The sequence below is a fragment of the Quercus robur genome, chromosome 2 (genome assembly GCF_932294415.1).
Source record: "Quercus robur chromosome 2, dhQueRobu3.1, whole genome shotgun sequence".
Taxonomy (NCBI): Eukaryota; Viridiplantae; Streptophyta; class Magnoliopsida; order Fagales; family Fagaceae; genus Quercus; species Quercus robur.
The window spans coordinates 46,085,860-46,157,948 of NC_065535.1; the positions used below are offsets into that span (position 1 = coordinate 46,085,860).

Sequence of the window (72,089 nt, forward strand, 5' to 3'; positions counted from 1 at the left end):
TCCAAATGGCCTAGAGATATAGCCGAGGATGATGCTGTCCTCGGCATCCCAAAGCACTCCTGAAAGAAAGGGCAAGTACGGTATAAGAACAGTTTAAGGAAAAGCTGAACACCTCCACATTGATGGAGAAAGGACCCCTGAACAGTATGGCGACAAAGGACAAAGGAAAGGCTGCCATTACTACAATTAAATACTCTATGCCTGACAGAGCAATACTTTTCAGCTTTTACAACCACTCCCAACCACTTTAGGTATGGCCTGATAGGACAAGTATCAGCCCTAGAAAACTGAACCTACACGTGGACGTCGGAGGGAGGGTAAAGGCTAGTATAAAAAGAGAAGTAAGCAATCCAGAGAAGAAGGCTGGGAAAAAATGCCAAGAACCAGAGCCTCCCAGGCCGTGCCGAGGAGAAAGACTTCGTGGGCAAACATGGTTCACTTCTGTATGAACACCATGACCATCCACTGTCCGGTAACCAAGGCCTAGCCTTTCAGCCCACGTTCTACAAATTTTATTGTTTGGGCCTTTAACGTACGAACCCAATACCATTTTGGGGTCGCTACAAATAGAGTCCTTACAATTGGCGCCGTCTGTGGGAAAGACTTGTGCGTTGGCACAGGCAGTGGTAGGATCGAGCTCCTGTCAAACAAGGGACTGAGAAAGCCTCTCCGTCATCTCCTGCAGCACGCTATTGTCGCCCTAATATAAAGTTCCACTAGGGGCTACGCTTCGAAGCACCAGTGGCATGGGCAGTTCTGGGGGCTTCCAACATCAAGTCAACGCCCCACACCTTGGCCGAGTGGCTAGTCCTCGAAACTTAAAGAAAATCTAAGTTTTGGACAGAACCAAGGTATTGCATGGTCCTCGGACTCAAACCTATGGGGAAACCAACTACTTTAAGAAAATCTAAGTTTTTTACAGAACCAAGGTATTGCATGATCCTCGGACTCAAACCTATGGAGAAACCAACTACTTAAAGAAAATCTAAGTTTTGGACTGAGTCAAGGTATTGCATGGTCCTCGGACTCAGACCTAGGGGGAAATTAGTCATTAGAAAGTGGATTAAGTCCTAGACAAAAGGGAAATCCCGCCCTGTCCTTGGATCCCCAACTCTAAGGAAACTAATGCAAACGAGTGTTTCGGCCCAGTACAGTCATACCTCGGTCCTCGGATCGGATACCAAAAATGGTTAAGGCTATGAATGTGGTCAGGAACGTGGCAAAGCACCCTAGTACTCAGCGACCCTCTCAGATAGTTCATTTTGGGTTACACATTCTCGGATGATCACCTCATACGCAATACAGAGCATTCAGCTGTTATCTCGGTTAGTCTTATATGTATAACCTTCTTCAAGTCGGTATTATTGTGCTTGTTAGTCTCAATAAGTTCAAAATAATAGCTTTTTGTTAACAAGGGTTTCGGCCCTAAGTATCGTTCAAAAAAAAAAAAAAACCAGCACATCCATTCACAAAATAACTATTGTAGAAAAGAAAGGATACGTAGAGTAAAATAAAGTCATCTTTTATTAAGACAAAGAAATAGTATAGCGTACAATGAAGGGCTTAAGCAAGCCTATACCAGAAGCTAACTACAGAAACAAAAAGAAAAGCAAAAAGGAAAAAGATACAAGGGAACGATAAATCCTTCAAAATTTTGCTCTAGGAGCGACTAAGCGTGTCAAGATGGCCCCATTGATGAAAGGGGAGAAGAAGTAGAAGAAGAAGCAGAAGCACCAGGATGTCCCCAGTGATGGAAGAGAAGAAGAAGCGGAAGCAAAAGGAGGCACCAGGGAAGGAAGGGAGGAAGAAGCGAGGATGCCAAATCCCCGTACCAGCTCTGACTCCCATCAGGCAGGTGTTATGTTAGCAGCACTCGAGAGAGAGCGGATGGTACCGACGATGAGAAACCTTAGTTCTGTCGCAGCAAAGATTTGATGCGACCTCCACCTGCTTCGGATTTTGGCTAAAGGAAGAAGGGGCTCCTTTCTCGCCTTACCAAGGGGAAGAAATGTCTTGAGTCTTTGTCTCCCTTGCCCTGACCGGGCCATCTTGAGTTTCGGGAAAACCCAATGCTTCTGGAGAGGGTGTGGTCTCTTTGCCCTCATCCCAAACTTGACCATAGCACTCCCTAAGGCTCAGTCACACTAGTAACAGGGGCTATGGGCACAACTGCAAAGTTAGGGATTTGGAAGGCTTAAAGGGTCTGTGAATAAATAAAATGACCTCCCACTGCACTTCTTATATGAGGGGCAAGCCTAGTGGCATTTACTCTGTACAAATCTCTAAGAAAAGTTACAAACGAGATAAGTCCCACCCAACTCCTAACGCAATCTTTAAACCGTTGGATTTGCGTCACCTCGTAAAGGGAACTTATTAAAGATGCGCCTCGTGCACCGAAACGGTAAAAACATGGCGTGAGTAAAGCTAAAGGAATGTCTCATAACCAGGAGCATGTCCCAAGCAAATGAAGAGGCACTGGCATTGATGAAGGACGAGGCTTGGCAAGCCGTGACATAGGCCCGACGTCACCAAAACCCTCCTCTCCGTCCAAGGGGCCGGACAGTAGGATTTTGAGGGGCTATTGCGAGGCCAAAGAATTTATGACCCCGGCCCACTTTACATTAGGGCCCAAGACCCGAGCCGAGGAGGGATATTGCCGAGGACATACAGCGAGAGTCCAAATGGCCTAGAGATATAGCCGAAGATGATGCTGCCCTCGGCATCCCAAAGCGCTCCTGAAAGAAAGGGCAAGTACGGTATAGGAACAGTTTAAGGAAAAACTGAACACCTCCACATTGATGGAGAAAGGACCCCTGAACAGTATGACGACAAAGGACAAAGGAAAGACTGCCATTACTGCAATTAAATACTATGCGCCTGATAGAGCAATGCTTTTCAGTTTTTACAACCACTCCCAACTACTTTGGGTATAGGCTGATAGGACAAGTATCAGCCCTAGAAAGCTGAACCTACACGTGGACGTCGAAGGGAAGGTAAAGGCTAGTATAAAAAGAGAAGTAAGCAATCCAGAGAAGAAGGCTGGGAAAAAAGGCCAAGAACCAGAGCCTCCCAGGCCGTGCCGAGGAGAAAGACTTCTTGGGTAAACATGGTTCACTTCTGTATGAACACCATGACCATCCACTGTCCGGTGACCAAGGCCTAGTCTTTCAGCCCACGCTCTACAAATTTTATTGTTTGAGCTTTTAATGTATGAACCCAATACCATTTTGGGGTCGCTACAAATAGAGTCCTTACAGTGATAAATATTTGAGTTTAAAGAAAACACCTTCTCTTTCTTCTAAAAAAAAAAGTATCTATATATAATAAACGTTTGTTCTTTAAAAAAAAAAAAAAAACGTTTTTTTTTTATTATAAAAGAAAAGTTTCCTTTTTTCCATAAAAAAATGTTTTCATTTTCTTTCTATTCATATGACCTTTTTTTTTTAATCCACCTTTTATGGGATTTATGAGATAGCAACAAACAAATTGATTAGAAATCTTAATTCCAATAGGATTTGAATTCCATATCAAATGAAACTCTACCTATATATTAATATATATATATATATATATTTATATATATCCTTTTTGAAGTAAAGTTTATTCCAATATATGAATGCCTAAATCCCATGACAGGTATGCATTCTTTCTTAATTATTATTTTTTCATTTTGTTTAAGCTGTTTTTCTTTAACTTCAAAAAAATTAATAAAAACTTCTGATATTTATTTTAACCCAATTCATAATATTAAACTTTTGTACTCATTTATTCTCTTCTACAATAATTGGTTCAAGTTTTAGTTACATACTCATACTTTCATCTCTCAAAGTGATAAAGAAAACAAACAGATTTATTCTTTGTTCTTTTTCTAAATTTATATCTTAATTTATAATTTGTGTTAATTTCTTAATTTTAAATTATGAATAAGTTTGATTATATTCTTTATATTGAATGTAAATTGTTGTTTATAGGTTTTTGGTTGTGTTATATTCTTCGGGGAAAAAAAAGAAATAAAATAAAATAAAAGAGTTTATATAAATTTGTCAACAAAGCTAAGTAGATAAGCCTTAGAAATGTTTAGTAATAATAGTTTTATCACTAAATTTTTATTAACGTGATTTAAAAAAAAAAATTTGAATAGAGAGATAATTTATTAACTTGATTTAAACTCTGCTAAAACTTTTTTAAGGGATTGGTTTGAAAAAAATTCAAAGTAATTTTCTAATTATTAACTATTATGCGCTAACTTCTAACTACTAAAACTCACAATTGAAATACTAATCCGTATGAGATACCACTTTCAAAGATTAATATCTTAGCTATTATATATTAACGTTGACTTTTTTTTTTTTTCAAAGGAAGGGTTTCTCTCCCTCCCCGCAAAACAAAGGGATTATAACAAGAATTAGCTAAATAGAGTTAAGACTACACCACTTCTTTTCTACAATAAATGTTAAATTTGGATCATTTTTCATGCATATACACACACTACACAAAGGAATTATAATAAGAATTAGCTAGACGGGAGTAAGACTACACCACCTCTTTTCTACAATAAATGTTAAATTTAGATCATTTTTCATATATATACACACACATATAGCGTGCAACGCACTTCAAGTTTTAATGCCTTCTTCCATGCTTTCAAGGACAAAAATTAAATTATCATATGAGTCTCTCTCTACTTCAAATTTTTAAACGTTTAATAATTTAGATTGTTCTTAATTATTGAATTGAGGTTTCACTTAAACATAATTTCAATTATTATTTTGGATAGTTTTTAATTATTAAATTCAAGAGTTTTTCATTTAATATATGTGATTAATTGAGCCTTAAAGTTTAATGTATTATTGAAAATCATTATATATATTTCTTTATTTTTAGGTACATCTACTATCTTCCATTCAATTATATATATGCATTTTATGATACCCTTAGGGCACATTTGGTACACTTTAATAAGTATTACATGGAAATAAGAATACATTAAGTTGAAATGTAATAAGTATTACTATTCATTAGTTTGGTGACCATTTAGGAATAGAATCCTGAATATGCATCCACAATTTAGTAGAGTATAAAAAGAAGGTGTAATTAAATCATTTTTAAGTCAAATTTCCTAAAATACACTTATTTTAGGGTATTCAAAATAGAGCTAATAATTAACAATAAGGGAAATTTTTTTTTTCTTTCCTTTTGAAGATGCGGCAACTAATAGTTTTTTAGGAAACTTTTTTAAAAAGTTATTACATAAGGAGAATGAATAGATATTCAGTACTTTTGATAAGGAATAGTTATTTCTCATTTTGAAGAATAGCTATTTATAAGAAATAACTATTCATTGTAATAAAAACATAACCAAACAACCGAATAGTTATGACATAGGAATATCTATTATATTACAGTGTCTATTACAGTCTATCAAACGTGCCCTTAGTCTCACATAATATGCATTCATTATGTAACTTAAAAGTAAAATATTCATTTATTTTTATTATTATTTTAAGTAAACTAATAAAAAAATTATTTACATATAAATTATTTACTATTAATTTTTTTTAATATTTTTTTTCATTTAAATGTGTACTTGGATCGATAATCTATATCTATATCATATCATTATATACCATATAATAAAAGTTGGGTTTAGAAGCCGTAGTTGCGCCAAGTGGCTGCACCATATTGCAATTTTTTTTTTTTTTTTTTAGATTTTTAGATTTTTAAAAAATATATAATTTTTCTTTCCTATAATTTCTAAGTTGATAAATATCTTAATTTAATTACAATTCAAATTCTTCATCTGATCCATCTAATCCTTATTTTATTACTATACTACATGTAAAAGAAAATATTTATATATAAAAAAAAGATGGCAACATGTATTATTAAAAAAAAAACCAGCAACGTGTATTATAAATATATATTTATATATAATTTTTCTTCTTCTATAATTTCTAAGTTAATTAATATCTTAATTTAATTACAATTCAAATTCTTCATCGGATTTATCTAATCCTTATTTAATTACCATACTACATGTAAAAGAAAACATTTATAATTTTTAAAAAGTATATATATATATATAATTTTTCTTCTCCTATAATTTCTAAGTAGATAAATATATTAATTTAATTACAATTCAAATTCTTTATCTGATCTATCTAACCCTTATTTAATTACTATACTACATGTAAGAGAAAACATTTATATATATATATATATATATATTCAAAAGAAAGTAGTAACATGTATTAAAAAAAAAAAAAGCAACGTGTATTATAAAAAAAAAAAAAAATGTAGCAACATAGTGTAATCTAATCATTCTCAAATTCTTCATCTAATCCATCTAATCATGATATTATAAAAAAAAAAAAAAAAAAAATTAGCAACGAGTATTATAAAAAAAAAATTAGCTATTATTTTTTTTTAATAAAATTATGTCTTCTGACTCTTCTCTCATGCTTTCAAGGACAAAAATGAAATTTTTATGTTAGTCTCTCTACTTCAAAAATTTATATATTTATTAATTTAGATTGTTCTTAATTATTGAATTAAGGTTTCCGCTTAAATATACTTTCAATTGTTGCTTTCGATAGTTTCTAATTATTAAATTTAAGGTTTATCTATTTAAATACAGATGATTAATTGAGCTTTAAAGTTCAATGCATTATTAAAAATTATTTTATATTCCTTTTTAGGTATTTTTACCGTCTTCCATTCAATTATATATATATATTTTTTATGATACTTTAAATCTCACACAGTAGTTTCTTAAAAAAAAAAAAAAAATCTCACACAGTATATATTTATTATATAACTTAAAAATAAAATATTTATTTATTTTTATTATCTACTTTTAAATAAATTATTTACATATGAATTTTAATTAATCCGTAGAGGGCATAATGCCACTGTTAAGTGAAATAGTGAGTGATAGCAGGCGTTTATTTAATTTAATTAATTTTATCCTCGACGCAACGATATTAGTACGTTTAACCAAAAAAAAAAAGAAAAAAAGATATTAGTACATGTGATCCAACGTGGCATATCCCTATAGGCAAACAGACGGAATTCGACGCAATGAAAAAAAGAAAAAAGAAAAAAGTGTATAAATAAAGAAGTGTTTTCACATTCACAACGATCTTTTTTTTGTTGATAAAAAGCATTGAATTGAATCCCAGCTTAATCCTTGTCAATTGTCAATTGTCAATTGAATTGCTGATGTTGGTAATGCTAAGTCAGTTTTTGATTCTTTGAATATATAACAAATCCTCTCGCAACTCGCAAATGGCGGAAGAGATTGAAACGATGTCGTCGTCGTCTCTCTCCGAAGACACTCCCTCGCAATCTCAGGTTCCCTTCTCTTCTCTTCTCTTGTACATATTCTATTTTTTTTATATATATAATTTCAGGGAGTTTCTCTCTCATGATTTATTAGTAATATCTGGATTTGATTTGTTTTTTTTTTACCGAATCATTTTATTCCTTTAACTTCTCATTACGAAGTTGGGTTTCATCTTTGAAATTCGAAAGAACAATTTGAGACCCTTTAATCATTTTTAATTTTTTTATTTATTTAATCCCATTTTGTTTAAAAAAAAAAAAAAAAATTCAATGCTATTTGACGTTTGAATGAATATGATGAAGGTTGGATGCGAAATTAGTAATAATAAAATTTGTTATCTTTTAACTTTACATTGGTTGAAGGACATTCAGAATAATATATTAACTTTTTGATGATATTTTTTGATAGTTGGAGTTGGGGGATTTGAACCCTGGATGGATGGATATGTTGGAAATGCAAACCAATTGAGCTAAAAGTATTTTTTTTTTTTTTTTGGTAAGAAAAGATAAATAATAATTTGGAAATAATGCTCAACTCAGCTCAGCTGTATGGATGGGATGGTTTAAAACACTTAGTATGCACATACACTATTATTACATTGGTGGCTTTCCTATCTATCTTAAATTAAATGACTTCACACTCACACTCACAGTGGGGTTTGGTTTTGTAATCTCAGGCTCCTGCATTATCCAGTTTTCCAGCTTTCTCAAATGGTGATTTTCAGATGGTTCCAGTCATGTACCCAGCACTTGTTCCGGGCTTACAAAATCAGGACCATATGAATCGTGGAGCAGGCATTTATGCTGTTCCTGTTTTCTCCTGTATGGGCCCTGTTGCTGGACTTCCATCTAACACTCTTATTCCTCTTACCTACAATTTCCCCACGTAAGCAGCATCTCGTTCAATTAATCTACTCTCTTCTTACTTTTACACTTACAAAAGCATGGATTATCTGTGGATATTGGTATCACCCAAAATAGATGCATTCATTCTTTATATGCTGCTGAATGCTGATGTAGTCTGTATCAAAATTAATGTTTCGTTACATTTTCTATTCTTTTTCACTTTTACAGTTTTAGTAATTAAATAACACAAGCATCCATAATTTAGTCTTCATTCATAATGTTTCTAACAAATCCATCCTGTCTGTTTGTCAATTTTTTTATTTTATTTTTATGTTTTAATTATATTGGTCAAATATATTGTTTAGTGTACTCATCTTGGCTGTTATACCCTTGGAAGTTATTAATCATCATATCCATGAGTTCAGTAATGAGGAAGGGTGGTTTCATTTAGGTTTATACACTACAAGATCAATGTCAAGAACATAGATTAAAATAACAACAAAAGGCATGATTGTTGTTAGTATACCAGATGATTTTTTCTGAGGCTTTGTTGGCTTCAGCTTGATAATAATGACGATGTTGTTGATTTACTCGAAGACTTAGGGAAGTCATTCTTTATGTGGCAAGTTTTGATTGCCACAGATCTGCTTTGTGTGAATAAACTGAACCTTTATGTCATACCTCATGACCATATTTAGGCTGCAAATATTGCCAATTAGCTACCAGTTAACTTGCAGAAGTGAGAAACATGGCTTTGCTCTAAATTATTCTGAACCCAGTTGGCATTAGAAAATACATGTATCTGTGATTGTTTAGTAGGCCTATGCACAAGGCAATTCCCATATAAACCTTTCTTGCATCTTAATATAGAATAAATTGCTTTTGGTCTGGCTGATATTAAATTGTTAACAATAAATGAAACCACTAGAAACTGTTTTGCAAATGTAATGTAATGCTCATTAATTTAGATCCTAATCTTTTTTTTTTTTGGGAGAAAGCTTTAGATCCTAATCTATGTGTAAAGTACTCTGACTAGGCTTTGGAGAAGTGTGATAGCTTTGAAGTTTGGGGAAAAGAGGCTGAGGGGGGGGGGGGTGTTGTTGGGGTTGGACTTCTAAGTTAAAGAGTGGCCCTCATGGTTGTGGTTTGTGGAAAAGTATTAGGATGGGTTGGGAAGATTTTCATAGATATATTTGAGGTGGGTATGGGAAATAGGGTACGGTTCTGGCTGGATTGTTGGTGTGGAGATCAATCTCTTAAGGAGGCTTTCCTGGTCTTGTATGATATTGCTACGGATTAGGAGGCTTTGGTGAAGTCTTTATTGGTGCGGCATCATGAGGAGGAGAAGAGGAGTTGGGATGTGCAGTTTCATCGAGCTTTGAATGATTGGGAATTGGATGCGGTGATGGCTTTTACTCACATCCTGTTGACCCATATTCCCTCCAGTAAGGTTGGAGACCGGATGAACTGGAAGTTGAGGACAAGTAGGGAGTTTGAGATTCAGTATTTTTATTGTGGGCTGAGGGAATCGTCCTTTGTTATCTTCCCTTGGAAATCAATTTGGGGGAGATCTTCACAGCTGATATTTTAAGGAGGAGAGGCTTTTATTTATTGGGTTGGTGTTGCATGTGCAGATGCGATGGGGAATCAGTGCCGTCTTTTGCTTCATTGTGGGGAGGCTCGCTGGTTGTGGAATTTTGTTTGTAAATCTTTTGGGGTTGCATGAGTGATTCCTGAAAGAGTGAAGGATCTTTTGCTCGAGTGGAGGAATTGGTTGGGTAAGCATTCTTCCGATATTTGGAATTTGACACCATTGTGTTTGATGTGGTATATTTGGAGGGAGAGAAACAGGCATACCTTTGAGGATATGGAATGCTCGAGGAGCAACTTCTCAAGTCTTTTATAGGGACTTTGTTTGATTGGTCACGAGTTTGGGGACTCACTTCTAGTGAGTCCCTCCTGATGTTTTTAGATTCCCTTTCTTCTTGTACATAGCTTTATCTCTTTTGTATTTTTGTGGCTACATCATGTTTTTTCCATGTCATAGTCTACTTTAATGATATCTTATCTTACCTAAAAGAAAAATAGGATTCTTGCCCCAAATTAGTAAACTCTTAACTACTTAGTTACATTCCCCCTCTCTTTTCCTTTTTCCTTTTTGGAGGCCAGGATTAGAGAGAGATAATACCACAAATTCTTGCCATTTTATTTCCTAGACAATATTAAAAAAAGGCTATCGATCTTTCTTGTACAACTCTTGTTTAAATTCATCTGTGGAAAATAATATGGATGATTGGTGATGTTAATCACAATGACAATATCCATGGTCTGTATGGCAGATTGGATTATGTTGATATGTTGTATGTGCTGACCAATTGTCCCTGCTTTCTTATCATGGTTGCTTGGTGCCATCAACAGTAGACGAAGTCCTGAGGCTGGTGTTGGAGGTGAAGAGCATGGGCAAGGAGGGCAACAGCAGCACCAACAGCAACAGCCTGCACCTCAAAGACAGGTTGTTGTAAGGAGATTTCAAATTGCTTTTCAGCTTGATTTGTTGCTTATTCTAAAGCTGGCTGCAGTAATCTTTTTGTTCAACCAAGATGGGTCAAGACAGAGGCTTGTTGTCCTCGTATTTTTTGCTTCACTTGTCTACTTGTAAGCATCTGAACCTCTTACCAATTTCAATAGATGTGCTCGGAATGCAACTTCTGCCACTCACTGGTCCATTGGATTCTTAAACATTAAAAACTGCGTGGTGGAAAAAGATTTCATTTATTTGCTTTATAAAAAAGTTTCAATGTTTAAGTTAGGATGAAAAAATGCATGGTCCATTGGATTCTTAAACATTAAAAAATGCATGGTGGAAAGAGATTTTGTTTGTTTTCGTTATAAAAAATTTTCAATATTAAAGTTAGGATGAAGCTACTTGTGTGTGTGTGTGTGTATTCATACGTTACATGTTTCTTTCTTATCAATTATTAATTTTTCTCGAATGATTAAGTTATATGAGTGACTTATCAGAAAATTAAGTTGTATGAGTGGAAGATGAATGTTTTAGATGTGGATGTTTCAGATACCAAACTGGAGCTCTCACACCAATAGTACGCTGGCTTTCACAAGGCATGCAGAGGGCAGCTGCGCCTCCCCATCCACCAAGACCTGCTGTCAGGGCTGAAAATGTTGCTGCTGCAAGACAGGGAGTTGAGAATGTTGCTGGGGCAGGTATATTCCGCTTTGTTTATGCAATACTTGAATATATGAAACACATGTTTCAGGACCTTTTTTTGGCAGATATTTACATAGAGAGAAATAGAGTGTACACATAGTTATCACATTACATATAGGACTGCAAACAACAAGCAAAGGGAAGCTGAACTTCTAGCTGATCAGCTTGGTCAAAATGGACAGTTTGACCTCTTTTGAGCTTGAAACAAGCTATAGACCTCCAGCTGACTCAGAAGTTGCTTGGTTTTGGCTTGTTTGTTGAATGAGCCTAAATTTTGGCATCTAGGTCACGCATTAATAAAACCTTAGTTCATTGCAGTCTAAATATCCAGAATAATTTGAACCTTTATACCAAAACAAAGTCTTAAACCATAGTCAGGCCTCAAGTTCCCTGTGATCAACTTACCTTTGTAAATGTGTCATGCAGATAAAAATATGGACTAAAAGTACCTTTTTTTTTCAGTTTTTCCAATATTAATGCAATTTCTTTTTAATTTCATCTAATTATTCGATTTTTTTTATTTAGTTTTGAATTATTGTTATTGTAAAACTTTAGGAACTATTTTTTTGACAGTTCCCTAAAAATTGTCAACATTGGCATTTATGCTACCCAAAGTTGTGCACAATTCAGTTTAGGTTGGTTCATTCTTGTTGCAACAGTGAACTCAATGAGATGGAATGCTTGCATTTACAGGTGATAGGATCAACATTTGCTATTATACTGTTTCTACTAGTGATAAGAAGCCACTTCTTAGTCCTCGGCCTTTCTTTCTCCTTTTTATTTTATTTTATTTTATTTTTATTATTAATAAAGTTATTTTCTTATTGGTGATTTTTCTTTTTTTTTTAAAGTAAAAAAAAGGTGGTGATAAGTAGCCACATTTTGGTATGTAATAAGCCCATAGGCCATAGGCCTTGAACCAAATGGCGTCTCTTCTCCCCAAACGGTTGGATGGTCTTATGGTGGGTGTGAGTTGTGTATCTGTCATTAAAAAATTCCCAAGGGTGCTTAACATTTTATATAGGTATCTTTTAAAAGGGGTGTTTTATTTCCTCTTTGAAGTTATGTTGTATTGTATAACCAATAGCCTTACGATATTTCCATTGAAGGTTGATGTTTGGGTTTTAACCTTGTGGAGGCAATAGTGCTTAGTGCTAACTACTGGCAATCTATAGCACCATTTGACCAAGTCACATTCCTTTTCTTTTTCCTTTTTTTTTCCCCCAATTAGAAGGATAAGGTGGTAATTTGCTAAGGAAAAGAAGTATCAGTTAGAGTTGGGAATGCACACTTATGATAGTGACATGAATGATACTTACAAAATAACATTCTTTCATTAACTTATGGCAGAAGGTCAACCTGGAGCTCAGATTGAGAATCAGCCTGCAAATGATGGAAACCGGGCTGTTGAGAATGAAAATGAGAATTTAGCAGAACCTGGTGGCGTCAATGGTGCTAATCATTGGTGGGGAATTGTGAAGGAAATTCAGATGATTGTCTTTGGTTTCATTACTTCCCTTCTCCCGGGCTTTCACAACATAGATTAGATCAGACTTTGTTGGAGACAACCCCTTTGAACCGATTCAAAAGCTGGAAACAAAATGGTTTTAATTTTTCAAATAAATGTGAAGTATTTTATATTGTCATAGTTATAACTTGAAGCATACTGTATGTGCAATGATAGCACCATTTTGGATAGTGTGGCTTTTAGTTATGGGTATCATATACATGTATTCAGGAAGTTCTTGTTTTTTCAGAGTTTATATTTCATGCGGAGGATTTTATTTAAGCAGTCCTATGTTTTTATCTCCCCTTTTGTGCTTATCTCTATATTGTATCCTCAAAACAACCTTCACATCATTCTTTGTTCATCACTAATTTGTTTGGCGAGTTTCCAATTCTTAATAAATAACTGTTTGTCAAGTGACTTCTGAAGTTTTTGTCAATTCTGACCAAAATGTTGAGAAATTGAAAATAACAATATACTTTTTCTTTTATTTTTGTTAGCTTGGTTTATATATATATATATATATATGAGATATATTCAAGTTATACCTTTTTTAAACCATTGGATCCAATGGTTAAAAAAAAGGCTATAATTATTGCAAATATTCTGATTAGAATTTAATTAATTACCCTCATTTATAACATTCTAAACCTATCTCTAAACCCAAAAATGGTGTGACTTCTGACTCTCCCTCTCATTTACGTTTCTCTCTCTACGTTTCTTTCTCCGTTTTGACATCTCCAGTTTTGGCAAGAATTGAGTAGTCTTCCCCACATCAATCTGAATTTCTTGCTTCTTGGATTCAACCATGTCAATTTCAGGTACTCTTGCAACATTACTAGGCACAGGAGGTTCAGTTGGAGAATCATTGTCCTGATTTACGCCACCCATGTTCTCTGTAAACATCAAAACTAAATACATTACCGATTGATTGCAAATGCCACCATAGAAAGATAAATTTTCTTGAAATCCTTTTAAAGAAAAATTTCTTCTTTTTTTCTCTATAAAAATTTTGGATTTATTAAAACCGTATACGAGGGACCTTTTGAAACAAAATATATGATGACCATCTATTGCAGCTAAAGAAATTCAGAAGTACCAGCTACTTTGACTGTATTTTTTTTTTTTTTTTTTTTTTTTTTTTTTTTTTTTTTGCAAATAATTTTCTTGTCCTTCAATCTTGATTTGGATTTTACAGTATCAACTATGTTGTTGAACATTTTCCTGCTCTTCTTAGTGACAACACCATTTTCAAATTCAAATTCTTTTGGTGAGTCATGAAGATATTGAACTTTTCTTCGGGTCCTCTTAGATGGCCTAGACAAAAATTTCCACTGCAGACTCCTTCCTTCAAGCAGATTTGTCCAGAAAATAGAAGGTGATTCATTGTCCACAAACTGCATTTTCCTCTCACCAAGTAATGAAAGATTTCTAGCATACAGTCAACCCTCCTGCAATTTTAAAATAATTGAGTAGTTACTTGGGTCACTGTTGTCACGTTGTCACCACTGTTAGGCAAATGGATTGACAACTCACAGAGCTCATCATCTAAAAGTGACTGTTCAGATGACATGTTTGAACCTGAGTCTGAGGAATTACAACCATGGAAGTCATCAAGCTTATTGAATAGATAGGGAGCACCCCAATTTAGCAGTGAATGACAAGTATGCGAGCTTATTGAGTGTATATTGCTATCAAGAGCCATACCCTGTGGAGGTGGTGGAGGAGAGAGAGAGAGTCAGAAGTCAAACTTTTTTTGGGTTTAGAGATAGGTTTAGAAGGTAATAAATGAGAGTAATTAATTAGATTCTAATCAGAATATTTGTAATAATTATAGTATTTTTTAACTGTTAGATCTACTTAAATCAAATAGTTTAAAAAATGTGTAACTCTTAAAAAAGTTTAACTCTCTCTCTCTCTCTCTCTCTCTCTCTCTCTCTCTCTCTCTCTCTCTCTCTCTCTCTCTCTCTCTCTCTCTCTCTATATATATATATATATATATATATATATATATATATATATATACCCCATGCCCCAGGTCTTGAACTATAAGCCCCCTACAAGCCACAACCCTGGGTTACTAGACCAACATGATCATTGGCAACAATTTACTTTCTTGACTATTTAGAGAGTAGGGAAGTAAGTATGCATGAACTCTCTATATTTGTCATGTGCTCCTACTGTTACTATAGTTGCACCCATGGTTGTCAAAATGACAATTTGGATCGTAAGATTACACAATTTTACGATCCCACCTCACCAAAACATTTAGGATCGTACGAAAATCGTAAAAATAGTAGGATCGTATGGGATCCTATTGATTCTACCGATCCTACCAAAACATTAGTTTTTGGGTTTTTATTTTTTTTTATGGGATAAAATTTTGGTTTTGACGAAGCTTTAAGGGTTTTTGTTTTACTATGTTGTGATGGAATGCCTTTTTATTTATTTTTATATAATTATGTTAACTTAAGCAAATTTTTTCTGGTTTCTAGTTCACTTATAATCAAAATGAAGGAATGCTTCATCATTTCTAATGAAGAATTTATACTGGCTTAGCTACCTTTTAAGCTATAATGTTGTTAAATTTGTTTGATCAATATACTAATTTGTGTTCTAATATTTCTAAAATTTTTTTCTTATATATAATTTTATTAGTATGCTTGTATATATATATTGATTGATTGATTTTTTTGAGCATGCTCTATAATTGTTGCTGAGTGGTATAACTTGAATAGTTAAGTGTGAAGTTCTATCTTAATCTCCTTTGCAGCTCTAGTATACAAATATATAATGTCTACATAGATGATGAAATGGATGATAACGATAAGGACAGTGGTTATAAAAACCCTAGAATAGGAATAATTAAATGTTCACTTCACCTTAATATTCATCTTGCTTTTGGATTTCATATTTTAGTTAGCTAGTTTCCATTTGATAACTTATTTTGGATTTTAAACTTGGAACTTGGAAAATATTTTCATGTGTTGATAAAAGATTTTGGTATTTGATTGCTAATTAAACATTTATTGAACTTTTTAGATATATTAGGTCAAAACTTAAATATATTTGTTTCATTAATATAGATGTAGCGATGTATGACATGCAAATTGCATCATATGATGAAAAAATCTTTTTTTTATTTTATTTTATTTTATTTTTTTTTATGGATAAGTTCACAATTTACATGATTATTCAACATAAAAAGTCATTATCAATGTGTTTTTTATTTTAAATTTGAAAATATGTAGGATTTTACAATTCACAATCTGATCCTCCGATTTACGATCCCACCTACCTCCCACAATGTTACGTAGGATCCCAATTTTGATAATCTTAGTTGTACCAAAAGTAAAAACCTAAGTTACTTGTCAAAATGTTATGAAATTTTGTTGTATCCATGCCCCTACTCACATCCAATAAAAGTGGAACGGTAATTCTTGAATATTATTTTGTATACTTTACAAATCAGGCAACCAGTTGTTATTATTTTCAAAATTCAAAGAAACAAAGCACAAGTGTGAGGATTAGAATCCTCTGCAACTTTGAGATAATAACTCTTCTAAAATGTTTTTAAAATCTTATTCATCTATCTCAAAGAAATAGATTTGGATTTTGTTAAAAATTATTTTATAATTTTAAGAAAATATTAAAAGATTGAATATTAAAGATTGTACAAATATTAATTGTAAGGACCCAGAAATCTGTGGCCCAAGCCCACTTAGAACAATGGGTTGTGCCTTACAAACCTGGCCTAAATCAATAAAATTTGTAAGAGGTGAGAAAGGACAACAACAATGAGCTCTGTCCAAGGACATTTACAAGGAAGAATCTCGTTTTTACTCAGAAACAAATGAGTACAGGGCTTTATACAGGTGCTCCCAAGGAGACTGGATTTGTATAAATTTGGTCCTGTTCACTTTCTTCTTCCAGTGCCTTTTCTTCTGTTTCTTTTCTCTCCTCTTTTTTGATCCCCTTTCCAATGATCTTTCCTTTCCTTATATACCTCTACCTTCATCACATCTTCACCATCCATTTCTACTTCACCTCCCTCCTTTTTTGACACTTGTTACCTTTCACATCCGAAGTAGGTAGTGGAAGAGATCTGCTTAGCTGTGGCTTACATTATTCAGGTCACTTCCTTATCAATGCGACTGATAAAGCTGTTATCTACCATTTAATGCGGATACAACAGGCTACATAGGCCAAAAGCTTTCCTACTGCCTATTGACTTCCACTCTTTTCAGATTCTAGCTTCCACTTAGAATACCATAGAGTATCATGACTCATTTCTTCTCCTCCTCGAGTGGCTTCCTCTCTTAAGCCCGTGGCTTGCAGTATCACCACGTCAATGCTGCGACCTCTCAACTTCATCCTCGGTCCTCGGGACAATGCTGCAACCCCTTAGCTTCCTCCTCGGTCCTCGGGCACCCACATTAATGATGTGGTAAATCAATATGGATAGGATTTTAAAAATTATGTGCTAGAGTTACTTTAAAAATTCTAAAGATGCAGGAGAGGGGATTTGAATACTGTATTTCTTAATCTTCTAAAGGTTTCGATTGAACTACAAGGTTCTTGGGCAATCCAGTGAGAGATCTAAGTCCTACACACAAGGAAGTATTCCTAAGCTTTTACCTAATGAAATAAAACTACAAATATTTGATTAATCCGATTAGACTTCTTAACTAAATTCAATCATATTACTGTATTGATCAATGTAGTATGAACAATATTATCCTTTTCAAGAAGGATAAATTCAACCAATAAAACTCCAAATATTTGATTAATCCGGTTAGACTTCTTAACTAAATTCAATCATATTACTGTATTGATCAATGTAGTATGAACAATATTATCCTTTTCAAGAAGGATAAATTCAACCATATAATTTATTTGTCAAAATGTACTCACGTTTTACCATACAATTTATTTGCCTCACTTCCTTTCACTTCAATGGTCAATTCTCCTATCTTGATACAATCTATAAGAATTGTATTCAAAATCCATTTGAAATCTAAGAAGTGAAATAGTTCCATGTTTATAACACATTAGATATACATTGCTATGTTTGAAGCCGAAGATATGTACTATGCTATATCATAGTATATATATTTTTATAATCCAATAGTTTGAGGAGGGAGGGGACTTGAACTGTCAACGCTTCTGTTGAAAAACACCATGAAGTACTAGTTAAACTACAAATCTCTTGACATTGATTATGTAATTAAGCAAATAAATAAATAAATAAATAAAATAAAACCCAAATTGAAAGCTATGAATATCTCTTGTATTGATCAATGTAGTATGAACAATATTATCTTTTCAAGAAGGATAAATTCAACCATATGATTTATTTGTCAAATTGTACTCACGATTTACCATACAATTTATTTGCCTCACTTCCTTTCACATCAATGGTCAGTTCCCTCCTATCTTGATATAATCTATAAGAATTGTATTCAAAATCCGTTTGAAATCTAAGAAGTGAAGCAGCCTTTCACATCAATGGTCAGTTCCCTCCTATCTTGATATAATCTATAAGAATTGTATTCAAAATCCGTTTGAAATCTAAGAAGTGAAGCAGTTCCATGTTTATAACATGTTAGATATGCATTGCTATGTTTGAAGCCGAAGATATGTACTATGCTATATCATAGTATTTTTCATAATCCGATAGTTTGAGGAGGGAGGGGACTTGAACTATCAACGTTTCTGTTGAAAAACACCATGAAATACTAGTTAAACTACAGCTCTCTTGACATTGATTGTGTAATTAAGCACCAAAAAAAAAAAAAAAAAAACCTATGAATATCTCCTCCCCTGGTCCCATGTGGGCATTCGGGTCAGTATGTTTACCATTTGATCGGCTTTGAAGAACTCAACTCGGTTTGAGAAAAAAATAAAATAAAAAAGAAATAAAGAAATTAGGATCAATTCCTTTCTTGCCAAAAATACGTTACTTTTTACAAAAGAATCAAGTCCCATCGTCCCAGTTAGCACCATATTTTGTAGCTGATGATTGAACAGATGTAACACCTGTAAAACAATGTGTAGTGTGTGCCTCACAAGTCACAACTAATTCTTTTTCTTTTTCTTTTTTGGATGAATAAAGTGATGAAGGGATCTCAACTGGCACAAAATCTTCAATGACATTTAACCTGCAAATTGGGTACCGCGGCTCTACTGCAGTTTTACTCTCTCTCTCTCTCTCTCTCTCAGAGAAAAGTGCATCTTATAAAATAGCCAGATATGTGGGTGCCAACATTATCATGCCATACTAAAGAAGAATAAGAAAATGTTAAGAAACATATTTTACTAGAACTCAGGTCCTTAAACAACTGAGCATCATAAGACATTTTAATCTATAAAATTATTACAAAAGCACTATATATACATATTGGTCTCTCAAGAACCTGCCAAAATTCAGATTTATCAGAGGATGTGGAAGAAATAAGATGAAGGAACTCATTTTATTTTAGCTCTAAAGAATAGTAATTACAAAAGGTATATACAGCTCAGTGTAAATAAAACCAACCTCACATCTCAGATAAAAGATTGCTGATTTTCCGTAACTCCTTGAGAGCTGCCATGGCTGTAACTTGTCCTTTTCCAACTAAACCATTTTTAGATAAGTTCTCCAATGATCCCACCTGACCCCGATCTTGCTGGAAAACAGTCTCAATTACCTGACACACAAACTTATCAGTTTACCATGCAGAGAGAGAGAGAGAGAGAGAGAGTAATATTTTAATGATGTAGAAAAATCTTCAAGCAACAATATTTCTAAAGGCGACTAAAAAATGTAGGAAGCATTGGGGAATGAAACCATGAAACTCCATAAGTTTAGAAGTGACCCATATATTCATTTGATTCAGTATGTATCCTATAATACATTGATTCCCATTTGTTTAATGAGAAATTATAAGATATATTCCAAAGGCATCCCAACTAGCCCACAGAGAATCATTCCCCTCAAAATTTAAAGCAGTTCCCTTTTAAATATTTCTAGGATAACAAAAGTCATAATGTTACCTGAATATGGTCAAGCATAGACTGTCCAAGATTCCTCAAAGTACCCATCACATTCTGGTCCGTAGCATCTCCTTTGCCGCTAATAGAAGAGTTACAAGAAGCATTAGCAACTAGAAAGCCAGCAGTATTGTCCTGGTCATTTTCACAGTTGGCAGATTTTGTAGCCTCAAAGGTACCTCCTCCTTTCTCAGACGTACCCTCACCAGCAGCATTACGCCCAAACTTCCAAAACCACTGGAATTTACCTGAAAGAAGCTTTCGCTCTTTTGGAACTGTCAAAGAATTTCCCATGGAATCATTGTTCAATCCAGATTTTGGGAAGACGTCCTTGGGGTTATCAGAAACTGGAAGAGGTGATTCATCTGGGATGGTACTGGAATGATCATCACTTTCCTCAAGGGATGAAGTTGATGCAACACTACTTTTTTCAGAGTCATTTTCTTGGTCATTAGCCCCATTAAGATAACTTGTTGGGTCTGAATATACAGACAAGTTTTCTTCACTTCCAGCATTCCCACTCAAACTCCCCTCAGCAGTGCAAGTAATTTCCTTCTTGCCACCATCTTGTCCCTCCACCTCAACTTCTACACATACACTGTTTTTCTGGCTTAAAACTTCATCACAGTGTGCTTTCTCAGTGTCTTCATCTGAGCCAAGTTCTCGAGAAAGATCTTCTAACAAACTTCGTTTAACAGATGAATTGCTATCCTTTTTGCCACTCCCAACCTTTGCAGGAGATGATCCTGTTCGGGAGAGACTCAATCTTACTTTTTCTGTCCAACCTCTTTTTGGAGTTTGAACTTGTTTTGTTGAACCACTTTTCTCAAGTTCTTCAGCCTTGTGTAGAACTCTCCACTTCTCTTCCCAGTAGCTCTCAGGTACCAGATTTAAAGGAGTTTTAGGAGAAACAGAATCGGATGATAGGCTATGACCTCTTACAGCTGCTGATTTACTCCGGTTTAAAGCCCCACCAAGTGAAGAAGATGAAGATGACATATTAGCACTCAGTGCAAGAGCCTGCAAGGATTTTGCCTTTTCTATCAGTTTCTTTAAATTTACAGTCTCTGGAAAGTTTAACAATCTCTGAAGGCAAGAAGTAGCATGTTCAGTTGCAAGTAGGGAAGATCTCAAATAAAGTAACATTGAAACTGCCATAGCTGAAATAAATGCTCCACGAGGTGAATTAAGGACCCCAAAGCTGGACATGGTGTCATCTTCAGCAACTTTGTCTAATATACTATTATCTGATGCAAATATCTCGTCCCAAATTATCAACAAGTCTTCAAGTGAAAATTCACGTCCAAATAAAACCCGTAACCAGCGAAGTGCAAAGTACTGCGGTTCAACCCCAAGCTCAACAAGGTGGCTGTGTAGAGAGGAGTCAACAAGAGATAGCAGGTGGTATAATGCCGCAGATGCTTCAAGGACAGGAGGTAAACCAGTGTAAGACCCACCTGCAGGAGTGGGAGAGAAGAAATCTGCCATTGCAACTGAGCCATGGGCCCCACTCATCAAAGCATCTAACATGCAATATGCATCATGCTCCATAAATTTCTCAGATAAGACAATACCCAGTTCACCTTCAGCCCCATAAGCATCACTCAGTAACACAATGGTCTGTATCTCAGGATCAAGCTCATCAAGACTCCTAACTTTTGTCACATTTCCATGTGACCCATTCTCATCTTCCATAATATCTGGAGACTTTTTAAAATCAAAATTATATGTAAGATCATTATCAAGAAATGATAGGTCATCAAATTTGTCAGTGAACTGATCTTCGTAAAGCTTTCTAACTTGAGAAAGATGTTCCACATCAACTTGAAGAACGTACAACAGAGGAGCCAATAGTTCATGCATTCCTATAAAGAACACCAGAAAGAAGGATGATATTAAAAAATTTCCGAAAATAAACTTCCACATAATTTGGGCCTTAGAGGGCATAGTGAGTGCAGAATAAAATCTCACTTGGGCTCTACTTATCACCAAAAAAGACATTCCAAGAAAAACTTATGGCATTTGAGTCGGACATCATAAAACAAATGAATGCCAAGTCTAAATGATTAATGGCCCAACCATTTTTCATTGATAATATTTCTAAATCTACATCCAGAATAAGTTGTTTCATTTATGCAAATGGAAAAGAATATATATATATATACATATATATATATATATATATACATATATATATATATATATATATTTTTTTTTTCTGGTAATATTTAGGTTTTTTCTCCTTTTCTCTTTCCTTTTTGAAGAGGATCAAGTAGCACCTTACAAGAAAAAAATTAAAAAGAAAAAAAAAACCACACACACATCCAGGTTCACAGGCATACAATCCATACTGATCATAATATTCAAGGAAAACCAGACCACCAGTACAAATATGTTGATGGAAAGGTTAATGGATTTGCCAGGTAAAAAGAAAATAATGAAAGATATCTTCTTATTTATAGAAAGGAAAATATGGTATATGAGGTCTTTTGGTCCTATGGTACTTCAATGCATATCATTGAGGGATGTCACAAAGTCAAAAACCACAAACTTTTCCCAATTGATAGGTGGCATCTTATTCCCAGTGCTTTACAATGGCAGAGTGTGTGAACCTGTATCAATCGCATTTGTGGTAGTGATTTGTTGCCCAATTATATGCATGCCATGCACTGTAGAGTGGGGTTTAAACTTTGAAGGACCATATCCCACTAGATTTTTTCATCTTGTCTATTGTGCAACCTCCTTCCCTTAGCATTTAAATTTTCGGGGGAAGAAAAAAAAACAGAGGGCTGCATATGGCTAGGTACTTCCAACTAAAAAATGCATTCTTGATAATATTGTAGTTGCAAATTGTATCATAATTCCTGTACACGACTTCTTTTTATGGCTACAATGGGGGAGAGAGAGAGTTGAACCCTAGATGTCTCCGTTGGAAACTCCCGAAGGTGCCAGTTGAGTTACAAGGGTCTTAGCATAATATACGACTGGAACACATTATCTATCATACAACTCAATTAGGACATAATGAAATATAAAACTATTTCCAATAAAGATTGCTTTGACATGAGCAATTTACCTTGTCTGTAACCATACTCAGGATGTCTAAGGCACCACAAGAGCAAGATTCGTCTTAACATGCCTTGGCATCCTGGTGTCTGGAAATAGCTCCCATGTTCCGGATATAAACGTGACAAATCCTGGTCAACCATTTTCTCTAGCTCAGCATTTCGAAAGAAGCGACCCCAAGTGCTATCTGCACAGAATTAATGACATAATCCAACATAAATTAGTGATAGCATCAAGCACTTCAGAACTAGCTAGCTTACCCAAGAACTCATTGACCCATTTTACAGAATAATATATTGTTCTTTATATTTTATTACCGGTCAAACTGAACCACAAGGAGCTAGCTAGCTCACCAAGGAATCTGTTTGGGTGACATCTACACAAAAACCCAAGACATTGCTATTTCTTATTCTTTTACCATTTGCTCTATCGTCTCACGGGCTGCGTTCTAAAATTTATATAAAAAGAAGAAGAAAAAGGCAATTCCTTCCATGAAGGACCAAGAAGCAAATTAAGATGCAAGCATAGAAAATTTGACTTCTTAACATAGATTATGTAATAGATATATAACAATGATAAATAAACACCAGAACTATCCTCTCTTGTGGCCGAGAGCCCTCACAGCCTAGGCACAATGATGCAATTATCATGGGTGCGCTCTGCCACTGAGCTAACTCAGGGAGAAAGCGATATTCTGATATTCAAAACCGAACTAAGGCAAAAATTCAGGAAAAAAAATTGCTTTAACAATGCATGGATTTATAACTAATTCCCAAGGTACAAGTACAAATTATATATCAAACATGGATGGGTGCCTAAAAGAGACAAGAAAGTTTACCTGGGTTTAATGAAAGTGGATTGTCCATGACAAGGTTAGGAGAATTACTTCCATCCTTGGGAATATGTGGATCAACTAGAAGGCGCCTTCTCATACCAGCATATCTGACCAAGCACGAAGTCAACAAGAAATTCAATAGATTACAATGAAATATTAAAAAAAATCCAACTTTTACAACTAAGACGGACATCACTGAAACATCTCTGTCAAAATAAATTTTGGTCCAAGATGGCTACTATCATTGTAAGTTATGAAGCTGGCAAATAATATTTTCAATTCCAGCTTTGCCATTGACTTATAACCTGAATAAAATGAAAACAACATTAAGAAAATTGTTTGCTTGACGCATCCAAAACTTTAAAATGGTTGCGTCAATTCCCAAAAGCATTCGCTTAAAATGGCTGGATAACAAACCAAAGTTTAGATTTTGTGAAAACTGAGCACTTCCGAGATTCATAGCTTTACAAACCTTAGTTTAATCAAACCAAACTTTAAGTTCTGTCAAAATTGAGTGCTTCTGACATTCATAGATCAAAGCAAACCTCGTTTTTATCAACTAAGTTATTCAAACTACAGCCAATCCTAGTTAACAAAGGACAAATTGCAGAACCTATATACAAATCATGTTTAAAAGGATTGTCAGGAACAAGGCATTTCTATCAATTGAACTCAAGATTACAATTCTCCATTAGCATTAGGCAGACATCAGAATCTTCCTTGTTAAACCACCAATCCGCATGTCAAAGAAAACAAAATATCAAACCATTAACCTTGTGGATGGTAGAGCCCTCTAAAAGACTGAATATGTGTTTTCCACGAATCATCTCTAACCATCTATGTAACTAAAAGTGCTAGCTTATAAACAAATCTCTGAAAGTAAAAACCACCCTCCCCCTAAAATAAATTAAAAAAAAAAAAAACCCAACGAAGAAAATTAATCATAAGACAAAGTAAAACGAAGTAGCACTGTTTTGAGAAATACAAAACAAAGACAACCAGAAGCTATTGTAAAAGATAATCTCTCAATTCTCGATCCTGAATCAAACTGGAACCCCGCCTAACTAACTCTTCAGTCTAAAATAAATAAATAAATAAAAATAAAAATAAAAAATCCCCATATCCATATGCTTCTTCTATCCATCAATTAGTTTTTTATTTTATTTTTCCTTTAATACCCGTGTGTGTGTGTTTTTTTTTACATACATCAATTATTGAAATCAAATTTCGGTAATCATGAAAACAAAGAAACAAGTTTCAACACAAAATATATATATATATATATATATATATAAAAGCTAAAGCCAGTTTATAAAAAAATAAATAATAAATAAATAAATAAATAACCATATCCAGAAATGGGGGGTTAGAAATTCAGAAGAAATCTTGAAAATTGATAATAATTGAGCAAAAGTTACCTCCTCCGAGAATCAGCGGTAACCCTTCGAAGATCATCTATGGAAGAAGAAGGCAAAATCCCAAGATTGATACGCCACTGCACGCCTCTGAGATGCGCGAATTGTCGGTTCTGCTCCACAGAGCTTGAAGACGACGATTCCGGCAATGCTGCCTTGATCGGAGCTTCCGTCATGGTTTTCCGGCAATTCTTCAAATACCCAGTTGCTGAAATTTCATATAATTGAAGAAAAACACAAGCTTTTGCAGCAATTTTCTCGAGCAGAAACTTGCACAATGTTGGAGCAGAGACAGAGGAAAACGCTAGAATTCAATTGAATCGAATAGCTTTTCAGAGAAAGAGTTTATGGGATTTGAAGAATGAGAATTTATGGGAGTTATGGAAGAAAGAAACAAACAAAAGGCGAAATTAAAGAAACAGAGAATGTTGTGTTTTTTGGAAAACTGAGAATTACAGGCCTGTGGTGTCAATTTAACTAGGAACTAGGAAGGAAATTGAGACTAGAAAGAGAGAGAGAGAGAGACTCTTACGTCAACTTACAACAAACAAGCAAGCCTTCTCTTCTTACTTCATTGAAATTAAGAAATAGATAAACACAATTAATTCCTCTTTCTTTCTTTTTTTTTTTTTTTTTAAGAGAGAGAATAAAAGAACAAAACAAAAAGTAAATAAATAAAAAGAAGGTTTTTAACCCAAAAAAAATAAAAAATAAAAAGAAGGTTGGGAGCTATTTAGGAGTTCTTGACATATTGGAAGGTGAGGTGAGTTGTCCTTTTCTACAAATACCTCCACATTTAACAAAAACCCTCTCTTTTTGGCTATTCCAACTTCCAAGTACTACTTCCCACCTTCTCAAAAAAAAAAAAAAAAAAAAAGTACTACTTCCCAATTTTATTTACCGCAACAACAAATAATTATATTAATTATTATAGTTTCTCTTTGTTAATTTTGTTTTTGCTATTAGACAATAGCATTTGATTTACAATCTCCAAATAACAAACTTTTAATTCTATCTCGGCATTTTTTTGAGAATATTCAATTTTACTGCTCTTCTCTTACTTGTTAGGAGTTGTACATCATAATTCGGTTTTTTATTCTATGGTTTTAATTTTTTTTTTTTTGTGTCTATTTATCAAGAAACATAGCTCTTGTAAAAGTTAAGACATGTATAGTCATTGTTATCTTAGAGATTAATACAATCATGACCCTACATGATAAAGGAAAATGATTGTGTACTCCCGGAGTACTATAAATGCGTACTCCCTCTTCTCACATAAATGGTGGATCCAACTAATTAAATTCATGGTGAGACCCACTATTCATGTGAGAGGGGGGAGTACGCATTTATGGTACTCCGGGAGTACCTAATAATTTTCCAATAAGAAACTAATGATTAGAGAACTTTTTTATACACCATTCATTTTATAGAAGATAAGATGTTTGAACGGTCTTATACATTGATATATAATATTCTCGAATCAAAATTTTGAAAAATGTATAAATTTAGTATGAGGTTATTATTATTATTATTATAAAGAAATATGATATACAGTGATCAAGAGTCTAATAGTTTAAGAGTTCAACTCACAATTATTTGGTGTCTTTAATGAAAACATCCAGAGTTCAAATTTTCCATCTCTCAACTATCAAATTATTGCTAACAATCTTCAACTAATATTTCATGGTATTTTCAATGGAAACATTCAATCTCAAATAAAAAGAGGTCAATCCCCATGGCACACAATTAAGATGAGAAACAGGAGTATAGAATCTTTTGTGTTCTTATTTTGTTGTAAACAAGTTTTTGATGGCCTGCTTGGGCACTACTTTTCCTAAACTAATTTATATTTAATTGTGAATTCTGTTCTAATTGAAATTCTCTTTTAACAAAATAATTATATTATAAATCGAGGAAAATTATAGAATACTCCGAAATTATAATAAATGTGTATCATTTCTTCTCACATTATATCATATACTATATAATAAAAGTTGGGCTTAGAAGCCGTGGCTGCGCCAAGTGGCTTCACCAAATTGCATAAATTTTGTTAGATTTAAAAAAAAAAAAAAATATATATATATATATATATATATTTTGTCCTTATCTTCTTGTCCTATAATTTTTATGTTGATAAAAACTTTAATTTAATTACAATCCAAATTCTTCATCCAATCCTTTTATTATTAATTTATCTATAAGTTACTAAAAATCTTTATTGCAATCCAAATTCTTAATGCGATTTCATTTGAAGAGATTAGCAACCATATCCATGTACGTACGATTTTTTTTGAAGAGATTAACTTTGATGAATCTGGATTTAGATAGGCGTTGTTGATGAATTCTGTGTTTTTAAGTTCGATGATTTCTCAAGGAAAAAAAAAAAAAGAGAGAGAGAGAGAGACAGAGGTTAGACGTCATTTAGTAGTCTAACGTTAATAGGAGTTATTATTATTTTGTTTTTTTTTTTTATAATAAATTATCATTATTTACTTTCTTATAAAAAATCGTTTAATTTTATTTTTATTTTTTAAAACACCTCATGGATAGACACAAAATTATAATTATTCTTATCAACTTTTGTCTATACATCTCTATCAATTTTTTAGATAAATACAAAAACATATTTGTTGTTACCTTTCCTTCACTCTTTTTGCTAAAATTGCACATATATTAGACTTCATTCTCTCAATTTCTTCTTTGTAACTTTTTTTTTTAATAGGAACTTCTCTGTAACTTTGAGTTTAAGTGTTGATTTATATTTCTTTCTTTTTTATGCTTCATTTAAGTTACTTTTTTTTTTCTTTCTTTTCAATATGTCATTCAAGTTACTTTTTTTTTTTTTTGTATTTTATTTTATTTTTCTTTGTAAGGCATTGATTTTATTGCATGTATTTTTTGATAGAGTTTATGATATCTATTTTACTTTTTTGAAGGTTTGGTATGGTATTTCACTGTGATTATCAATATGTATTTTAAGAGTTTTAATCGGTAACATGTATTCTTCCATGAATATAAATTAAAGAGAAATTTTTGAGAGAAAAATAAATAGTAAATTTGAAGAACCAAAGCTGGTTGACTATTTGAAGCCCACTTTGAACAAGTAAAATTAGTAACTTTTTTGTTGGGTTAAGATAATTTAACATTTTTATTATTTTTAAAAAATAATTTCAAAATTATATATAAGAAAAAAAAAATCATATTCATGATATAAACATATTTATCATAATATATATATATATATATATATATATATATATATATATATATTACTTATTAAAAGAGTGCAATAAATATGTTTTGTTTTAGAATGCGTAAGATGATTTATTCTTTTTTTTTTTCGTATATTATTTTTTGCCAATATTATGAAGCAAAATTTGTAAGCTTTGCTTCAAACTTACGTGGATTTGAATTTGTCATTTTTTTTTTTTTTTGCAAAATTTGTCATTATTTTAAATTTTTAGTAATTTAGATTGTTCTTAATTATTGTATTGAGGTTTTCACTTAAATATGATTTCAATTATTGTTTTGGATAGTTTTAAATTATTAAATTCAAGATTTTTCTATTTAAATATATGTTGGAGATTAATTGAGCCTTAAAGCTATATATATATATAAATGCATTTTATAATACCTTAGTTTTACACAATAACCATTCATTATATAACTTAAAAGTGAAATAGTGATTTATTTTTATTATCTATTCTATTATCTAATTTTAAGTTAATTAATACAGAAAAAACTATTTACATATGAATTTTAATTAAACTGTGCATCGCACGGACATAATGCTAGTAAATAATAAGTCATATCTTGAATTTAATTAACTAATATTATAACAACTAGTTAAAAGGTTATAACTTATACGGAACAATAAAGTTATCCAATCAATTTCTACTATAATATTATGAATTAGAAGTGACTTCAGGTGATTTTGAACCATTGTTCAAATGATAGTCATATTTTATATTGCAAGTTGGATAGATACTATTATCAGATGACATTAACTTTTCATTTAACAAATCAACCAAGACTTTCTCAAAAAAAAAAAAAAAAAAAAACAAATCAACCAAGAGGCCATCATCCATACATATATTTTAGCGGGGGTCGTTGCAAAAAAATATGTAGTTGTTTTTTAAAGATTTTTAAATTCAATTTACCTTCTCCCAAAATAAATAAATAACTTACAGTATACTAAAAATAAGAGTAATTTATCAAAAATAATACTCCATTATCACAAACTTCAAAACGTGAGTATATACACTTTCTGAATACTGTATAAGATTTTTGTGTCAATTAGAGCAAAAAACCACCAAAAAAAAGAGAGGAGAACAACATTATTCTTTCCCCAGTACAGAGTCACCAAAATATTTTAGAATTTAATTACTTTGGATAAAATTATTACTAACTTTGTTAATTACTAAAAATAACTTTAACAGGAAACAATATGGCCTTACTACACACAATGGCAATTTTTTTTTTTTTTTTTTTTTGAGAATCAAGACCAATCTTATTAATCTGCAAGACTGAGAAGATCAGCCATGTAAACAAGTTCTATGTCTGGTGGGACATCTTCCATCCAGACAGACAAAGGTGAAGAAAGAGGTGTCTGTCTCACAAGTGAGTGGGCTACCTTATTACAGGAACGACTTAAATGAGAGAATTTTAAGCCAGAAAAATATGAAGTTAGGAATAAAATGTCATTTGCTATATGGCTGTACTAGGCAAGAGATCAAGTTCCATTCTTCAAGGTCTGCATCAACATTGCCGAATCACCCTCCAAAACAACTCTATCAATCCCAATTTCCATTGCTAGCTCCAGTGCCCTCCTAGCAGCCAAAGTCTCAACCTCAACTACAGAGTAAGGTAAAGAAATCAACTGTGAAAGTAAGGCCATGACCAAACCCTTTGAGTTGAATGACCACACCAAGTCCTACTTTATCCTCCTTCACAAAAACAGCCCCATCAAAGTTAATTTTGTACCATGACAAATCAGGGGCTGTCCACAAACCAACCCGAGTTGCAACTGCTGCACTACGGGTCTAATGAGGGGTTGTTGCTTCAAGCTTCCTTTCCACTACCTTCTCTAATAGTTAGCTGAGGGTGTAGGTAGATTTTCTCAATCTAAGATTATTCCTTCGATTCCAAAGATCCCAAACCACCAACCAAATAATTTAGGTTCATTTTTTTCTGCCAAAATCATGCCAAGGAGATCTGTAAAACAATTGGCTTGTCTCAATGAAACACGGATCCAATTTGGTTTCCCTCTCCACATATCATCGAGCTTGGGACAACCATATAACGCATGTAACACGTCTTCCTTGTGGCACTTGCACTGTTCACATCGATCCTCAGTGATTATTTTTCTTCGCATCAGATTGTCTTTAGTAGGTAGGGAGTTTTGGCAGGACCTCCATAGGAAGTTACGAATTTTGCCAGGAACATCAAGACCCCAAAGTGCTGTCCACAAAGGCTTCACTGTATTAGTATTAAAGGGGCCTGATTGTTGCTGCAACACCTCATTTTGCTGAAATTTGTAACCTGATTTAACCGAGTAATCCCCATCTGGGGTAAACAGCCAAATCAAGACATCTTGCTGTTGCGATTTACACTGTGGAATTTTTCTGATTAAGTTGGCCTCAAACTCATAAAAAGAATGCTCCAAAATATCATATTTCCAAATCCTCTGGTGTTGGTCATCAAACAGCTCATCTGCCTGCCCATGTAAGATTGGGGATATAATCCTGGGATTATTCTTCTCAAGAATCCATCTATCACCCCAAATTCTAACCGGCTGCCTATCTCCAATCCTCCATTGCCTCCCTGCCACGAATAATGCTCTTCCAAGCATAGGAGGCAGTGCTTGGAGCCTTAGCTTGCATGATGGAGCAATCCGAGAAGAATTTTGGCTTGAACACCCTATAAAATAAAGAGTGTTCATCATGCAATAATCTCCAAGCTTGTTTCGCCAAGAATGCATCATTGAACAAGGATAAATCCTTAAAGCCCATACCCCCTTGACTTTTTGGTTTGCACAACTCCTGCCACTTAATCCAATTGATTTTGCGGCTGTCTCCTCTGTGGCCCCAAAATAACTTTTGAATAAGTGCCTCGATTTCATGGCATAGAGTCCCCGGTAGCTTGAAACATGACATTGTATATGTAGGGAGTGTTTGGGCCACTGCTTTAATCAAGACTTCCCTTCCCATCTATGATAGAAGCTTACCTTCCCATCCCTATATCCTCTTCCACACCTGTTGCTTTATCTTTGCAAAGTTGTCCTTCTTGCTTCTGCCAATAAAAGAAGGTAACCCAAGGTAGCTCTCATATTGATGGATGATCGAGACACCAAGTAGTTGCTTGATCACTTCTTGCATGTCTTGAGGTGTTGATTTGCTGAAGAAGAGGTTTGTTTTTGATCTATTTATTTTTCCCGAAGCTCCTTCATAGATCACCAACAAGTCCAGCAACTTTTGACATTCAGATTCCTTGGCTCTACAAAAAATTAGGCTATTGTCCGCAAACAAAAGATGAGTTATTCTAGGCCTGGATCTGCAAATAAACACCCCCCGAATCTCATCCTTACTTGCAGCTGAACTAATAATGCCATGTAATCCTTCAGTACACATCAGGAAGAGGTATAAAGATAGGGGATCTCCTTGGCGAAGACCTCTAGTGGGAACGATGTGTCCATGGGGTTCCTCGTTGATCAAGACTGAATATGTGGCTGAGGTGATACACTCCATCATGAGTTTAACCCAACGATCATGAAAACCCATCTTTACTAACGCTTGCTGCATATACGCCCACTCAACTCTGTCGTAGGCTTTGCTCATGTCTAGTTTAAGAGCCATAAAGCCCATCTTGCTAGTGCAATGGTTTCTCATATAGTGGAGTGTCTCAAAAGCAACTGGTCTGTAATCAACATGTCTGACATGAAAGCACTCTGATGTTCTAAAATAAGCTATGGCATAATCTTTTTCAATCGGTTAGCCAAAACTTTAGAAGAATTCTATATAATACATTGCTCAAACTGATTGGCCTATATTCAGAAATATATTTCGGAGATTTAACTTTAGGAATTAAAGTTATGAAAGAATGACCAAGGGAGGGAGGTAATGAACCTGAATTCAAGTACTCCAAAATGGCTTGAACTATGTCATCCCCAAGCAGGGACCAATAGCTTTGGTAAAACAATGGTGGCATGCCGTCCGGGTCAGGCGATTTGAGTGGTGCCATCTGTTTCAAAGCAATTTCAATCTCCTCTGAAGTGAATTCAGCAATAAGCAAGTCATTCATCTCAGCCATTACCCGTTGTGGAATAAAATCCAAAACTGCCTCAAAGCCACTCGGATTGCTTGAAGTGAATAGTTGTTGGTAAAAATTCAGAATGGAGGCAGAAATTTGTGTGGGATTAGTGGTCCAGCTACCCGAATCATCAAACAAGCCATTGATATAGTTCCTCCTCCTCCGCTGCGATGCCTTACTATGGAAGAAATGTGTATTTTTGTTGCCATCTTTTAGCCACAAAACCAGTGATCTTTGAGCCCACATCTTTGCCTCTTTGTCCATTAAAACAGTAATCTCCTTCTCAAGTTGCCACATACGCTTAGGATAACACCCTTTGATTGCTTGCTTCTCGGCCTGCACAAGAAGTCTTCGTTTCTTCTCTAACTCACGCCTGACATTGCCGAAGTTTTTTCTACGCCATCTTTCTAATTCCTTCCCACACTTATCAACTTTTTTAATGTTTTTAGTGCCCCATGGTTCAGCACTGTCCTCCCTCTAAATCGCTTCAACTGTTCTGCTACAACTTGCATCAGACATCCACATACGCTCAAAGCGAAATGGTTTTTTTCATATGACAGTCCATACCTTCCCATGCAATCAAAAGAGGCTTATGGTCTGAAGTGGTGACATCAAGGTGGTGGACTTTAGTTCCAGGAAATAAAGAGAACCATTCATTTGTCGCTACAGCCCTATCAAGGTGTTCCCACACTGTAAACTCGACAAAGTGCTTGTGCCAAGTGTATTGAGATCCAACAAAACCCAAGTCCATAAATCGGCATTCATCCAAAACATCTCTGAATGGTTGCATTTGGCTGTGAGGCCGAATCCTCCATCCCCTTTTCTCATTTTGCTTCGTAATTTCATTAAAGTCACCTGCACTTAGCCATTGTGATGGACCCTTATTTTTTAAGCTACGTAGTTTAGCCCAAGCTTCATGTCTTTTTTGTGTATCCGGCTCTCCATAAAAACCCATAAACCTCCATTCATCCTCCTTGTTTTTGTTTATAGTAGTGTCAATATGATACTTGGAAAAAGTTTCAACCTCAAGATCAAAGTCTGCCTTCCAAAAAATTACTAACCCCCCCTCCCCTTATTTCTCCTCGGTACCTCAAATTTGTTTTTGAAATCAATATGCCTTTGAACTAATTCTAGCCATGCTTTGTTTGTCCATGCTTCGCCTAAAAACACGACAAGGGGAGCTTGTGCCAGTACTAATTCTGCAAGCTGATCTTCTGTCTGCAGGTTCCCAAGCCCGCGACAGTTCCAACATAAAAGACTCATGGCTTCTGGCAGGGTTGGGAACCAGCCTCCACCAATATCATATTAATTTCATTGCCCATCTGAGAAAAAAATTTTCTTTTTTTTTGTAACTCAGATTGACCAGCTGTGTGTCGGGTGGTTCTTTTGGTTCCCATTGCTTCCTCCATAACGACATTAGTTCCAACACAAGCTCTGGATATTCTTTTCCATGTGCCTTCACTACTTCCAGTAACATTTAGTGCATCGGGTATAACTGATAGGGGCAGGCATGGTTGACCTAGAAGTGTATGAATTCTGCCCTTTTCCACATCAGCAGTTGAGAGAGAGTCCAAAATATTTTCCTTACCCGTGGCTTGGATATTTTTCAGAAAAGATTCTGGTGTGGGATCAAAAATACCAATATCTCGGTCTATCTTCTATAATTTCTCCTCAAACAGCTCAGCATTTAAATTCTTTTGCTGCAAATTCAAATTTTTGAAAATATCCTCAGCTGTCATCACCTGATTAATGGGAATTGAATGTAATTCCCTCAGATTTTGCTCTTGAATATTCGGTGCAATAACAGCTTCTGCCGTGGACATAGCTCCTTCCTTTTCTGGCCTTATGATCTTCGGCGAAGGCCCTGTTTTCTGAACCACCACTGGAGGAGGTTTGCTTGTCCTTGATGTCGAAGCAGTAGCTGTACTCTGATTGCCACCTTGTTTGTTACTATAGAACCTAGGGACTGTAACCGTAGTTCGTCGTGAAGACGTAAACGGTGGTGCACGAACCCAAGGTCCAAATTGTTTTGCTTCAATTGGCAATGTACCTTCACTCTCTAACCATAGTTCACAGTCTCTGTCATTATGCATCAAACTCCCACACCAATAGCATAGGTTAGAAAGTCTTTCATACTTAAAAGACACCCATAACTCCTTACCATTCTCCAACGATATCACTCAGCCTCTACACAAAGGCTGTTATATGTCCACCGTGACCCGTACTCTGATAAAACCATCACTCTCGACATCCATGTCCTCATTTGGCTTAGTCACTGTGCCAAGAATTCCACATATCTTTTCTGCCACTGCTCTTGTTTTGAAACGCAGAGGAATGTTGTGTACTTGGATCCAGAAGGTAACCATATTAAATATCATATCCACAACATCAATATCTTTGTCATACCGTTGTAAAACCATAAGGTGTTTGTCAAAACTCCATGGTTCCGCTGCTAGCACTTTGTTTATCTCCGTCTTTTTGTCAAATGTGAATAACACCACGTGATCTCCCTCTTTCCAAACCTTGAAACCATTCTTTGCTCTCCAAATGGGCGAGAAAGTTTTGGCAATAGCTTTAATATTGAGTGCCGTTTTGGTCAAGAATTTGGTTGCAAAAACATGTTCAATCACTGCCTCTTCTTTTGTGATTTGGAGGTTCAACCCTTCAACATCAGAGAGGGTTAAGTAGTTCCATGATTTTGTAAGATCCTCCATACGAGTGAAAGTTAAAAAAAAAATTTAAAAAAAAACTGTTTCCCAATCCCCAAAGAAAAGAAAACTCACAAAACCCCGAAAGTAAACCTATTACCTCGAGGTACGGCAACACCTTCAAAGAAGGGATGGCTATTCTACGAACTAGGAGAGCCAAACCTTTCACTAGCAAGGAGAAACTATATAAATACAATGGCAAAAATTTAGTCTTACATAAATTTTTTATATTTTTATACACTTCTACGCACAAAGGCAATTAAGTTTGTAAAGCTTGTGAATCTCAAAAAAAAAAAAAAAAAGTTTGTAAATGGCTAGAACGCATAATTTGTACGTATATATATCATTTCATATCATATAGTATATCATAAAAGTTGGGTTTAGAAGTCATGATTGCACCAAATGGCTTCACAAAATTGCAAAATTATTTTTAGATTTAAATATATATATTGTTCTTATCTTCTTATCCTATCATTTCTATGTTGATAAAAATCTTAATTGAATTATAATCCAAATTCTTCATCTAATAATCATTTTCTTATTATAATTTATAAGTTGATAAGTAGTACACGTAAAACAAAAAATTTCGGCTTCACACTTCCACGTACAAATTAGACTAAACTTTTTGTTCATATCAATTTCTTCAATATTGTGGAGTGTGTATAAATAACATTAGGCTTTTTATTCATATCAACTTCTTCAATGTGTATTCTCAAAAAAAAAAAAAAAAAAACCTTCTTCAATGTGGACTGTATACATCTAATCCTTTTTTCTTTTTCTTTTTTCAATTATATTACTACACTTAAAAATAAAATAAAAATAAAAATAAACAAACGTAGTACACAAAAAAAAAAAAATAAAATAAATAAATTCTACTTCACACTTCCACAAATTAGATTAACATTAGACTTTTTGTTCATATGATTAACTTCTTCAATATTGTTGAGTGTGTGTGTGTATACAAATAATTCATAATGAATACCTACCATATGGTTCTTTTCTCTATTTTTCTCTTCTTCTACTTACAACCTTGCAGGTATGTATTTGTTTACTCTAATTTTTTTTCATCAAATTGAATAGGTTTTGTGTTTTTTTGTTTAACCTAATTTCCTTAAGTTTTATCCAATTAATATGGTTATGGTTTTAGAATCAATCATTAAATATGCTTAGACATGATTTTTTTTTTTTTGGGTGTTTTATGACACAGAAAAATATTGTGGAGTGTGTGTATATATATATATCAAATAATTCATAATAAATACTTACCATATGGTTTTTTTTTCTCTATTCTTCTTTCTTCTACCTACAACCTTCTAGGTTTGTATTTATTTAATCTAATTTTTTTTCCATAAAATTGAATAGGTTTTGTGTATTTTTTGTCTTTTGTTTAACCTAGTTTCCTTAAGTTTTATCCAATTTATATGGTTATGGTTTGAGAATCAATCATTTAATATGCTTAAACATGATATTTTTTATTTTGTGTTTTATGACATGAGTTTCAATCGTAATTTATCCCTTATGATTTAGCATAGTTTTAAAAATCGAATCGATCAAAGAGTTGGATTAGGAAGTAGTTCTTGGTTTTATGATTCGATTGGGGTCGGATCGTTGGTTGAACCGATGACATTATAAATAAATAATTAATAATTTTTAAATTATAAAAATAAGCACTAATAAATTTTAAAATAAGTTTTTTTTACCAATAATATTTAGTTAAAAAAAATTCTTTGACTTACTATTCACGTGACTTTTTGTTGACGGTGATCTTATAATAAAACCTAAAAGTAATAGTGAAAGTGTGTGGCTGTAGTTGATTCAAAAAAAAAGAAAAAAAAAAACCATTAAAAAGTGTGTGGCTCTCTTTGCATTATTATTGTGCATCACTAGCAGAGGCAGCACAAGGTTCCCAATACGCTAATACCATGTTGGGGCTGTCTGTACTTTTTGTACTGTACAATCAAAATTCAAATGTAAATATCACGTCCGACTGTTAAAATTATAAAATTGAGGTAAACAAAGTATACAACGTTACAAGTTAACGAAGTATAAGGGTTTGTTTGGATACAGTTGAAAACTAAAAATTGAAACTGAAAACTGAAAAATACTGTAGCAAAATAATTTTTAAATGTGTGAATAGTACCGTGGGGCCCATTTTTAATGAAAAAGTTGCTGAAAGTTAAAATTTGTGGCTCCGTGAACAGTACATAATGTGCACTAATTGGCTAAAAAAATTAGAAAAGTCAAACTTTGCGGCTATTGTTCATTGCACAGTGCATGAACAGTAGCCACAAGTCTCAAAAACGTGAAAAAAAAAAAAAAGGGAAAAACGCAGATGCACGAAATCAGCCTAATCCAAACGTACTCTAAATATAATAAGTGGGTTTCAACTATCAAATAAATGAATTTTGAATTGTTTATATATATTTGTGAGTGATGACACATTAATTTGTAAGCCCTATGTAGTAAAATTTGTAATATTTTTAGTATCATTCTATAATTTTTGGTTAATTTTATAAGGAAAAAGTTAATGAATGCCCTAAGGGTATTGTTAGTGAACCGTTTTGAGAAACATTTTATGAGAAAAAAAAAGGGTTAATTACAAAATTGGTCCCTATCCTTTACATTATATGTCAATTTGGTCTTTAACCTTTCAATTATGTTAATTTGGTCTCTAACATTTTCTGTGTCGCATCAATTTAATCTCTACTATTATCTTTTGGATGGAAAAAGCTACTATGTCAAATGGAATAATAAAAAATTATTTTTTATGCCACATCAACTTCCAATTGTATCACTATGTTAGATTAAAAAAAAATTAAAATGCTTGAGACTAGTGTTCACATTAGAGCACTAGCATTCGAGGATGCATCAAAAAAAAAAAAAAAAAAAAAAAAAACTTATTTTGCATCCTCAAACACTACTTTATCTATTTTACCAATTCATTTTACAACTCACCCTACATTCCAGTTTTTATTTTTACATACATCCCAATAAAATAATACTAGCCTCTGAGTACGTGCTCACGCACATGCTCAGAGGCTCTTCTATTTTTTAAGTAAACATTAATAATTTACATTTATTATAATTTGAGATTTCTACTTTTTCCAATAAAAAAAAAAAAAAAAAAAACCTAAAGAGTAATGAGATTTTTTTTTAATTGAAAAAAATTAAGGACAGAAGAAACAAATACATTGTGATGAAGTAAAAAAAAAAAAAATGAATACGTGAGGTGAGTTTTGTAGATTGGAGGAGTTTTAAAACTAACAAAAAAGTAATCCTATTTTGTAGGGAGTTTAGTAAGTAGAAGTAGGAATTTAAATCAACGTAAAAGTAGGAGTTTATTAGAAGCAGGAAGGCATTTCAACGTAGAAATAGGAATTTACTATTTTTGTTAACTTACTATTTTAACCCCATTTTTAAGTTTAAGGTAAGGGTATTTTTGACAGTAAAAAAAATAATAACTAACTTTCTTTTTCGAATTTACTATGTTAACCCAATTTTTAAGTTGTTGGTTAATTAATTTAGGAGTATTTCTGATAGGAAAAAAAAAGCAATAATTAATTTTTATGAATCCTCTTAATATATAGAGATAAACTACCTAATAAAATAATAAAAAATATTTTTATCTTTATCGTTCCTCTTAGAATCTTTTTCTCTTCACACACAGCCACAAGATAATTTTTTTTTTCCTTACAACCTATGAATAGTAAGGTTGCATCTATGAATAGTAAGGTTGCACACACACACACACACACACACACACATATATATATATATATGCAACCTTACTATTCACAGGTTGCAAATTTTTTTAAATATACAAACTTGGACAAAGTGGATTTTTGCTCTCTTGGGTTGTAAAATAGCAATTGGAGAATCTTTATACCCCCAGTGCTAATGCTCTTAGGGATAGAGGAGAGTTCAGATTTTGCATAGTAAATAATGGTAGAGGACAAAGAAGACGCAGAAGAAGGATTCCAAATTGACACCACACTGAAAATATTAGGGACTCACAATTGAAAAGTTAGAAACCAAATTGACATATGATGTAAAGGATAGAGACTAACTTTGTACTTTACCAAAAAAAAAAGAAGCAATTAATATAAAAACTTTTTAAAAATAATTTATTAATAATTGCTTTAAGTCATCCCTTAATTTGACCAAATTTATAATAAGGTGAGGTTTTTTTCTAAAAGTGGTAGAACTTTTTTTTTAAGTGGGTTTTAGGTCATTGCAAACAAAAACTTATTAGTATTTTGATCTGATGATAAAAAACCATTATCATTAAGCGAATGCCATATACTAAAAACAAATATTATATTTATGTATAAAAAAAAATTATATTATTACATTATATTATTCTTGTAAAGTGTACATTATAGTTAAAAAGAATTGTTCACTTTTCTTTTAATTGTGTATAATTTACGTTGTACTATTCATGTAAACAAATAATTGTCCAAAATATTTATGATAAACTCATCGAAGGCATTAATTGAAATTTTCTCTACCTTATAAAATTTAAATAAAAACTTAGCAGGTACCGTACCGGTGAAAATTCCACTAATAATATTCGTCGGCATATCTTGACCTGACGTGGCAAGGACGTGTCTTTCTCTTTCCAATCATTTGTACTCATCTAAAAGCAACGCATCACGTATTTATATCCACATCCCACGTTTTCTATATTTTTACTTGCATTTGCATGGCTTGTTCAAACTACTTCAAAGCCCATTAACTTTAAAAATAACCAATCTCTAACCAGGCGCTAATGAGCTTTGCTTATTAGAAGTTTTTCCATTTTATGTTTTTAAAGGTTAATAATTTTCATTTATCATAATTTGACGTTATTATATTTTTCAATCACAAAAAATATTTAGGCATAAATCATACTAGTCGTTAATCTGTGCAATGCACGAGAATAGCTACGAGATGAGTTTCGGAAGAAAAATAGCAATGTTGTTTTATTTATTAGTTTTTTGTGGGAATGAATAAGAGATATAATGTTATGTTTCAAGTTTAGTTTGTGTTGTATACAAGATAAATTGTAAAATATATATCAAAAGGTGCCTATTGAAATGTTATAACTATTCAAATTGGATATACCAAAAGCTGTTATTGAACAAAAATGTGTTTATTGACTGAAGAAGTGTCTATTGACCGAAAAGGTACTTATTGAATGAAAATGTGCCTATTGACCGAAAAGACGCATATTGAAAGGTCATAATCCTTTAGGTATTGTGGGCGCCAAAAATGAGACTGTTAGGCTCAACCTCACTTGGGCTCACAATTTATTTATAAAGTGGGCTTTAGGATTTCCTACTTTGGGTCGTTCTCAGCACAGAAACTCAAAGTAATATTCCTCCTCCCTTCCTAAACGACTGTTTTCTCTCTCTTTTTTCTGAACCCCTTCTTCTTCCCCAACTTCTTCTATTTATAACTTTAAGTTAGTGGGGAGATCATGATTACTGCCATTGTTAGTGCAATTGAAGGTCCAATATTATCTGTTATAAGTGGATGTTTAGGTGAGAGTGGAATGCAACGATTATGGCCTTGGAACTTGGTTCCAACTCAGGTGAATTTGCTCGGAAGTGATGTTCCCCGAGCATCCTATGGTACGCCCGGACAAGATTTCACTGATTGTTCGGGAAGTTTATGCCGAGCATAGTTCAGGGGCTGAGACCCAAAACTCGTATTTTTTGGAAGGCAGTTTCAAGCAGAGCTTAGGGCGATGGGGCCGTGCCATTGGGCCTGAGCCCAGGGCCCATCTGGGTCTTGGGACCTCGGTGCCGTACATTAGCCCCCCTTTAATTCATACCCGGTTGCCAGGAAGAATCAAGGAGCCAATCGAGCCTTTTGGTCTCAAAAGTCCTATGGCCAGGGACTCATGCGGTTATGGCTTCTCATTAATGCACTTCTCAAAAGACGCGCTATTCCGGGGCGCTAGGTTCAGTTGTCATTATTGCCTGACGGTTCGAGAACCGAAGCGGCGTGCGTGTCATTTATCTTTGGCATTCGTAGAGTCTTTCGTGAATCGTGCCCATTTATTGCTTGATTAAACGTTCCCATGCCCTTTTCTGATCCTATAAATTGCTTTCTTCAGAACATTCTTTCATTTTTTCCACCTCTGATCTCTTGAGCATACTCTCTGCCGACCACTTCTTTGTGCGTTTACTCACCAGCCCAAAGTTCCTTTCTCCCTTAGAACCCAAAGTAAGTTCTCTTCCCCTTCCTATTCCTTCAGCTTATTTCTTCGAGTTCCCTTTCATAGCATTAAGTTTCATAGATGGGTTACTCTTATCTCCTGGAGGCCTCGGCTGCCTTGGCCACCTTTAGGCGAAAGTTTAATATTCCCGATGATGTGGAAGTGGCTTACTGCCACGAGAGTGAAATCGCTCTCCACCGAGGGCATGGTAAAACCTTCTTTCCTTTAATGGCAATTCTAGAGGGTGGGGTTAGGTTCCCCGTGGATCCCCTTTTGATAAACACACTTAGGTACTACGGGCTGTGTCCCGATCAGCTTCCCCCCAACTTTTACTAGGTAGTTAGCTGCGTTAGTAGGTTGAACCACACCTTTGATTTACAGTTAGATTACTATGATATTAACCACATGTATAGCCTCTATGGGAATAAAGTTTCCAACTTTTACCTAAAAACTAGAGATAATAGGGTACGGCTGATATCATGCCTACCTGATTCGAATAGGAACTCTGCCGGGGAGCTTGTCTGGGTGCGTGGCAACTGGTTTGCTGGGGAAGTCCCTTGCCCTCTTTCACGGCATGAAGTGAGTTCGTACCAATCTCTTGATCTAACCATTCTTTCCCCCCCCCCCCCTTTTTCCTTTTCTTTCCTCTTTACTGAAGTAGATTTTCATTTTCGGATATTGATATAACAGGCAAAGTGTTCGTTCCGGACATCAGAACAGTCCACGTAAAAGACTTGAACTTTATCCTCCGTTCCGAGGTATTCGTGCACTGGGTAGAGCCTGTTTATTCCACCTGGCAGTCCTTCAAGTAGGCGCTATTAGTTGATAGTCCACTTCTATCGTACATCGACGTTCAGTACGCGAATTTCTTACCGCCGAAGCTTACGACCGGAGAGGCGAGGGAGTTCGGAAAGTGCTACACCTACTCGGACGAGCTAGCTCCTTTGCGGGACGAGTCTGCGGAGCGCGTGTCTCGGCGCCTTTGAGAGTTAGCTCACGAGGCTATTCAACAAGAGGCCCCTGTTCAAGAGCAAGCTCAGCCCGAGAACCCTGTTGCGGAGCCCGGGCATCCTGCGCTTGAAGCGACCAGCTTGTCGGCTACAGATACCCATCCCAGCGAAAACATGGTGGCTAGGAGGGTCATGACCATTGATCGTTTCGAGCCTGGTGCACGGCAACTCACCCAGCCCCTACCTTCTCAGGGTCGGAGCCAGGTGCCTCCCCCTCCACCCTCTTCTCAAGCTAGACGAGCCCGGAAAAAACAGAAGGTTGCCGATCAACCATCTACGGGTGCGGGAGACGCTGCCGTCCAGACTCCTCCCCAGCCAACAGGAGGTATCGTCATTCACGAGTCGTAGACCCAGGTCGGTCCGGGCGTTGCGTCCTCCTCCTAAGCCGCACTAGCTGGAAGCCTAAATTTTTGCTGGACGGCAAGCCTCTGCCTTTAACCGCCTGTGTGTGGATGTGGGAGAAAGGCGAGGGTGGTCGCATTGCTCAGACCCTGGCCGAGGGTCTTCTTCTTCCCGACGATGTGCATGCTTTCGAGGATGGGTCGGAGGAGTCCGTGGGGCGCCGGTTAGAGTGGCATACTATTGCGATAACTCCTTGTTCGTATATTACTTTCCATACATTTCTTTTCACTTCCGAACTAACTTCTGTGTTTGTCAGGCTGCTCAACTGGCTCACAAATTGGCTGGCCATGCAAGGGATCTTGCCGAGGAGGTCAACCGTGAGAAGGGGACGCGGGAGTCAGCTGCCAAAACAGCAAAGGAAAAACTGAAGGCAGCTGAATCTGCCGAGAAGAAGGCTGCTGCTGCGGAGAAGAATAGAGCGCTGGCGAAGAAGAGATGCTCTGAGCTCCTGGCTAAGCAAAACGAAACAGACGTGAAGCTAGCTGAAGCCATTAGCCTCAACACCTCTCAAGTTGAGGAACTCACCGACCTGAGGGCAGCCCTGGAGGCCTGTGAGCAAAAATGGTACAACGAGGGGTTCACCGACGTTGAGAAATCTGCGGAACCGGTGGTGGCCCAAGCTCGGAGGCTGGGTTTTGAGGCTGGGTGGTTTGCCGCCCTTCAGGCTCTGGGAGTTCCCGAGGATTCCCCCTTGAGAGACCCCGGCCAGATTCCCTTCCCGAGCCCCGTTACTGCCGTGCAGGACCCAACATTGCTCGCTGAGGAGGAAGAAACGGCAAGCATGAGGGAGCTGGTGGAACAGATTGATGCTCATGCAGAGCCAGACGAGATGGAAGCCACCAGCATCCCAACTGTTCAAGACCTACTCAGTGAGGACCTGCATTTTCCCGTGACCGACTAGCGGCAACATGAAGTGACAGATCCAACCAGGCCCTCCACTTGATTAAGTTACTTGCCGTCCAGCTTTTTCATGCTTTTACTTATTTTTACAGCATTTTTATTTTGTTTTATTATTGGTATATTTGCCTATGTCACCGGGTTGTGGTGACTGAACAATTTCCTCATTTCGCGGGGATGACCCGTAAACGGTTGCCGAGTTTTGGTGATGAGATATTAACTCTGCTTTTAACTTTTTGAATGACGTTCTATTCGTTGTGTGTTTGCTTAGATTATGTTTGTGCCGCCTTTCTTTATCTATTTTTGTGGTTACTTATTCCGTAGTAAGTCGGGCTGAGAGCTGTCCGCTCGGTGGGTTAAATCATGCCTTAATATATCGCGTTCATACAACGGGATTTAGTTTCCCCGACCGTAAACGGCATGATGCCCCAAAACCTGTTGCACGGTGTTTGGATAATCCGAGAATGAAATTGCAGTTAGCGTTTGTAAGGGTGTTAAGGTTTCTACCCGCTCGGAGATTTTGATTGAACCGAGGATGAGGCTTTTGTCCTTAGATTTTTTTCATAACGATAAGGTTTCCACCTGCTCGGTAATTTTGATCGAACCGAGGATGAGGCTTCTGTCCTTAGATTTTTTTTTTTTTTTTTTTTTTTTTTTTTTTTTTTTTTTTTTTTTTTTTTTTTTTTTGTAATGATAAGGTTTCCACCTGTTCGGCAATTTTGATCGAACCGAGGATGAGGCTTCTGTTCTTAGAGTTTTTTTTTTTAACGATTAGTTTTCCACCTGCTCGACGATTTTGATTGAACTGAGGATGAGGCTTTTGTCCTTAGAGTTTTTTGTAACGATAAGGTTTTCATCTGCTCGGCGATTTTGATCGAACCGAGGATGAGGCTTCTGTCCTTAGAGTTTATTTGTAACGATAAGGTTTCCACCTGCTCAGCGATTTTGATCGAACCGAGGATGAGGCTTCTGTCCTTAGAGTGTTTTTTTTTTTTTTTTTTTTGGGTACAAAACATGCAATTCTCTTAATGTGCAATGACGGGATCGAAAACAGCATAGACAAGTAACTTCATCATTAACTTGACTTTAGCAAAGTACAAAGTTTTGACTTACACTTCAATATATGGATGGTCACGGGTAAAACTTCTTTAAGTTGTGGGCATTCCATGGCCGGGGGAGTGGCCTCTCGTCAAGATCTTCCAAGTAGTAAGCCCCCACATTTGAGCAAGCTTTCCTGCAGCTACGTCTCGCATGTTTCCCACGACCTTCCTTAGCACCAATTCCCCGGCGTTGAATTCCCTTCCCTTTACATCTTGGTTGTATCTTTGGGCCAGTTTCTACTGATACTCTGCGAGCCGTATGGTTGTGGCCTCCCGGCATTCTTCTAACCAGTCCAAGCGCTCCATCATCAGGTCGGTGTTTTGGGCGGGGTCAAATCCTGCGACTCTTGCACTGCACAAGCTCACCTCGGTTGGTATTACGGCCTCCGCCCCATATGTCAAAGAGAAAGGGGTCTCACCCATGGATCTTCTGGGAGTCGTACGGTAAGCCCATAAAACATTAGGTAGCTCTTCAACCCACCTCCCCTTTGCCCCGTCCAGCCTCCTCTTCAACCCATTCAAAATCGTCTTGTTCACTGCCTCGGCTGGGCCGTTGCTTTGAGGGTATGCTGGAGTTGAATACTTATTCTTAATGCCGAGATCACTGCAGAAGGCCCGGAAAGCTTTGCTATCGAACTGTAGCCCATTGTCTGATACTAGTGAGTTCGGTACCCCAAACCTTGTGACTATATTTTTCCATACAAACTTTTTCACGTCGATATCTCGGATGTTGGCTAAGGCCTCGGCTTCCGCCCACTTCATGAAGTAATCAACTGCCACCAATACAAAACGGCGGTTACCTGTTGCTCGAGGAAAAGGGCCGAGGATGTCTAGTCCCTATTGTGCGAACGACCATGGGCTGCTGACAGGGTTTAGATGACCTGCTGGCTGATGGATCAGAGGGGCGTGTTTTTGGCATTTTTCACACCTCCGGACATATTCCGCGGCATCCTTCTGCATCTGTGGCCACCAAAACCCCTGGGTCATCGCCCTGTGCGCTAAAGACCGTCCCCAGACATGGCCACCACACACTTCGTCATGCAGCTCGGTTAGAAGTTCGTTCACTTTCTCGGGATGTAGGCATAAAAGGTAAGGGCCTGTGAAAGACCTCTGGTACAATTTACGATCTGCCGACAGCTAGTACCGGGGAGCCACCCGACGAATCTTTTTGGCCTCCTTTTCATCGTCCGGAACTTTATCCTCGGCTAGGAAATCTATGATCGGATTCATCCAGCACGGATTGGCCACTGACACCGTGGCAACCTCAACCCTGGCCTGGTCATAATCACTTTTCACATCGATACTTGGCTCCCTTATAAGCTTTATTTTGACTAGCCGAGGTGTATCCTCGGTAGTGTATGAAGCCAACGTGGCCAGCGAGTCGGCATGTTTGTTTTGTGCCCGACCTACCTGGGCCACCTTCACTGTCCCGAACCGGCCAATGATCTACTTAGCTGCACTCAGATAAGCTTTCATCCGAGAGTCCCAAGCTTCAAAGCTTCCTATGATTTGATAAACGACTAGTCGAGAGTCTGAATAAATCTCAACATCTTTCGCGCCCAGATGCAATACGGCCCTCAACCCGGCTAGAAAGGCCTCGTACTCGGCTTAGTTGTTTGAGGCTTTGAATCCTAATCTGAAGGAGTGCTCTAGTCGTATGCCCTCCGGGGTGATTATGACAATACCAGCTCCGGCCCTCATAGCATTCGAAGCGCCGTCTACAAACACTTTTCATGGACGACTTTCTGCATTACAGATTATCTTCCCATCGTTCTTAGGGGTGAATTCAACAATGAAGTCAGCAAGAACCTGTCCTTTCACCGAGCTTCACGGTCGGTACCTTATGTCGAACGAACCCAACCGAGTTCCCCATTTGGCTATTTGGCCCGTGAAGTCCAATCTTTTTAACAACGACTGCAAGGGATACTCGGTGAGGATGAATACCGTATGAGCCTGAAAGTAATGCGGCAACTTCCTCGTGGCGTGCACTAGTTCCAAAACTAACTTCTCCAGGGGCAAGTATCTCATCTCGACATCGTTTTGCTTATGTAATACACTGGCTGCTGTACTCCTTGGTCTCTTAGTAACACAACACTCACGGCATGGTTGGACACTGAGAGGTACATAAACAAATCCTCTCTGGACTCCGGGGCCGTTAACATGGGTGCTTTTACCAGGTATTCCTTCAGTTCTTGAAAAGTCTTGTCACATTCCTTGTCCCAATGAAACCCCTTCCACTTCTTCAGAAGTTGATAAAACGGTCTGCAGCGATCAGCAAATTTGGAGATGAATCGGTTTAGGGCGGCTAACATCCCGGTTAGCACTTGTACTTCCTTGGGATTGCTTGGCGGTCTGAGGCGATTCACGGCCTCTATCTGGTCGGGATTGGCCTCTATCCCCTGAGTAGAAATTAGATAACCCAAGAACTTGCCAGCCCCCACACCAAAAGTACACTTCTCGGCGTTCAGGCACAACTTATGCTGTCGGAGTATCTCAAATACTCCCTGGAGGTCTTCCGTATGTTGCGACTCCTTTCTGCTCTTTACCACCATGTCGTCAATGTATACTTCCACTGTGCACCCAATTTTCTCTCGGAACATCCTCGTCATCATCTGCTGGTATGTGGCTCCAGCGTTCTTCAATCCAAACGGCATGACTTCGTAGTGATAGTTTGCACTCGGGGAGATAAATGCTGTCTTTTCCTGGTCCTCAGGCGCCAAGGCAATCTGGTGGTACCCTTGGAAAGCATCCAAGAAGCTCATACTCGGGTGCCCATACGTGGCGTCTACTAATTGGTTAATCTTGGGCATTGGGAATGGATCTTTGGGACATGCCCTATTCAAGTTTGTGAAATCCACACAAACTCTCCATTTATCGTTATTTTTCTTCACTACCACCGTATTCGCTAACCATCTCGGGAAGAATATTTCTCTTATCACTCCTGCTTCCTTCAGCCTCTGGACTTCCAAGTTTATCGCGTCAACATGCTCCTTCGATGCTCTTCTCGGTTTTTGCTTTTTCAGGGGGAATGATGGGTCCACGTTAAGCTTGTGGACAATGAACTCGGGATCTATGTCGGGCACTTCATACGGAATCCAGGCAAAAACATCCACGTTTTGCAAAAGGAACAACATCTCTACCTTTTCTCGGTCATTCATGCTTGTGCCTATTTGGAAATACCTGTCAATGTTTGGAAAAATTCTAACCTTCAAAACCTCCTCGGCAACGTCCACCCCCGTTTCCCCTCGGGGCTTCTGTAATTGCTATAAAGTTTCTTTTTCGGTCTCCTCTGCTTGTCCGATTTGTTCGCTTTTCCACCTGACCACGGCGACAACATACTGCCTAGCCACTCGTTGGTTCCCTCGCACCACGGCGACTCCATACTCGGTGGGAAATTTCACTTTCACGTGCAGGGTGAACGGAACGGCTTTCATTGCGTGAATCCACGGCTTTCCTAGGACTGTAGTGTACGGTGAGAATGATTGGACTACTATAAAGGTCATTATTACTTCCTTGCCTTCCTTGTCCACCAAGAGAGAAATTTTCCCTTCGGGAATCACGACTCTTCTGTCAAACGAGACCAGCGGCGTGTCATACTTCGCCAAATCCTGACTCTTCAACCCGAGCCCTTCGAACAGATCCGGGTACATCACGTCAGCTCCGCTTCCTTGGTCTATCATCACTCTTTTCACCAAGAACCCGCTTATCCGAGCTGTTACTACCAACGCATCATCATGAGGTTGGATCGTCCCTTCCAAGTCTTCTTTGCCAAAAGAGATGGTTAGTCGACCAACTTTCATCCTCTTCTCGGGGGATTCTCCTTCCGTGCAAGCCACTGTCAGTACCTCTTTAGCTGCTGCTGTACCTCTCGAGGCAGCGTGGATGACTTCGATCAGTCCTAGCGGTGGTGGGAGGGGATTCCTTTTCTGCTGAACACCTTGGCCGGCCTCCCGGTCTGCAGAGTCCACTACAAACTCTTTCAGATACCCTGCTTTTACTAGCTGCCCGAGATGATCTTTTAGTACCCGACACTGCTCGGTGGTGTGCCCTTTGTCCCTATGGTATGTGCAGTACAAGTTTCGATTCCTCTAAGATGGGTCACCCCCTATTTTGTTCGACCACCTGAAGAACGATTCGTTCTTAATCTGATCTGGAATTTTGTGCACAGGCTCTTTGAATGCCACATTAACTCCTTCAATTTGCGCCTCTGGTTCCTGCATCCTGAAATCTTTTTTCGGTCTTGCCGGAATAATGCCCTGTTGAGATCTCTCGAGTAACGGGGCTTTCCCCTTATTTTGCAGCTGATCATCTTCCAGGCGTTTATACTCTTCAATGCGTCTCATAAGTTGCCTCATATCCTCGGGAGGTCTTTTCATCAACGACTCCCGTAATTCAGAATCTTCGGGGAGCCCCATCCTGAAGGTGCTTGCCGCTATCTTCTCATTTCCTCCACCGATCTCATTGTAGAGTTCCCAGTACCGGCTGGCGTAACTCCGAAGGGTTTCACCGACCCTCATCTTTATGGAAAGTAGTGCATCCACTGGCTGCGGCACTTGGCTGCACGTCACGAATCTACTGCCGAACTCTTGGATCAGCTCGGCAAAGCTACGAATGGAGCCTTTTCGTAACCCATTGAACCATCTCAGGGCCATGGAGCCGAGACTAAAGGGGAATACCTTACACATCAACGCATCATTGTGTGCATGCAAGGACATCATGTGGATATAATGACTGACATGCTCCACAGGGTCCGTCTTCCCATCGTAGGAATTATTTGGCGGTCGTGTAAATCTACTCGGCATAGGGGCCCGTTCAATTTCATTGGAGAATGGTGATTGAGCAGCCCTTCGTAAGGCTCGGCTCATGGCGTCCATGGCAGCATTGTGGGGTCGTCGTTCCTCTGGCGAATCCGATCCTCGGTCGTTGTATCCATGCGAACGTGAACGGTTCCGGCGATGACATGTCTCTCGGGAGTGTGAGTGATTCTTGCGCCGGCGTGATTCTTGAGAGGGTGATCGGTTTTGGAATCGTTGGGTACCGGATTGGCTAGAGCCCTCTTCGCCCCGATTTCTCGTGCTATCATTTCTCCTTTGCCGGTGGTTGCGGTCCCTTTCTTGGCGTTGACCCTTTGCTTCCAGCTCTAGATCCATTACCAATCTACGCAACCACTCCAGCTCTCGGTCTCTATCATCATACTGCCCGTGTCCCGAGACACCCGACATCGTTCGGCGGGTCTGATCCGACCCTTCTCCCAGGCCAGATTCTTCCTCTCCTCGCAGGCGCTCCTTATCCTCGCGTCCTTTCTGTCTTCTTTCCCGCCACGTGGATCCCCGAGAAGATCCCATGGAACCGCTCTGGGTACGCCTTCCGGAACGTCCCTCGGACATTTCCCTTATTTGAGTCTCAATCGAACCACAGCTTCGTAGGAGAGCCCCACGGTGGGCGCCAATTGTGGGCGCAAAAAATGAGACTGTTAGGCTCAACCTCACTTAGGCTCACAATTTATTTATAAAGTGGGCTTCAGGATTTCCTACTTTGGGTCGTTCTCGGCACAGAGACTCAAAGTAATATTCCTCCTCCCTTCCTAAACGACTGTTTTTTCTCTCTTTTTTCTAAACCCCTTCTTCTTCCCCAACTTCTTCTATTTATAGCTTTAAGTTAGTGGGGAGATCATGATTACTGTCATTGTTAGTGCAATTGAAGGTCCAATATTATCTGTTATAAGTGGATGTTTAGATGAGAGTGGAATGCAACGATTATTGCCTTAGAACTTGGTTCCAACTCAGGTGAATTTGCTCGGAAGTGATGTTCCCCGAGCATCCTATGGTACGCCCGGACAAGGTTTCACTGATTGTTCGGGAAGTTTATGCCGAGCATAGTTCAGGGGCCGAGGCCCAAAACTCGTATTTTTTGGAAGGCAATTTCAAGCAGAGCTTAGGGCGATGGGGCCGTGCCATTGGGCCTGAGCCCAGGGCCCATCTGGGTCTTGGGACCTCGGTGCCGTACAGGTATAAATAGTGGTTTATATTCATTTGGTAACTTCTTCTCTTTCATTTTTCTTAGAAACATAAGAAAATTGTGAATATTCTCCAAAATTGCTATTTGTAAGTTTTTTTTTTTTTTTTTTTTTTTTGGGTTAAAAAAAAAGGAAAGGTTCAGGAATCAAACCACACCAACAAACAAGAGTAGCAACAATAATACCAAAAAATTTCTTCATTAATTTGGTAACTTCTTTTCAACTTTCTCTCTTTCACCTTTCTTAACTTCTTCATTTGGCAATTGCCCCCTGACCCCGCCCAAATAGTGACAAATAATTTTCTAAGTATGAATAAAGACCAACGGATAGCATCAAAGATATTAAATTGTATTAAACGTAATCAGTACCTACTGAAAAAGAATTATAAAAATTGCTTCTTTGTATTCCATAATCGATAGAAAAGCATTTTTTTATTAAAAAAAAAAAAAATCAATCCACATGCCCATGTACCATTCACTTAACCCCTGGAACCTGTCACTATAACCATAATTTCCTATTCAAGCTTGATATTGATATATCATTCACTTCTTTCTTTTTACTTCAATTTTCTTTTACAATTTTTATGAATTTTTCTTCTGAATGACAGTTTTTTATTGTAAAATATGCATCTTATATGAAACAATAAGTAGATATTGAAATTTAATGAAAAAATAAAAAGGCACAAATTGAAACTTAACAGAAAAAAGAAAAATCACAATTGTTCGGAGTTTTAAAGCATATATGTAGCATTAATTTATGTAGCCAATAAACAATATATGTACAAATCTTTGTGCGAATGTATGAGAGAAATAAAGTAAAACTTACCGACCAAATGAATACAGAATGGTTGATATAAAATTGACCAAGATAAAATGATGAACAACACGTAGAAGAAGCACTACAATCTCCGTGGATGACGAATGGAACACTCTCTCTTTCTCTCTCTCTCTCTCTCTCTCTCTAAAGACTCTTATGAATGAATGAAAAACTAACTTTTTAAAATGAAATGAGGGATGTCTATTTATAGGCACACTGGCACTAGTTCGAAATAGGTGTAATTGTGAATAGACATATTGAAAAGACACAGTTGTTCGATGTTTTAAAATGTAAATGTGGCCAGTGGCGACGTCATGTTATGGTCAGGGTGTTCCTGGGAACACCCTGACCTTAAAAAAAAAAAATTATATATAATAATTAAATTTTTTTCATTTGTTTACCCTTAAAAATAAATTAGGAACACCCTCAAACTAAAAAAAAAATTATTATTTGTTCTACTTTCAAGCAAAAAAAAAAAAAAAAAAAAAAAAAAATTGTAACAGAGCAAACGGCAAGCCCACGAATTCTCAAAAAAAAAAAAAAAAAAAAAAAATAAGCCCAACATCAAGCCCACGGCAAGCCCAACAGTAGCAACCCACAGATTCTAAAAAAAAAAAAAACCAAACCCCAATACAGAGCAAATCACTAAATCAGAAACCTCAAATCACTAAATCAGAAATCACTAAAGGCTAAAGCAAACCCTAAGCTCCCAAAATCTCCTTCACAGTCCCACTAAGATCCTTCGCCATAGACCTAGGCTTCATCACCTTAGCGATCTTGGTGACATCGTCAAGCAAGATGTTACCGTTGTGCTTGATGTTCTTCGTCTTCTTCCAGTTGCGCTCTGGCTCCTTCAACGCCTTGATGACCAGTGCAGCGGCGGAGGGCACCACGGACACCTTGGCCTGACGATTTTGGATTGTTAGCTTGACCGTTACGCAGAGGCCCTTCCAGTCCTTGGCAGTTTCCTTGGCTATGTCTTCTCCAATCTTCTTCAGGGAGAGACCCAATGGACCGATCGTCGCTTCGACCTCACCTCCGGTGACTCGAACGTACACGTCCACCACCTGTGAGGGATCGAGCTTTGGAGGCATCTTTTGGGTCTCTGGTGGTGGAGCTTAGGGTTTGAGGAGCTTGTATGAAATAGCTATGGGGGCGTTGTGAAAGTGAGTCGGAGAAACTGTGAGGTATTTCATTTTTCTAACTTTTCTCTCTTTTTCTCTCTGACTCTCTCTTAATCTCTCAATCTCTCTCTCTTTTTATATGAAATCACTGAAATGAAATGAATGAGAGTCTCTCTCTCTTTGTTCTTTAAGAGTAACTTTTATCTGTAATTGGCTGAAACTTTAACTTTATTAATATTTTGCTTGGTTTTTGACTTTTTGAATTTGGCTTTATCTTATCCGTTGGTGTTGGTATGATATTAATTGTCTTTTAGTGTAATGTGTATTGTGATTTGTGATTGTGAAATTTTCTGATTGGCAGCTGGCTCTTGTGATTGGGGGTATCAAGCATGAGGCTTGTCTGTTGAGTGGGATATTTGAATTGAGGGAAGTAAATACACATGAGATGAGATGTGTGCTAGTGCAACTAATAAACAATAATTTAGTTAACTAATAATTAATTGGGAAAAGCAACTAATAAACAATAATTAATAATTTAATTAATCAATACATTATAAAAAACAAACAAATTAAATTATGTTAGGCTAAACAACAATTAATAATTTTATAATTAATGAAATAACAATATAACAAATTATAGTTTATAAAAGACAAACAAATTAATGAAACAACTAAATAATAATAATTAATAATTAATAATTTTATTAATATTTCAAATGAACTTATAGTTTATTATTTAGTCTTTTGCTACCCAGGGAAAAATTCTTGGGAACTTATAGGAACACCTTGGGAAAAATTCCTAGAGTTGCCACTGAATTGTGGCTATAATTTATGTAGCGACGTGGCGCAATGAGGAGCGGTCAACAAAAAGTCAAACGTTTCAACTATTATTTATTATATAGACGCGTGCTTAGAAGCTAGTTAGATTGTTATATTGGTTTGTAAAGATCATCTGGGTGATTAGTGTATTCATACTTGCGGTATAGATTGTTATATTAGTTTGTATTAGAATACTTGCCAAAAAAAAAAAAAAATTGTATGTCCATATCTAGTACCAGTAAGTGAATCTTTGTTCGAGTAGAGAAGCAATTCAGAGAAACATTAGATGCTCACAGAGCATGGGGCTAAGCTAGTAAGCTCAGACATCAATACATAATGCATCAATTACATCGCTATAGTCACGGACAAAATTGGCTTCTACCCTTTTCAGGCAAAATAAATAGCATTCTACCTCCTTTCCCAAACTAATTAGGGAAATGTCTCTCTTTTGAAAATCGACTTTTTCAAAATCGAGTTAAGTCCTAAAGTGACGTTTTTAAGGACCTATAGTAGCTTTTTTTAACTCAAGCTCCATGAAATTGAGTTATAGGTAAAAAAATTGCATGTCACTCGACTTCATGGAAATCGAGTTACAAAACGCCATTATAGGTCATTAAAATGTCACTATAGACTCCTTAAAACGCCACTATAGGGCTTCAGATTTTATTTTTTTATTTTATTTATTTTTTTTTAACTCGATTTTAAGAAAGTCAATTTTCAAAAGAAGGGCATTTCCCTACTTAGTTTGGGAAAAGGGGTAGAATGCTATTTGTTTTGCCCGAAAAGGGTAGAGGCCAATTTTGTCCCTATAGTCACAATCATTGAAGCAATTTTTAGTGGTTCTTCCATATGTGAAATTCTAGCACAAGAAAGAATAATGATACGTAATTCTTCAAGAAATTAACTAACATTTTGACAATATCAATGGAGTAGACGAAGAAAACTTAGCATATTGTTTCTAAAACAAAGGAAAAGGCAATGATTAAACAAAAAAAGAACAATAATAATATAAAATCTGGCTATCTAGAAGTGTAATCAGTTTAGTCAAAATCCTAAGCTAAACGCCCATGCTACAATGCATTTCCATTGCTGTACAATCTACTCTGTATTGCAATTCACAGTAGTAAGGATACACATCACGTGTAAATATTTATGTAAAATGTAAATATTACTTAAATTCATTGAAAAATACATACCTCCTGTCCTGAGCAATACCCCTACCCACTTCACACTTTGAAAGCCCTTTCCACAATTGTCAAAATCGAAAATGAATTTAATATGGAGGTTGGGTGATAAGTGTTGTGTTTTTGGTTAACCGCTTTGTAGTTTGTAGTGGATTTTTTGAATAACCATAAAGTAGTGGCTAATCTTGGGAGAGTTTGTCTTAGATTTTAGGCAATGTTTTAGAGATGTATTTTAATTGGATTGTCCTTTAGTTTTGTTTCTACTTAAAGCTAGGATATAGAACCAACGAAATGTCTATCCCAACAAGAGAAGCCCTATAAATAGTAGTGTGGACACTCGATTTTGCACCCATAATTTAATCAAGGAAGTTGGCTAGAGTGATCATTCATATACCCGAAAAAATCATAGTTACATCACATGCATTAATCCATTCATTGCATATTATAAAAATGACCTTGAGATTCTAACGGTTGCGACGGTATCCCCGATTTCTAAATTGGACCATCAAATTGAAAATCACATGACCAAGTTTGTACGGTCTACATGCATTTTGTTTGGGTGAAACCAACCACACATGATTAATTTAAATTAATTTTGATTGGTTAGACAATTAAAATTAATTAAATAATTTTGTGATTTTTTAGTTAGTGTCAAAAATAGACTTGCTTGCATGGGAATAAAGTGAATAATCAGATTACAATGAAATTGTGGATAATCAAGACTTTTTGGAGTATTTATCTACAAGATAATCATTACCGTAAAGACCTGAATCACTAGAAAAGGGGTTTAATTTTTAGAATACAAATTAAAAACGTGTCTAAGTGCAAGTCCCGACTCAAAAAACCTAAAAAAAGGAGTCCAAAGTGGACCGAAACTCAAACGCGAGTCCAACACCCAAGAGGGCCATTCGACACTTTTCAAGTGCCGATTAGCACAAATTCGAGGCCTGGCTCGAGGATTTCTGGATTGAGATAAACCGTACATTTTTTTATTTTATTTTTTAGAGATAAGGATGCATCCGAGTTCGTATTCTGATCATTCACCTAATTTTTCAAAGCATTCCAATCTCCATAAATAGAGGATGCCTCTCAAAATTTAGCACACTTTTTCACGCTTTCTGGCCTCCTTCTTTCTGGCTCTTCTCTTCTTTTCAATTCCCCTTTATGTTAAAGACGTTCTTGAGGCTCTTGCCTTAGTAATTTCTTTTTTTTGTAAGCGAAATATTTTAGGCTTCAAAGAGTTGAATAAATTTCTTTGAATCCTTAAATATCCTTTCACTAAGAAGAGTACGCTCATGCAAGAGGTAGTCTATTTCTTTTCTTTTTCTAGTTTTCTCTATTAATTTTGTTTAATGATGCATGTTTGATTACTTCTGATTCTTGATATAATTGCCATGTTTTGTTTAAAATTTTTCCTTTAAATATGTTTTTAGATGATTTTTTAATTTTTTTAATTTGTGATTTCTCTCTCTTGAATCTCAAAATATGCTAATTGTCAAAGATCTCTTTAAACCTAAAACTGATATGTATTTTTATTAAATACAGATTTGATTTTTTTAACATATAAAAATTGATCTGTATTTTCATTATGTAAGGTTGAATTTAATCAACCATCATGTTGGCTTTATTCCATGCCAAATTTGGTTGTATTTCAGAATTTAGTAACCCTGTATTTAGGTGGGATTGTTGTAAAGGTAGTGAGTGAAATAGAGTGTTGAAATGCTCAAGAGTGTGTAAGAAAACAGAGACTCGCGACTTGATCTCACGGGTGACTCGCGGCTTCAAGCCGCCAGAAGCAGCACACGTGCCAAGCATGCCAGAAGTTGAAGCGTCATGCTAACTAGAGCACTACAGGACAAAATAGGACAACTGGCCATTCTGTTATCGCGCGGCTGGATCTTGCAACTCAGTCAAGCTGCGAGCCACCCCTGTTCTGAAAAACCTGACTCTTCACATTCCATTCTCACTCTAGTATAAATACCCCTTATACCCACATATGAAAGAGAGCTTCCAGAGAGAATTTTGAGAGAGAAACCCTAGAGTAAAACAAGATCGATTCGTCTACAATATTTACATAAGAGTCTCTTCAAATTCCTCAACTCTCTTCCTCTCCATTGTCAAACCCTTGAGAGGTTTATTTACCAAAACCCTTTTCTCACCATATCTATTACTGTGAGAGGGTTGTTTGGTGTTCTGAGAAGCAATTAGGAAGGAACCAATCTACATTGGTTGATGCTATGGTCAAGTAGCGAAATCCGGGAAGTTAGAAAAGAAATAGGTTCGGCGCAACCTCGTTGGAGCAAGAAGCTTAGAGGGCTTAGGTACACTGGGTAGATCTGGCTTAGAGGGTCTATTGCTGTTCATGTATCCCAACTACATTTTCTAGTGGATTACTTACTACTTGGAGGGCGGCGGAGAGGTTTTACGCCGAAGGCTTCGGTTTCCTCTTCGATAACACATCGAGTGTTGTCCCTGTGTTTGCATTTTCCTTCCCTTTTTATTTTTGCCTTTTATTATCTGCTGTGATTGTGTTTTTAATTGGCTTAGATTGTTTACCAATTCTGTTTATAGCTTTTGTTCATTTTTCGCACACTAGTTGTTTGTCATAAAGCTTGAATTAGTTATTTTGTAATTGGGGGTCTAAACGTTCAAGGGTGTTTTATACACTATTTGAACTTTCACATTAAATATAGATTTGATTTTTAACACTTAAAACTGATTTGTATTTTCATCAAATACAGATCTAATTTTTTTTAACACATAAAACTGATCTGTATTTTTATTAAATACAAATTTGATGTTTTTTAACACGTAAAATTTGATCTGTAGTTTTATTAAATACAGATCTGATTTTTTTAACATGTAAAACTGATTTGTATTTTCATTAAATATAGATCTGATTTTTTTTAACACACAATACTGATCCGTATTTTTATTAAATACAGATCTGATTTTTTTTCAAGATTCAAAATTGATCTATATTTTCATTAAATACAGATCTGATTTTTTTAGAAAAAGCCTTCTTTGACACAAAATTGCAAATTTTGGAATTTAAAAGAAGAAATTAAAAATTAGGTTGAAGTCTTTTCTTTTTCTTAATATGTGATGCATGTAAAATAATTTATCTTATGCGTGTGAATCCTTTTTCAAAAAATTTTTATGTTATGTCCAACAACGGATCTGATTTTTTTATACAAACCCAAAAATAATTTTTCTTAACTATTCAAAACGGATATGATTTTTCTTGATAAAATCAATTTTTTTTTTTTTTTAAAAAAATCTACACAAAAAAGATCCAATCTTTCATTACAAATCTTAATTTTTTTTATTCACAAAACAGATCTGAATTTTTCTTTAAAAAAAGGGATACATTCATAAGATAAATTTACTTGAGTTAGTTTTGGTCAAATGTTTGTCAACATATCATTCACATCATGCAAAAAAGAGTATATTGGTCATTAGAGTCTAGAAGAACAGACTCTGTCTGGGTGGAATGGGTGCCTAACACCTTCCCATTCCGTAACCTAGCATTCAGACTTAGGTTTTTGGATAGGTAGATTAGTGTCTTATTTTTATTTTTATTTTTTAAAAATTTTGGTCGATTGTAACTAGGACCAAAAGTGTTGTATTCTTTTACATAGATTGTAACTAGGACCCAAAGTGTTGTAAGGTTTAGTTTACCAAAATTGTATTATGCTTTATTCAATCAATAACATACAAAGCATTTTTTAATATATATTTTGCATTTAGTTTTTTTCTTATTTTATTTTTGCATAAAAAAATAAGTGGTGACTCCACACCACTTACCCAAAAAGAGAGGTGCCCTTAAAAGCACCCGAATCTCTTTTTTTGAGAGCACCCTCCTCGTTAAGGAAGTTCGCGGTCTCTCACTAGTATAGATAATAATGATAAATCTTAAAAGCTCTTCTTTTCTTTTATTTATTTATTTATTTTCTCTATCTTTTTGTTGTTGAGAAAATAGTTAAAATCCCATATTTTCAAAAAGCAAGTTTTGAAACTTTTGCTTATTTCCACTCTCAGTTTAGGTACAATTTTAAAATATAATTATACTTTCGTACGGCTTGCTTTTTAATAAAAAATAAAGTCATCTAAACACACTATGAATTGTCATACATAATTTAAATTTTCTATATTTCGAATATATGGTTGTGAGTCTTGTGGCCATTTTAAATATAGTTATCTAAGGGTATATTAAGTAACAATACTAGAATTTTTTTTCAAGAAAGGCCAAGATAAATATATTAAAAATTTTAAATCTAAAGAATAATATATATATATATATAGTGGGTTCAAATCTGATTCGGTTGATTTTTCTCTAATAAATTTGTTAATTAAAGGAGGCTTAGTTGAAACTAAGTACATCATGAGTCATCGAGAGGGTGTCCTCAAGAAAAAAGGTACATGTCAGGGTCAAAGAGAGTGTGTACGTGAGAGGGTCAAAGAGTGTGTACTTGAGAGTGTTAAAGGGAGTCCTCAGCCTAATCCTTCTCGGCCAAAGGGAGTCTTTAGGAAAGTCTCTTGGGCCAAGTTAGAGAGTGTACATGTGAGGGTCGAAGAGAGGAAAGTCTCCTTAGCCAAAGGGAGTTCTTGGCCTAATGCTCCTTGACCAAGTCAGTGAATGTACCTATAATGGTTTGAAAGAGTACTCCGGAAAGTCTTATCGGCCAAAGGGAGTCATTGACCTAATATTCCTCAGCCAAATCAAAGAGTGTACTTGTGAGGGTTGGAGATAGTACTTTAGAAAGTCTCCTTGGCCAAAGGGTGTCCTCGGCCTAATGCTTTTCAGCTAAGTCAAGGAGTGTACATGTGAGGGTCAAAGAGAGTACTTCAAAATGTCTCCTCAACCAAAGGGAGTTCTCAGCCTAATGTTCCTTGGCCAAGTCAGAGAGTGTCCCTATGAGGGCTTGAAAGAGTACTCTAGAAAATCTTCTTAGCCAAAGAAAGTTTTTGGCCTAATGCTCCTTGGCTAAGTCAGAGTGTACCTGAAAAGGTCTGAGAAAGTACTCCAAAAAGTCTCATTTACCAAAGGAAGTCCCGGGCTAAGTCAGAAAGTGTACCTATGGGTATCAAAAAGAGTACTCTAGAAAGTATTCTTGGCCAAAAGGAGTCCTCAGCTTAATGTTCCTCAGCCAAGTCAGAAAGTGTCCCCGCGAGGGTCTGAGAGAGTACTTGGGAAAGTCTCATCGGCCAAAGGGGAGATAGCTCCTAAGAGGGTAATAGCTCTAAGAGAATTAAAAAGGAGAGAGTGAGAGATAATGAGCCCCTTTTCCAAATGGCCTTTTTCCCTTTTATAGAGAAAAACGTGGTTTTAGGTGCTTAAAGGAATATGTGGTGGTGGGTGAACAAAGAATGTGCGGTTGTATTTTTTTTTTTTTAAATAGGACCACCTACAATAGCCCCTAGTTTTCACTTTCCTGAAGTGAGAAGGGGAAGTGGATACTAGATTCATTCTTGGGACTTTGGATAGCTTGTGGCTTGGCCATACCTAGACAGTTTAGGGTTTAGAGATAATGGTGGCATAGGGCTCAACCATACATGGATGGGCCAGGGTAGGGCTGAGCCAAACATGGGCTGAACAGGGTTTTGATATAATGGCGGCACTAGTCTCGGCCATACCAAGACTGGCCAAGATTTAGAGATGATGGTGGCATTAGGTTCAGCTATACCTGGCTTGGCCAGGATTTGGAGATAATGGCAGCATTGGGCTTGGCCATACCTGGACTGGTTAGGATTTAGAGCATTAGGCGTTGGGCTTGGCCATACTTGGGCAGACTAGAGTTTTGATATAATGATGACTGTTAGGTTCTAAATATTTAGGAATAGATGTTTAGGTTTTAATTTTATGTAAGTTGGCAAATCGAGTACAAAAACATGTCTAGTTTAAGATATTCATGTCTTAGAACAGTGTTAGACATTGCTCAAGTTGGAGAAAGAAGAATTCAAAAACTACCTTACTCGACTGATCGAAAGAACAAATTCGAACGATCGAACTGCGTTTTCTGCAGATTTTAAATTAGACATGAAAGCTTGCAAAACGTTTAGGGTTTGAGTTCAACATTGCTAGATATAAATAAAAAAAGCCGTAAATCATGTTTCAAAAGCCCTAAGAAGACTTATGACTTACTCCTGTGAGATTTATGAGGTTTTATAACCTTTTAACTCAATAAAGCATCTACCGGAAAGAAGATTCATATACAAGAACTGGTGGAGACAAGTTACTGCATACAAGATCAACTATTGCTAATGGTTTAAAGCTTTGAGTGGCATATCAGAGTTACAAACGAGGGTGTTTGTGCCCAACAAATTCAGATAGAAGAGTTTGTGGATTCGAAGCTGTGTGTGGTCACATGAGTAAGTTTTATAAGAGGTAGCATTAGATTTAGGGAAATGGAATTGTTTACAATAGATTTTTCCCTAAATCTAATGCTACCTCTTGTAGTACTTACTCACGTGACCACATGCAGCTCCAAATCAACAGACTCTTCTATCTGAATTTGTTGCACACAAACACCCTCGTTTGTAACTCTAATATCCCACTCAAAACTTTAGACCATTAGCAATAGTTGATCTTGTATGCAACAACTTATCTCCACTAGTTCTTGTATATGAATCTTCTTTCCAATAGATGCCTATTGAGTTAAAAGGTTACAAAACCTCACAAATCTCACAAGAGTAACTCACAAGTCTTCTTAGGGCTCTTGAAGATTGTTTAGGTTAAATCCTCCCCAGGTTTTTTACATTGAAACTGGACGGTTTCATTAGTTTTCCTAGGTCATCATATCTCTTGTTTTCTTTACTTTTCCGCACTTAGTGATATGATTGTTTGTATTTAACCTAGATCTGAATAATAAAACTAAGTAACAACTTGGCTATTAATTAGGTTAAACAATCTAAGTGCACAGGGGTCTAAATAAACTAACAAGTGGTATAAGAGCCAGTTAGCTCCTTTTTTTTTGGTTGTTGATGGGGAGCAGGTTAGCTCTTGATTAGGTAGTTTTACCTAGAGTTGATCCTTAACCTCTGTTGTCAAGGAACGTGGTCACTCTTTAGTGATCCCTCTCCACTTCAATGGGAATAACTATGCCTACTAGAAGGTGAGGATGAAAGCCTTCCTAAAATCTCTGGATGAAAGAGTTTTGATGTTTATGGAAACTGGTTGGGAAGGACCTGCCACTCTTGTGGTTCAATGGTCTGATGCTAAAAAGGAAGCAACTAGCTTTAACAGTAAGACTATGAATGCGACATTCAATATTGTTTCAATAGAAGAATTCAAAAGGATTTCTAATGTAGAAATAGCATACATTATTTGAAATAACGTATAAACTGTGCATGACGGTACAAAAGTCGTTAAGATTAATAAACTGCAATAGTTGACTTCTAGGTTTGTGAGCATTAGAATGGTAGATGATGAGACATTTGATGAGTTGTTTGTCAAACTGAATGATATAGTAAACTCTGCTTTTAATCTGGTGAGGTTTATAAGGAACCTAAGATCATTAGGAAAATCATAAGATCCTTGACTGAAGACTTTAGGCCCAAAGTCACTACCATAACTAAGATCAAGGATGTTGACACTATTCTTATAGATGAATTTGTAGGATCTCTTCAATCTTATGAGTCTAACCTACCCAAGACTAATAAGTCCAAATCTATGGCCTTAAAATCTGTAGATGATGTTGATGAAGTTGTGTTTGATGATGAGATAACATCTATAGAGATTGCTTACCTTGCCAAACATTTTCGAAACCTTTTGGAAAAAAAATAATAGAAGGGCAAAAAATCAAAATGTTGCTAACCCTAAGAAGGTAAAGAAGAATGAGCAAACTAAAAATAATTTTTCTAAAAAATCTAAAGCTAAGGTTGTTCAATTCTCTAACAATTCTTTAGGCCAACAATGCTTTGGATGTCAAGGGTATGGACATGTAAGGTTTGAATGTCCCACATACTTAAGGTCAATGGGTAAAGTTATGACTGTTACTCTTAGTGATGATGAAGAATCTGGTCACGAGTCTAAAAGTGATTAAGAAGGAAATTTCATAGCTTTCACTGATACTACTATAGTTGGTGAATCTAAAATTGTTGATGAGAACCCTTCTGATGGGGAACTCTCTAAGAATGTTGATTTGTAAGAGGCTTACAACAAGTTATACAAGATTGAAGCAAAAGATACTATGACTGTTGACCTAGGATTGAAAAAGATAGATACTCTTGAACATGAAAAGAAAAATCTTTTGGTCAAATTTTTTTATGCTAATAAACTCATAATTGTTGTTAAGATTAAGAACATGTCTTTGATTGCAAATGTCAAAAGTTTAGAATCTGAATTACTTGTTGCTAGAGAACACATTGGTAGGACTTCTAGTTCTAAACTTGATAACATGCAGAGTGTTCAAAAGTCTACGTCTGATAAGACTGGGTTAGGTTATATTAAGAGTGGTTTGCCTTTAGTGGTGACTCCCACCAAGTTTGTTCCTCTTGTGTCTATGCCTAAACCAGAAGTTCGGGTTCATAAGGAAGAAGTCTTAGCTACTAGGAAAATTAAGGTAGATCTAAGTGACGCCAAACCCAAGCAATCTACTCATCTTGTAGGTAAGAAACAACACAAACTTCAATGGTTTTGTCACTTTTGTGGTGGAGCTGGGCATACTCACCCAAACTGCTTTAAGTTGCAAGCTAGCAATCAAGCAACTAAACCAAAAGTGTCTATGCCAAAAGCACAAGATCCCATGTGTCTAGAAACTCCAACTTCAGGTCTGCATCTAAGAAAGTATGGATGCAAAAGACTCATCATAAATGAGTCTGTTTGACATGGTTCTCATGCTTAATCTCTTGATTCTTTGGACAAAATGTTTGGCTTAGGATTTTATTTTCTGCATTTCATTTTAGGATTGATTAGGATGTTTTTAATTTTTTTTAAAAAAATTAAAAAGAAAAAACAAATGTTTTATATTGCACACCACTAAGTATATAATTAAGGTTGGCTAGTAAAATTTACATTTCATGACTGTGTACATTGCTTAGCTTTGATGAGCTACTTTTTGCACTTTACTAATTTGTGCTATTTAGTGCTTAATTGTGTGAGTTGTTTATAGTCTTTGAACAAATGATCTTGATTTTGATGTCACCTTCTTTTGATCGTAAGGATTAGAAAATTCTAAGAAAAAACATAAATAACCATCTCACCAATGTTACTCACCAATCATGAATACCTTTGTGCAAATCATAAAAACCATACTAGGTAAGATGTAGCACTTGCACGGCAACATAAAATGAGGTGTTATCTTAAAAAAAAGGTTTGTAACAAGGGTATTTTCTTTTCTATCTCCTATATTCCCATGCATGATATCATTGATTGTACTCAAAAGAAAAAAAATAAAAAAAAATAAAAAGAAAAAAAAGAAAAAGCAAAAATAATCAAAATATTTTTACATGATTGCAAGCGTGCTTTTTAGGAGATGTAAGAGTTATATGATGTATCTCTTAAGGTAATAGTCACTTTCAAACCAATTTGATTGATGATGTAGAAAATTTGTTTAATTACTATCTAAATATCACATTTTTTGTACTTTGTACACTTACAAGTTGCACACACTACACACAAATCAATGCTAAATCCTGTATATAAGATTGTGTGTTGACTAATCTAGCCATCTTTAATTACTCATGAAGTGATGTTTGATAATTTTTTTTTATTTGAGTTGAATTTGAAGAAAAGTGTTTTAGAAGTTCTTAAATCGAGTGATTTTACTTCTATTTTGTGAAAATTTGAAAATTTAAGAGCAAAATGTTTTTAAAATCTTTTGGAAGTGTTCATGTGCATATCATATCATAAAAATTGTTTTTAGCTGATTTTCTGCAAAATTTCTAGGATTTTTCAAAACTTCAAATTTTTACTGGTCTGATCAATCAAAGCTGATCCTTGACCGATTGAAAATGTCTATTTTTCAAGCCAAAAATCTCTATCTGGCTTAATTCTTGCTTGATTGATTCTCGATTGATCGAAAATTTTAAAACCTTCTCTTCAATCGTTGCTCGATTCCTCTCGACCGATTGAAATTTGAAAATTTCGAATTCCTAAGGTTTGACAGATCAGTTTTGTCCTTTTTCACTCTTTCTCTTCAATTTGTCTCGATCCTTTCTTCAAACTCAAAAAAAAAAAAAAAAAAAAAAAAAAGTCTTTTCTAGGTAAAAGCTTCAAGGGTTTTCTTCTACAACATTAGGTATGACACTTTTACCCCTTCTTTTTTATTAAGTCACATTCATTCATGCATAAATCAAAAGTTTTCTTAAAATTTTTTGACTGAGAAATTTTGAGGATTTTGAGTATTTTGTGTTGATTTGTTCAATGGATTTTTGTTTATGCATGATATATACATGTTTCCTCTGCTTTAATTTGAAAATTTTTAAAATTATTTCATGTGTTGATAAGAATCAACAAGCATTAAAGGATCCATTACTTGTTCCAGTTAGGCCTATTACAAGAGCAAGATTCAAAAAGATCAAAGAAGCACTTAATTGGCCGATTCAAGAGATTTGGGCCGATTCTAACATAGGACATTCCAAGCTTGGCCCAAAGGAAGATGAAGGTGTAATAAATTTAATCCAAGCTATTGAGGGCTGATCTGGCATAATTGGGCGTGATTTATGGTGTGGATTAATGGTTGATTGATTTTCTAGCTCCATACCAATTAATAGATATTTTCCTATTCTAAAGTTGCTAATTTCAGACCAAATCCACCTTAATTTTAGGCTTCTATTATTTAGAATGTTTTTTAGCTATTTTCCTATTTTGGAGCTGCTAATTTCAGACCAAATTAACTTTAATTTAGGCTTTTATTATTTAGTACATTTTTTTCCCTATTTTCGGTCATGTCATATAAATATCATGCACTCATTGTGATGGAGGGATTATTGAAAAAAAAAGAAAAAGAAAAAGAAAAATGTGAGGTTTTGCTTATTCTTTTGGTTTTTCAAGAATTATGAACTTATCAGGGATTCTTCCTTGTGGTGTTCAAAATTTATACCTTTGGTTTGTAATTCAGTTATAATCGTTGGGTCTAGGTCTGTTACTTATACCTCTAGTTTGCGTTTCATTTATAAGCGTTAGGTTGGGGGTTCCATCAAAATATAAATTTTAGCTTTCTTGGGCAAATATTCCAATATTATTTGTTTGGTCTCAAAGCGTGTCGATAGAGGTTTGCATCATGTGTTCTTGAGAATTTGGGGATTTTGTTCAATTGGGTAAAATTAGGTAAAATTGACCATTGTTATTGATTGATTGATTGATTGTTTATATCATGTTTTATACCTGTTGTGATGACTAGTTGCTCAATTTTTGTGTTTTTTTGAAAAATTAGGGTTTATGTTCTTCATAAATTGGGGTTTTTTCATAAAACTTGATTTTCTCGGTCAATTTTTCAAAATTGTGTGAATTTGGACACCTCAATGCATTAGTTCATGCATCATTTGAGTCCATGCATATATATCCTGTTTATATCTTTAATGCAGTCTGCCATTGGTTTTTGTGTTCTTGTTCTATTTCCTCCCTCTTTAGATCTTAGAAATGGCCCCTAAGAAAGCTAAAACCAATGTCAAAACCAAAGCCAAAAGAGTAGTTGGGTCCACTTCTTCCTTTAATGAGGAGTTTGTTCAGATTTGGTTTCATACTCTACCAAATGCTCAAAAGTTTGAAAATTTGTGATAGGAAGATTAACCTAGATGAGTTAGACCCATTTGTCAAACAAATTTAGAGTCTAGGAGTTGGTTATCTCTCTGTTTTGATTAAGTGTCTCTTCTTGTTGCCTTGATTATAGAATTCTATTCAAATCTCTCTATTTACTTTGCTTCATCCGACAGTCACTTCTTGACTACTTGGATTCGAGATGAAGATTTTCAGATAACTAAGAAAATAATTTTTGCTGCTCTTTTTGTGCCTCTTGTTCAACATCCGACCTATCCATATACTAAGTCTCCTCCATTAGATGATGTCATGTCTCTTCTCTGTGGAAGACCTATCATATAAGGTTCTGAGCCTAGACTCCATTTTCATGAGTTAACTAAGCTTACCTACTTGATGTTTAGGATTGCAAGCCATAACATCTTTCCTATTTCTCATGTGCATACCATTCCTATTGATAGGTGCATTTTCCTATATGCTCTTATTATTGGTGCTTCCATATGTTTTCCCTCTCTTTTCATACAAACTATTGTTGAGGTCCATAGGAACAACACTAGGAAACAACGACTCTTCTTTCTTGTCTTTATCCATAGGATCTTAGACTTCATAGAGTTAGAGCATTTTCCCTCCTCTGAGTTGGTTCACCTCACAGCACCCCCTTGGATTACCTTCCTCAAATAATGCATTGCACAGAAGAAGCTTGCTGAACCAAGTCTAAGAACAACAAAGAGACAAAGAGTAGAGCCTTCACATGAGGATATGCCTACTGATCTTACAACTACTATTGTTGATGATGATGATAAGGATGATGCTGGTGTAGATGCTGCTGGTCCTTCTACAACCTCTCCTTCTCTTTGCTCCATGCTTAAGAGAGTACTTGAGACACAATTGTCACAGCATATCATATTGGAGACATTCATGACAACACAGGTGGCTCATGGACAACTTTTGGATGATCTTATCTCTAATGTAGCTGCCTTGAGAGTTGAGTTTACTAAGTATAGGAGTTCTTTTTCACCACCTCCACCCTTGGATGTTTGATGGTTGCCTTTGACAATACGTAACAAAAAGGGGGAGTAGATGTGAGAGAGCTTTTGTACTTAGGGGGCGCAGATTTTGTACTTAGGGGGAGCAGTTTTTATTTTTGAAGATGTATATTTTGAGTTTGAGTATTTATGTTTTCATGCTTTGATCGTATAGCTTGTGGTTATGTTTATTTTGTTTAGTTTGTTCTTGTTTCACAAACTTGATAATTATTGATACATTGATTATTCTCATTGGATATCTTGTTTTAGTTTGATTTTGTGAAATCAAGTTCAAGCTATGATTTATATTGTATTTTTCACACGTGTTTATGGTTTGTTTTCAATGTTTCAAGAATTTACAGGCTATTTCTTTTATGATGTTGCTGCCTATAATTGCAACTTGTAGATAGTAGATTATGACTAAATTGTAGTAGGGAAACAACTTGTATTGGGTTAGTTTTTGAATTTGAGCAATACATGTTTATGTATGTTTTGTCACGGAATGCCAAAGGGGGAGATTTTAGGTTCTAAATATTTAGGAAAAAATGTTTAGGTTCTAATTTTATGTAAGTTGGCAAACCAAGTACAAAAACATGTCTAGTTTAAGATATTCATGTCTTAGAACAGTGTTAGACATTGCTCAAGTTGGTTCAAGTCAAGATTCAAGAATAGTCAAGCTACAGAAAGAAGAATTCAGAAATTGTCTTGCTTGACCGATCGAGAGAACAGGTTCAACTAATCGAAATGCATTTTCAACAGATTTTAAATTAGGCTCAAAAGCCTGTGAAACGTTTAGGGTTTAAGTCCAACACTGCTAGGTATAAAAGGAAAACCTTAAATCACATTTCAAAAGCCCTAAGAAGGCTTGTGAGTTACTCCTGTGAGATTAGTGAGGTTTTGTAACCTTCTAACTCAATAAGCATCTACTAGAAAGAAAATCCATATACAAGAACCGATGGAGACAAGTTGCTGCATACAATATCAACTATTGCTAATGGTCTAAAGTTTTGAGTAGGATCTTAGAGTCACAAATGAGGGTATTTGTGTGCAACAAATTAAGATAGAAAAGTCCGTGGATTTGGAGCTGCGTGTGGTCACACGAATAAGTACTACAAGAGGTAACATTAGATTTAGGGAAAAATCTATTGTAAACACTTCCATTATATATAGTGAATTTTTTGCCTTGAGGATTGTTTAGGTTAAATCTTCCCTAAGTTTTTTAGCTTGAAACTAGATGGTTTCATTAGTTTTCTTAGGTCATCATATTGCTTGTCTTCTTTACTTTTCTGCACTTAGTGATATGATTGTTTATATTTAACCTAGATTTGAATAATAAACCTAAGCAACAACTTGGTTAATTAATTAGGTTAAACAATCTGAGTGTATAGGGGTGTAAACAAACTAATAGCGGCGTTGGGCTTGGCCATACCTGAGCTGGCCAAGATTTAGAGATAATGACAATGTTGGGCTCAGCCATACATGAACTGGCCAAGATTTTGAGATAATGGTGACACTTGGCTTAGCCATACCTGGACAAGTCAGGGTTTTGATATTATGGCTGCACTGGGCTATGCCATACCTAGGCTGACCAGGAGTTAAAGATAATGGTGGCACTAGGCTCAAACTTACCTAGACTAGCCAAGATTTAGAGATAGTGGCGACGTTAGGCTCAGTCATACCTAGACTAGCCAGGGTTTTGATTGTCTAATGCCTTCTAAGAGAACCTTGAAAAAGTCTTCTATGATAGACACCAATCTAGCCCTCATTTGTTGTGTGGCTAGAAGCTACTTTTATGTAAGGGCTAGACCTTAATCTTAAGTTGCACTATAGCCTCAGCCAAAGGGAGGCCTCAGCCAAGTCAAAGAGTGTACTTGTAAGGGTCGAAGAGAGTTATTTGGAAAGTATCCTTAAATAAAAGGAGTCCCCGGCCAAGTCAGATAATGTACTTGTAAGGGTCTAAGAGAGTACTCAGAAAAGTCTCCTTGGCTAAAGTGAGTCCTCGGCCTAATGCTCCTCAGGCCAAGTCAGAGAGTGTACTAGTGTGGGTTAGAGAGAGTACTCTAGAAAGTCTCTTCGACCTAATGCTTCTCGACCAAGTCAAAGTGTACCTATGAGGATCGGAGAGAGTACTCTGGAATGTCTCATTGGCCAAAGGGAGTCCTTAGCATAATGCTCCTCAGCCAAGTCAGAGAGTGTCCCTGTGAGTGTTTGAGAGAGTACTTCGGAAAGTCTCCTAGGCCAAAGGGAGTCCTCAGTTTAATGCTCCTCGGCCAAGTCAGAGTGTACCTGAGAGGGTCTGAGAGAGTTCTTAGGAAATTATCCTTGGCCAAGTCAAAGAATGTACTTGTGAGGGTCGGAGAAAGTACTTTAGAAATTCTCCTCGGTTAAAGGGAGTCCTCAACCTAATGCTTTTTGATCAAGTCAGAAAGTGTTCTACTGAAGGTTTGAGAGAGTACTTCGGAAAGTCTCCTCGACCAAAGGGGAGATAGCTCCTAAGAGGGCCAGAGCTCTAGAGGAATGAGAGAAAGAAAGCCCCCCAACACCCCCCCCCCCCTTTTTTTTTTTTTTTTTTCCAAATGGTCTTTCTCCATTTTATAGAGAAAATTGTGATTGTAGATACTCAAGGGAATATATGGTGGTGGGTGAATAGAGAATGTGTGGTTGTAGATGCTCAAGGGAATATGTGGTAATGAGTGATTAAAGAATGTGTGGTTGTATTTGTTTTTTGCTTTTATTTTTAAATGGGACCCCCCACACACGCTCGCATCAAAATAATGTTATTACTTCAACATATTAAACTAAACTCATAATTTCTTAAATCTAATCTTATTTAACCTAAGTAATATCACCAAGAACTATTATAGTTTGCTACTAATCCTTATTATAATTTAAATATGTCAAAATTAAGAATTATTGATACATTCTTTAAAACAAGAAGATGTTGAAAATAAAAAAGGAAAAACCTTTGGATTATACTATGGAAAATTCAATTTCCCAAAGAAGTTATAAGAATCTCCAAATATGAATTCTTTTATGGATATTTTGGTTGTTTATATTGAAAATAAAATTGCTAAGAACTTTAGAACAAATTTGATACTTGATTATATTAGTTATCTAAATAAGTAAAAGTATATATCTAATATTTTTACCTAATCTTCTCACATATTTATTTAAATTCGATAAACACTTTTGTATTCTGTAAATCTATTGGTTTATAAAAAATATTTTTTGACATCTTGAACCATATTTAGATTTTTTTTAATACTTCTATATGTAGTATAATATATAGCATGAAAAAAGAAAAAGAAAACTTATTAATCATTATATTTTAATTTTATCCCCTTAAAAGACAAATTGTTGTTTTTGTCATTGTCCTTTACCACAATAGTAGCTAACAAAGGAGAGAGAGAAAGAAAGCCCGGTCATGTGCGATTGTTGCCCCATCCAGGACTTGTGATCACACATATAGGATGAGAACGATTATTTGCATATTGCTATCTTAGTGAAAGGGAAATATCAAGTACCCACCTTATCTCCAAACCTTGGCATGTAGTTAGAGCATTCACAACAGTGGAGCTAAAAATTTAGCTTTTTAACTCCACCAAAAGTTACTTTATCTATTTTACCTACACACATGCTGTAGCAATGGATCTATTTTAGCTTTCAACACAATAGAATAATACAAACATCACAATAAAATAATATATCCCATTACCCAAAAAACATCCACAGCAACAACCACAACCACTTCTACCATCAGCCACAGCCATAACCACAGCCATAACCACCACCACCAACACCACCGCTGCCGCCACCACCATTCATCAACTAGAGAAACCCAGCCACCATTCATCAACCATCAACAAACCCCATTCATCAACCATCAACAAAATCAAAACCCATTCATCAAACTAAAAATAGAACCCATCATCAACCATCAAATTAGCCAAAAGCCACCACGAAACCAAAGAAACCCAACCACCATTCATCAACCATCACCAAACCCCATTCATCAACCATCAACAAAATCAAAACCCATTCATCAAAATAAAAATAGAACCCATCAACATAAAATCCAGTCACGGCGACAACGCTGTTTTGTCAATCACGGTGACAAAATCAAAACCCAGCACTGGTGATCATGGGTCTTGGTGTTTGAGATGGAGAAAGATTGAGAGACAAAGTAGAAGAAAAATGAGATAGCAAAGAGATAGGGGCAGAGAACGAAGAGATCAATCGGCGTTGTCGGCGCTGGGCAGGGGCTTAGGTCGACGACAAGTGAAGGAATTGAAGCTTGCAACGGGAAGAAATGAAGAGTGTGAGGACCGACAGAGGAGAGAGAGGAGCAACGGGTAGAAATGGGGAAGGAGGAGAAAGAAAAAAAAAATTAAAATATTCTAACCATAGTGTGAACACAAAATAAAATAATATATATTTTTTTTTTAAAACTTTAGAGCTACATTGCACATCTATCTTTAGATGTGCACTGTAGCTGAGAAGCAAAAAAAA

General features: G+C 36.0%; 4 protein-coding genes across 5 annotated transcripts; 1 reads left to right on the top strand and 3 right to left on the bottom strand.

The window, feature by feature from the left end:
• The first annotated feature begins 7,138 nt into the window (after positions 1-7,138).
• LOC126713776 (uncharacterized) lies at positions 7,139-13,208 on the top strand. Its single transcript, XM_050413638.1, has 5 exons — positions 7,139-7,353; positions 8,022-8,230; positions 10,609-10,845; positions 11,264-11,412; positions 12,767-13,208. Exons 1-5 carry the CDS (start codon positions 7,288-7,290, stop codon positions 12,961-12,963), a joined length of 858 nt encoding a protein of 285 aa, XP_050269595.1. The 5' UTR covers positions 7,139-7,287; the 3' UTR covers positions 12,964-13,208.
• Positions 13,209-17,767: 4,559 nt separating this feature from the next.
• LOC126713777 (uncharacterized) lies at positions 17,768-25,883 on the bottom strand. Of its 2 annotated transcripts, none has more exons than XM_050413640.1 (6): positions 25,275-25,883; positions 23,860-23,963; positions 23,032-23,208; positions 19,959-21,820; positions 19,462-19,612; positions 17,768-18,089 (listed from the first exon to the last, which is right to left on the bottom strand). In XM_050413640.1, exons 1-5 carry the CDS (start codon positions 25,445-25,447, stop codon positions 19,463-19,465), a joined length of 2,466 nt encoding a protein of 821 aa, XP_050269597.1. In that variant the 5' UTR covers positions 25,448-25,883; the 3' UTR covers positions 17,768-18,089; position 19,462. The 2 variants fall into 2 exon arrangements, with proteins under 2 accessions (XP_050269597.1, XP_050269596.1); XM_050413639.1 differs by lacking the exon at positions 17,768-18,089 and adding an exon at positions 19,223-19,339.
• A 22,278-nt stretch (positions 25,884-48,161) lies between these two features.
• Positions 48,162-50,120, bottom strand: LOC126699401 (uncharacterized). Its single transcript, XM_050397176.1, has 3 exons — positions 49,635-50,120; positions 49,021-49,574; positions 48,162-48,954 (listed from the first exon to the last, which is right to left on the bottom strand). The coding sequence occupies exons 1-3, from the start codon at positions 50,118-50,120 to the stop codon at positions 48,162-48,164; spliced, it is 1,833 nt and encodes a 610-aa protein (XP_050253133.1).
• Positions 50,121-52,355: 2,235 nt separating this feature from the next.
• LOC126706541 (60S ribosomal protein L12-2-like) lies at positions 52,356-52,976 on the bottom strand. The gene has a single exon (XM_050406074.1). It carries the CDS (start codon positions 52,822-52,824, stop codon positions 52,432-52,434), a length of 393 nt encoding a protein of 130 aa, XP_050262031.1. The 5' UTR covers positions 52,825-52,976; the 3' UTR covers positions 52,356-52,431.
• Positions 52,977-72,089: the final 19,113 nt, after the last annotated feature.

What these genes read in the sequence shown, in the direction of transcription:
- LOC126713776 (XM_050413638.1), top strand. Translation starts at nt 7,288, where the DNA reads ATGGCGGAAGAGATTGAAACGATGTCGTCGTCGTCTCTCTCCGAAGAC. An exon ending in TTTGCTTCACTTGTCTACTT is followed by an intron (nt 10,846 to 11,263) that starts GTAAGCATCTGA and finishes TGGATGTTTCAG; the next exon opens with ATACCAAACTGGAGCTCTCA. An exon ending in TGAGAATGTTGCTGGGGCAG is followed by an intron (nt 11,413 to 12,766) that starts GTATATTCCGCT and finishes AACTTATGGCAG; the next exon opens with AAGGTCAACCTGGAGCTCAG.
- LOC126706541 (XM_050406074.1), bottom strand. Translation starts at nt 52,824, where the DNA reads ATGCCTCCAAAGCTCGATCCCTCACAGGTGGTGGACGTGTACGTTCGA.
- LOC126713777 (XM_050413640.1), bottom strand. Translation starts at nt 25,447, where the DNA reads ATGACGGAAGCTCCGATCAAGGCAGCATTGCCGGAATCGTCGTCTTCA. An exon ending in ACCGCTGATTCTCGGAGGAG is followed by an intron (nt 23,964 to 25,274) that starts GTAACTTTTGCT and finishes GTGCTTGGTCAG; the next exon opens with ATATGCTGGTATGAGAAGGC. An exon ending in TGAGTATGGTTACAGACAAG is followed by an intron (nt 21,821 to 23,031) that starts GTAAATTGCTCA and finishes TGTTCTTTATAG; the next exon opens with GAATGCATGAACTATTGGCT.
- LOC126699401 (XM_050397176.1), bottom strand. Translation starts at nt 50,120, where the DNA reads ATGTCGGGTGTCTCGGGACACGGGCAGTATGATGATAGAGACCGAGAG. An exon ending in AGACGGACCCTGTGGAGCAT is followed by an intron (nt 49,575 to 49,634) that starts GTCAGTCATTAT and finishes TTGATGTGTAAG; the next exon opens with GTATTCCCCTTTAGTCTCGG. An exon ending in AAGAACGAATCGTTCTTCAG is followed by an intron (nt 48,955 to 49,020) that starts GTGGTCGAACAA and finishes CACATACCATAG; the next exon opens with GGACAAAGGGCACACCACCG.